At 44.3% G+C, this 72,089-nt stretch overlaps 3 protein-coding genes across 3 annotated transcripts in view; all 3 read left to right on the top strand.

Annotated features, from left to right (window-relative positions):
- The window catches only part of kif19 (kinesin family member 19), a 67,955-nt gene extending 30,553 nt beyond the window's left edge, over positions 1 to 37,402 (top strand). Inside the window, exons 3-20 of the mRNA XM_056297522.1 lie at positions 18,181 to 18,291; positions 18,459 to 18,546; positions 20,335 to 20,471; positions 24,816 to 24,941; positions 25,249 to 25,443; positions 28,238 to 28,384; positions 28,516 to 28,638; positions 29,673 to 29,829; positions 30,201 to 30,375; positions 31,606 to 31,804; positions 32,157 to 32,427; positions 32,966 to 33,090; positions 33,685 to 33,848; positions 34,283 to 34,388; positions 34,688 to 34,811; positions 35,265 to 35,653; positions 36,013 to 36,181; positions 36,310 to 37,402. Of these exons, the coding sequence (XP_056153497.1) occupies positions 18,181 to 18,291; positions 18,459 to 18,546; positions 20,335 to 20,471; positions 24,816 to 24,941; positions 25,249 to 25,443; positions 28,238 to 28,384; positions 28,516 to 28,638; positions 29,673 to 29,829; positions 30,201 to 30,375; positions 31,606 to 31,804; positions 32,157 to 32,427; positions 32,966 to 33,090; positions 33,685 to 33,848; positions 34,283 to 34,388; positions 34,688 to 34,811; positions 35,265 to 35,653; positions 36,013 to 36,181; positions 36,310 to 36,452 (2,949 nt within the window). The 3' untranslated portion in view covers positions 36,453 to 37,402. The remainder of the gene's footprint in view (positions 1 to 18,180; positions 18,292 to 18,458; positions 18,547 to 20,334; positions 20,472 to 24,815; positions 24,942 to 25,248; positions 25,444 to 28,237; positions 28,385 to 28,515; positions 28,639 to 29,672; positions 29,830 to 30,200; positions 30,376 to 31,605; positions 31,805 to 32,156; positions 32,428 to 32,965; positions 33,091 to 33,684; positions 33,849 to 34,282; positions 34,389 to 34,687; positions 34,812 to 35,264; positions 35,654 to 36,012; positions 36,182 to 36,309) is intronic.
- A 6,100-nt stretch (positions 37,403 to 43,502) lies between these two features.
- Positions 43,503 to 47,446, top strand: si:ch73-127m5.2 (uncharacterized protein LOC561202 homolog). The gene is made up of 5 exons (XM_056296725.1): positions 43,503 to 43,842; positions 44,624 to 44,824; positions 44,967 to 45,096; positions 45,581 to 45,813; positions 45,850 to 47,446. The coding sequence occupies exons 1-5, from the start codon at positions 43,503 to 43,505 to the stop codon at positions 46,047 to 46,049; spliced, it is 1,104 nt and encodes a 367-aa protein (XP_056152700.1). The 3' UTR covers positions 46,050 to 47,446.
- A 466-nt stretch (positions 47,447 to 47,912) lies between these two features.
- si:dkey-21e13.3 (uncharacterized protein LOC100150043 homolog) lies at positions 47,913 to 51,465 on the top strand. The gene is made up of 5 exons (XM_056296724.1): positions 47,913 to 47,958; positions 49,138 to 49,245; positions 49,912 to 50,034; positions 50,732 to 50,857; positions 50,993 to 51,465. The coding sequence occupies exons 1-5, from the start codon at positions 47,913 to 47,915 to the stop codon at positions 51,463 to 51,465; spliced, it is 876 nt and encodes a 291-aa protein (XP_056152699.1).
- Positions 51,466 to 72,089: the final 20,624 nt, after the last annotated feature.

Below are 72,089 nucleotides of genomic sequence, written 5' to 3'. Positions count from 1 at the left end.
CCGTGTATAGAGAGAGTCTGGCCAACTGGCTACACGGGTGCCATATCGCCTACCAACTGGTAGGCAGCCCCATGCACACGCTATTCAGAATCGCGCTCACTTCATAATGGTCAGCCTCAGGGCTGTGTTCTCTCCCCCTGACTCTTCTCACTTTACACCACCCACTTTACATCCACGGATAGCTCTGTGAAAAAAATAAAATATGCAGATGACACAACCATTGTAGGCCCCGTCTCCAACAATGATGAAACCCAGTACTGCACTGCAGTAGACCAAGCTGTCACTTGGTGTGCAAACAACAACCTTCTGCTTAATACAGCCAAAACCCAAGAATTCATTCTTGCCTCATATGCCAAATCCTAAAACACCCATACAAATGAATGGAGACCCCATCACCATCACCGACTCTTTTAAATTCCTTGGAACATACATCAGCAATAACCTGAAGTGGAAAATTAACACAGAACACATCATTGCAAAAGCTCAACAATGACTTTACTTTCTTAGACAGCTTAAAAAATACTGGCTCAAAAGTCAACTGCTCTTTACTCAGCCATTATCGAGTCCATCATAATATCTTCTATTACAGTATGGTACAGCGGCATGGACAGTCAAACACGGAAAAAACTGCAGTGGATTGTCAACAAGGCATCCAAAATCATAGGCAACCCACTCCCCTCTGTTCAATCTCTACATACTAACCGGACTGTAAAGCGAGCAAAGAAGATCATCTCCGACCCCTCACATCCTGCTCATCACCTCTTCCAGCTGTAGCCCTCAGGGAGGCGCTACAGGTCACTGTCCACTAAGACTAAACGCTTCACAAACAGTTTTTCCCCCTAGCCATCAGGACTCTGAATTCCTCCCTATAGTCCCCTCCTCACACACCATTGGCATAAATACCACCATTCACCTAATTGTTATGCGTGGTGTGTTTATTTCTGTTATTGTGTAACTGTATTGTTCGTGATAATATGTGGAGTGTCTGTTGTCCATGTATGTATTGTGCTGCAGAGTTTGTGTACCAAAAACAAATTCCACCGACCTTGGTCATGTGGCTAATAAAATAATCTAATCTAATCTAATCACACTCCACCATCAAAATTAGATTACATAATCAGTCAGGCCAGTTGAGCCCAACAGCTCAGTCACACCCTCTACCATGTATCAGTCATATAGCACATGCCATTGTGGAAATAAGAGATTATGGTATTTTCTGTACACAATTTAAGATTTAATGATACACAATGTATTTTTCATCATTCCATGTTATGAAGAATACCAGAAATTATGTATATTGTATCACTGAGTACCAAAGAGTATCAGTAATTTTGAATTTTCCAACATTCAGTCAAGTATTCAGAATATCAAACATTATGTATTTTGTATCACACATTATCAGTAGTCAGAGAACCAGAAATTATGTCTTTTCTATCATTTAATACCAGTACGCACCAGAAATTACAGTGCCTCTCAAACGTATTTATGCAGTGGTATGCAAGTCTTAAAAGTGCTAATGACAGCCTCAGAAAAGCTCAAAACCCTTTCTGAATAGTGTCACAATGTCTAAATTCTTTAATAAATTCATGTACCTGTAAGCCGGGGGTCACAGATCAAGTGAAGCAATAGAAATCAAGACGACGATTGAAGCACTCCATATAACAGGGTAAGCTATGAGCCTTGTTATGTCATGTGACCAGCTTAATGAGATAACTGACCGAAAGTCACCTCACTTTTGACGACTGTTAAATAAGAATTTAACATGACTATTGTGTCTGTCACGTTATTAATTGGTCACATCGTAAAATGAGGCTCACAGCTGACCCTGTTTTGTGGGTGTAATGTACCATGAATGGATCACTCTGTTAATTTCTATGACTAGACTTTGACCCCAACCTAGAGGAAACAAGAATTTATTAGATTAAAAATTTAGACAACATGTTGAAGCCACTGAGAAAGGGGTTTGGCCTTTTAAGGCCACACCACTGCGTAAATAATTTTGAGAGGCACTTTATGTATTTTACATCGTTCAGTGCCAGTACTTAGGGTTCCAGAAATTATGCATTTTCCATCATTTCAATCCCAATTTCAGAGAACCAGAATTTTTTTTTTATCATTGCGTAGCAGTAGTTAGAGTAGCTGGTTTAACACCAGATCAGGGGCAGAGGCTATGGTAATAATGTGTTTCACTTTTTCAGTCCATGATGAAGGTGATGAGATCAGGAAGAACCCCACCAGTGGTCATAACACAGTCGTAGGCACTGAGCAGGGGCCTCTGCTGCATACACGTAGATTTCAACCAGCGGCCGGGATGGCTCGGAAGAGTGGGGTAATTGGCCGGGTATAATTGATGAGAAAAAGGGGGGGAAAAGATTAAAAAAAAAAGTTCATGGAGTTGGCTATGTGAACTATTAGTAATTATTGAAAAGATTATCTGTATTTTATTTTTCATTCACAGAAGCGTTATTCATTAGTGGTGGCTGGGAGACGTCCATCTTGGCCATACTGTGATCTGTTGTGATGGACAAAAAGCTTGTATTGGTTCAACCTTTTGAACAGTTTTTTGCATAAATAGAGTCAAAGTAATTTTACTTAAAAGGAAAGAAGAGAATGGTAAAAACATAATAGTGAAACCAAGGATGAGAATTTCATTAGCGGGGCATATGCAATCTGTTTTTTTTTTTACATGAGGTCATTTCAAGTCAAGCCAGCTTTATTTGTATAGCCCTAAATTGCAATTTAGTCCCAGAGAGCAGTACAATTACACTCTGCTATCCTTAGATCCTCGATTTGGATGAGGAAAAACTCCACAGAACAAACCTCATCAGGGAAAAAAATGGGAGAAACCTCAGGAAGAGCAACAAGTCGTTTTAAATAGTCACAAAAACAAGCAAGTAATGATGAGAGCCTGGCAAGATGTTGATTTAGCTGCACAGATGACTGGTCGGTTATGGGGGGGGGGGTTTGGCAAGATGAGCTAACGTGATGTCATTTGTTCAGAAACAAATCAAGGGACGCTTTCTGGCCCTGCTCTGTCTGTCTGCAACTGGAAGTTAGAAATGATCTTGCCTTATATCCATCCTGAATTAACAGTTTGCTTCGCTATCATTCCAGTGTTGGATCGGTTGGAAAAGGTAGAGCTTGATTTAGGCAAGGATCTGACAATGGCATTCATTAGTTTCCTCTCCTAATTTGATTTTAATCCATAGATTTCCTGAACCAAATTAAATTATGCCAAGTAGCAGCAGTCTGTCCCTGAACTTCTGCGACGTTCTTCCATAACTGGCATTGAATTTGGCAGCCTGTGGCTTGTTGTTAACCCACATTGGCTACGACATGGCGCTTTGAGTCTGTGTATTGTGTGTGTGCGTGTGTGTACTGCATACGTGTGTCTCTCATCGGTCTAGTGGTCTACGCATGTACAAGCATGGCTGTGTGTGTGTGTGTGTGTGTGTGTGTGTGTGTGTGTGTGTGTGTGTGTGTGTGTGTGTGTGTGTGTGTGTGTCTGTGTCTGTGTCTGTGTCTGTGTCTGTGTCTGTGTGTTTGTTGCCCCTCTCTGATATGTGTGGCTATCTGGGTATTTGGTGACTGTCACAGTTGACTCTTCACTGCTGACCTCTGACCCCTGACCTGAAAGCTACCTCTGACCTTTAGTTGTCTGTGGCCATCTGCCTCAAACAGTCCATGGCTCTAATTTCGTGATTCCAGTTGCCTCACTTACTTGAAGTAAACGTTGTACATTTGTTTTTCGATGGCATCACAGACATTTTATGACATTTTTCTCTTTTATTATCTACAACATATTGGCTGCTGCAGTCCCTTACCAACGATGCCATGCAGTTTTGGTTTTTTTTTTTTTTTTTTTTTTTTTTTTTTTTTTTGTTTAATGAGTGGGTTGAGTTTTTCCACAGACTGAAAAAAACAAAAAGAAAGTACGTTAGCAGTTGTTGAGGCTGATACACAATGGTTGTTTTGCAACAAAAAATAATTGTTCTCATGATGACATTGTGGGCAACCTACAGCCATAGCACAACCTTCATGTCTTAACATTTTAATGAGACACAGGGATTCACTGTATTGTTCCACCTACACCTGTGTATCATGCCTTTTATAAGTGACAATACAACAGAGAAATTGGTAACAAGTGAAAGAAAGAAAGTAAGAAAGAAAGAAAGAAAGTATTTATTAAAAAGACTGATAAAAATCCCAATTTTTTTCCATGACAAAAAATTACTGTACAGCACGGTATGGTATTAAATATTGAGTCTTCACCTGCCACAGAACATATTGCGTCATTATAGCACCCCTTTTTGATAAAATCACCCATGTTACTCGTTCCTTTAAAGAGTCTAAAATCAACCCAGACCCTGGCTTTCACCAATGAGATGTTCTCCACTCTGTTCTTCCTGCTACTGTAGATGGACAGTTTGGCCTCCCCTACTACCAGATTTAGAAGTTGCCACTTGGAGGCGTCAGATTTTTTTGTAGCCAACTCCCAAAATGAAGACTGTCTTAGACCACCTCTCACCAAACCGTCTAAAAACATTCTTCAGTGCGTTAAAAAGGCTGCAGTTTTTTGCATCTTTAAAAACAATGAAAAACAGGCTCTACTTCACCACAAAATGGACATTCTCTGAAACTGTGGGGTTGATCACAGAGATAAAACTATTCACTGCGATGGCACCATGGAGAATTCCCCATTGTAAATCACCAGTCCATTTCTTTAGAGGTGGTTTGTATAAAATCCTCCATACTGGTTTCACCCCACTGCCCACATCTTGTTGTGGTCTCCACATTTTCAACTCTCCCACCCAGTTTACATTTGTTCAAAGCTTTCACACAACAATCATATACAGTTTTTCCTTTAACTCTGTACAAGTTCACATATTTGCAGTCCATTACGTTTAATAGGCGTCCTGAGAATCCATCCAGATTTTGAAGGGAAAAAGAAAACAGCTCTGGAAAAGGATCATTATCATCAGGAGTGTCCACTCCACCACTGTACCCCTGCAGCATCATTAACTCCTCCTCCGTCAGTCTCTCAATCCACATATTTAACATGTTCCTGGTCTGTCGAATAGATCTCTCCCCGAGAAGAGAAGCCACGGCCTGGGTGTTGGTCAGTCCAGGATCGGCTACATCCGCTATTCTCCTCAGAGTGACCGCTCCAGTGGTGCATAGCATGCTGGTGAGACCTGGTGCTGTGCTGTCCTGAACATCCACTCTGGCCCCATTAATAATATTAATATTGTTAATTAATATGGTTGATAATATTGGCTCTTCCAATAGCCAGCGCAAAGAGCTTGTAGGCTCCATTCTCTTCCATTTAGATAAATTCCATGTCTTAAAAAGTGCTTGATAAAAAGGAGGTAATTCACATAGTTTTAAAAAACTTAAATCAGTTAAAAACAATGTAGTGTCTAAACCCAGACCAGCTGCCCTCCTCAAGATGCTGCTTGTCAAATCTCTCCAAAGAGCGAAAAAAAGAAAGCAAGAGAAACAGAGCGAAAGAAAGAAAAAAGAAAGAAAGAAAGAAAGAAATAATGGAAAGAAAAAAGAGCAAAAGTAAGAAAGAAAGAGCAAAAGAAAGAAAAAAAGATAAAGAAAAAGGAAGCGAAAGAAAGAACGCGAAAGTAAGAAAGAGTGAAATAAGGAAAGAAAAAGCAAAAGAAAGTAAGAGAAAGAACAAGAAAGAAAAGAAAGACTGGAAAAAAATGAGAATGCAAAATTCCTTTAGGTAGCCACCTCTTGATCTCTCAAGACCTTTTGTTGCCTATGTGGTCAAGGATCCCAGGTGTGTGTATGTGTATGTGTGTGTGTGTGTGTGTGTGTGTGTGTGTGTGTGTGTGTGTGTGTGTGTGTGTGTGTGTGCATGAGTGTACGTGTGGGTTATAGTGTGATCTCCAATGACCCTTGTCTGGTTTAGTTGATCTCACGGTCATTCACCAGAAAAAGAGACGGAGGCTAATGGCCACAGCCAGACATCTTATGTAAACCCAGAGGAAGAACAGAGCTTGAGGAGTTGCAACTAAGCACCATGTATCAGGTACACTGTGATCTGCCAAGCACCTCTGATCATGGAGAGCCCCTGAAACGGGATACGGCATTGTTGGGGTACACGCAGGCACACGCTGAGGAGCATTTCTATCAGATAACAAGTGTCTTTGGGCCTATTGGATTTTCCAACGCTTTGATTGCATTGCCCGCTAAAGGTCATTGCTGGGACCTCTATGTATGGGTGTGTGTGTCTGTGTGTGTGTGTGTGTGTGTGGTAATTTGTGCACATTTTGATCCGCATTCATAACAGCAACAGGCATTAATGCCTGCTTTTGCAGAAAAATCCATCAGCCCTTTTGGCCATGCATGTAATGTGCAATTGAGTGTGTGCACCCATCACATTTTGTAGCCCGGTGCACGACGGGACAGCTGCTTGGCGGCTCTCCTTGTTGTGAATTGCTGCCTCTGTCCCCTTTCTTTTCAGCAGACCTCAGAGAGATACCCAGATGGTAGCCCAGGAAGTCTGATTAGCAGCTTGCTGCTGGTGGTTGAAAGCCTTCTATCTTGAAAGTGAATTTTCTGGCTGTAAAAAAAAAAGAAACTTACATTTCCCACTGACAATATTGTCTCTGTGTATATAGCAGAATATACACCGATCAGCCAGGACATTAAAACCACTTGCCTAATTTTGTGTAGGTCCCCCATGTGCCGTCAAAATAGGTCTGACCCATCGAGGCATGGACTCCACAAGACCTCTGAAGGTGTCCTCTGGTATCTGACACCAAGAAGTTAGCAGCAGATCCTTTAAGTCCTGTAAGATGCGAGGTGGGGCCTTCATGGATCAGACTTCTTTTTCCAGCACATCCCACAGATGCTCAATCAGATTGAGATCTGGGGAATTTGGAGGCCAGAGCAACACCTTGAACTCTGTCATGTTCCCCAAACCATTCATGAAAGATTTTTGCAGTGGAGCTTGGTACATTTATCCTGCTGATAGAGGCCACTGCCATCAGGGAATACCTTTTTCATGAAGGGGTGTACTTACTTGGTCTGCAATGACGTTTAGGTAGGTGGTAGGTGTCAAAGTAACATCCACATGAATGTCAGGACCCAAGGTTTCCCAGCAGAACATTGCCCAGAGCATCACACTGCCTCCACCGGCTTTGCCTTCGGCGGTGGACAGGGGTCATCATGGGCACTCTGACCGGTCTGCAACTACACAGCCCCATACGCAGCAAGCTGTGATGCACTGTGTCCTGACACCTCTCTATCATAGCCAGCAGTAACTTTTTCAGCAAATTTGAGTTACAGTATCTCTTGTGTGGGATCGGACCGGATGGGCTAGCCTTCGCTCCTCACGTGCATCAGTGAGCCTTGGGTGCCCATGACCCTGTTGCCGGTTCACCGGTTGTCCTTCCATGGACCACTTTTGATAGGTACTGACCACTGCAATACCGGGAACACCCCACAAGACCTGCCGTTTTGTAGATGCTCTGACCCAGTCGTCTAGCCATCACAATTTGGCCCTTGTCAAAGTCGTTCAGAGCCTTACGCTTGCCCATTTTTCCTGCTTCCAACACATCAACTTCAAGAACTGACTGTTCACTTGCTGCCTAATATAGCCCACCCCTTGACAGGTGCCACTGTAACGAGATAATCAATTTTATTCACTTACCTGTCAGTGGTTTTGATGTTTTGGCTGATTGGTGTTGAATTTGAATAGGTTTTATGCCCTTCAGTTCAACAAACAGAAGACTTATGGTCTTCTAATTATGTCATTTTGTTTTCTTATACACAAGTTAAAAAACAACCCACCAATGTGTTTGAGATAATATTGTGAGTAATTCGTTGCATCCAACACAGCAGTATTTGGGTTTTGAGTATGTAACAAGTGATGATACCTCTGATGATACCTCAAAACTCGTAATGGATTAGTATCAAGATATTGATTCAAGAAAATTCTTGACATAAGCTGATTTGCATAAGGAGCAGTAGAATGCCTCACCTGATTCGCTTTTCAGTTTCAAAGCCCAATACTAGACTTAATGACTTGAGAAGGATCATTTTTACAGTGCAACTTCCACATCCTTCCTCATTAGTTTAATGGCGACAGGTGCTGGGAGTGTGGGGTGTGTGTCTACATCTGTGCATGGCCGGTTACCACAGTGGATGGTGTCTGTTGGGAAAAACAACATAACACACATGCAACGCTGTGGCCATATGTACACACACACACACACACACACACACACACACACACACACACACACACACACACACACACACACATAATCATCCTTTCTGATTCATGAAAGTTCAGCTCTGCAGACTCTCAAAGTACACACTTTACCTTTTGCTGACTTTGTATTCAAAACACAAACCCAAGCAGTAAAACGTGACGTAAAGGCAGGGAGGGGGTTTGATATCTTTGACACTCTATTTCTAATTCAGTGTGCTCTTCTTATTATGAATAGAAATTGCCTTTGCCATGTCGAAGTCACTATGACTCTGACTCTGACTAACACAAGGGAACAAATTCCCCAAAGCAAACACAGCCGTGATAAAAGATGAAAGAAAATTAGCTCTCTCAGTTTTATAGGCCTTAATCTCCTTTTAATTCTGTTTTTTTCCCCTTTGTCATCACTATGTGTCACTGTGTCATATCTCCATCCACTTTTGAATAAATGTCAAGCAAATAATTACTGTGAAAAAAACATGCTAATTAAGGTGCATTTCCATCAGATCTGTTTAACAGAATAAAACCCTGAACGTAGCCCTACATGTCCATACTTTGACTCCATGACAAAGATGGGCCAGTTTCAACAAATAAACAGCTGATGTGATTCAATTCTATGCACATCTCATTCTTGATTCTGCAGATGTGTTTCCATGGCAACTTATTGCATTTCTTTTCATAGAACGAACACTTAAACCACCTCAAGTGAGTGAAAAAAAAGTTTGTGTGAAGTATCCACGCCTGTCACGCGGGGAGATCAGGGTTCGATTCCCTGATGGGGAGACAACATATTTCCGTGATGGACTGGCGGTCTGGCCAGGGTGTGTCCCCGCTTGCCACCCAATGACTGCTGGGATAGGCTCCAGCATCCCCGCGACCCTGGCAGCAGGATAAGCAGTTTGGATAATGGATGGATGGAATGGATTGCCATTTCCATCAACCTTTTTTTATTCGAAGTGACAAATTTTGCACATAAACATTTGGTTGGAAACATGGTTAATATCTTTTTATCTATATCTGCAATATTTATCTGTCTGCATATCTGTGTGTCTGTGCCATCAATCTATCTGTCGTACCTTTCTCTCACTGACTCTCCATCCCCTCTAAGCTATGTGAGTTTATGCGTCCATCTGTGTATTGGTTTGGTCCTGTTCAGTCATTAAATCTGATTTTGTCATGTGCCAGTGAGGCGATAATCCTCTTGTTGGCATCAGAAGGACTCTGTCTTCTTGACTGTCTTGACTTTCTGGGACAGATCCAGAAAGAGGTTACCCAAACCTCTCAAGATCTACAGAAATTTTGACACGTGTGTTGTATGGCATCAATCTGGTGGGCAAATTGTTCAAAATGTACAATGAGAAATGGTGGGCATGTAAATTATTTTCAACTGCTAAATGTTTCTTAATGAAGGAATGTAGGGATGTTTCTTGAACCCACAGGCAAAAGGAATAAGAAAGAAGAGCCTCTCATAACATAATGCTCCGTTAATATTTAAGGTGAAGTGGCGATCATGATATTATGGACAATACATGACCATTACTGTTGAAATAAATCTTTATATTAGTACTGCCCTGAATCAAACTTTGCTAATTATTTTGCCAGTAAGTGACGGTACTCCTCGGGCTTCTCATATGATTTTAAGTAGTCATTTGTCATTTCATCGGTGATCCATAATTGATCCAAACCCCTGTTTAGATGTAATGAAACTGGTGCCCATGAATGGGACTTGCATCTGACTTGACTTAATGTCTGACTTGACTGCAGACTTGTGTTGCTCATCTTGGTGTTGTTTGCCTTCGGGTCCTCGATAACAGACTGAGTCGGGAGAACCGGGAGGGTGCCAGCCAAGACGGGCTGGCAGGTGAAAATACACCGCATCCAGGCTTTGAATTATGGATCCGTGGTGGGATCTAGCTGGGCTGTAATCAGGGAGATAGCCAAGCAAGTCAAGCTAGCTGCTTTAATGAGCAGAGCAGTAGGTCCCGTTGATTAGGAAACCTATCAACCACAAAAGGTACTGGATAAGGGTGCTTCACTGCACCCTGCTGTTTTTTATAGCATTTAGATAATGACATTGCACTAATTGGTTTCATGTCACCACATAAGCAAGCTGTTGTTTTGACTTTGGCTGATCCTTGTGAGGATATGAATATTTTAATAGCCCCTTTTTTCAGAGTCACAGTGTGTAAATTTACGCTCCGGCCATTTGTTTTGTCAGCCCCCAGGGTCAAATTGAATTGAGTTTTGCCCCACATCCAGATGAGAAGGGACTCCAGCCTGTAAGGTCCATTGTGATTCACGACAGCATGATTAAAATTACTAAAAATGACACCCCGTTTACCGAAGCTGTCGAGCAGGAAATTGCTTTCCGTTTCCCCTCGTGTTGCTCAAATCTGTCAAGCCTGTTGCCTGCTTGAGTCCAAGCTGACATCTCTTTCATTTGGAGCCATGAATTAGTCAGCAGTCAGGGGAAAGATTTCTATGTGCCACCACCAGATAGACTAGCAGAAGCCAATATACTCCCTGTTTGGAAATCTGACCTTGACATCGTTCCACGATTTGTTCTTGTTAGTGTTGAACTTGACTCTGTGTAAAATCCCATTTTCTCTTATATGTTCTTATCTTGTCTGATCTGTGGAGGGTTAAGAGTGAAAATGGTAATCCACTCACTGGGTCTAAATCAATCTATCCATTACCGTCTACCTCTCAGTGTAGGAAGTACACAATGCACTTTTTAGAGAATTGCTGTCACACACCCACACTGGTGCAGCTTTCTGTTGTGAAATGATCATTGCCTATCATGGGAATAAAGCTGACTGCCCACATGGTTGTTAAAAAGGACGAGTTCCCCCCCCCAAAAAACCCAATTGTATCCGGCTAATTACCCAACTTTTCCGAGCCGTCGCAGTAGCTGCTCCACCCCCTCTGCTGATCCGGGGAGGGTTGCAGACTACCACATGCCTCCTCTGATACACGTGGAGTCGCCAGCCGCTTCTTTTCACCTGGCAGTGAGGAGTTTCACCAGGGGGACGTAGCACGTGGGAGGATCACGCTATCCCCCCCCCCCCCCGAACAGGCGCCCCATCCCGACCGACCAGAGGAGATACTAGTGCAGCAACCAGGACACATACCCACATCCGGCTTCCCACTCGCAGACACGGCCAATTGTGTCTGTAGGGACGCCCAACCAAGCCGGAGGTAACGCGGGGAATCGAACCGGTGATCCCCGTGTTGGTAGGCAACGGAATAGACCGCTATGCTACCCAGACGCTAAGGGCGAGTTTTTTGTTTTTCTGTGCAAAGAGGGCGGTAGAAAGATATATTTCAAGAGGTTGAAAGACAGACAACTAAAACAGTCATACTTGTTTGCCCCCTCAGTCTATTTATTGTGTCATTAGTCTCAGTCAATCCTCCGATTATTCATTAACAATGGTGGTTTGTGCACTTTACATAATAATTTCTAAACTGGGTTTGTTACCACCAGTTCAATTATTAGAGTGACATTCTGATTTAGTATCTTATCGGGTGACATGCGTCTGCCGCGTTTACCAATAGTCGTTGGTTGCTGTGCAGCTGTCCACTCGCTCGACACCCATGGAAACAATAATCTCTGACCGGTCATCCTCCCTTTTCAAACTGTTCAGACTGCTCCGCTTAAGTGCATCATGACCGGCTGAGAGAATTTCCCATGGCTGCAGGTTTTAATGTAAAAACACACAGGCCCACACAGACGCTTATCTTAGTGAAGTGCGTGCACACACACACACACAAATATACACATATATAAACATGCACAGCGTGGGAGTGTGCAAGCCTCTACCCTTGTGGTCAGTTATGGCTATGCCCACCCTGCTTGCCCTGACTTGTAGGTTGCAGCTGACAGGATGTTTCAGTTGCTTTGTGTTTATGTGTATTGTGTGTGTGTGTGTGTGTGTGTGTGTGTGTGTGTGTGTGTGTGTGTGTGTGTGTGTGTGTGTGTGTGTGTGTGTGTGTGTGTGCGAAATAGAGATAAAGAGAGAACTTGAAAGATAATGCGTGACGCGTGGGTTTCTTCCTGGTATGCATGGGACCACCATGTTTCTTAACAGTACTTCCTAATGTGTACTACAGGCCGGAGCCACATCAGAGCTATAAAGTTGACACTGATCTATAATTCAACTCCGGACTGTTTGTCTTATAGAAGCATCTCTATTGAACCCAGAAGACTGCCTCGTCTGAATGCCACCTCTGTTGGCAGCTTCCTTGAAAACTAAGAGGTCCTCTGTAGGCTTGATATTGCATTACCAGCATGCATTTACAGTATGCTGCGTGTATACCATGCAAAGTGCCCACGTGTGTAGCCCAATACTTCAGCATTGTTTTACTATGCCACTGAGCAAGCCTTCACCATTGTAGACACCCTGCTCTCAGTCTTATAAGGCGACTTAAGAAAATTAGTGGTGCATAATCTCTCCAAATAGCAGCTGTTGTGTAGGTGTTTGAGGGTGGGGCTAATGTAGACACTGTAACTTAAGTAACACAGGTGACAGATGGGACTAGAGGTGTTATCAACACTCCTAATGATTTTCCTAAATGTGTGTGGCCACTCATGCGTATGCACACACCCAGAAACACTAAAAGATACCTATTGTAGTATGCACAGCCCAAGCAACTATGTAAGAAAATACTGGTGCGTGCTAATGAAAGTAGAAGCTGCTTTCTCAAGGAACACCCAGTACACACACACACACACACACACACACACACACACACACACACACACACACACACACACACACACACACTCACACACACACACACACACTGTACATGCCAGGCATTACCCTGCCATGGTGCTTGCCTACTGTACTGCAGCAAGCCACTTGAGGTACATTAAGATCATGGTCAACCATGTTTTTTCTTTGTCTGTCTGTCTGACTTTCCACCTGTCTGTCTGTCTGTCCCCTTGGCTCCTTAAGACAAACTCAAAGTGACTTGAAACTAATGATAATTAGGTAATGCAGGCTCTGCCGAGCCGCAGCCCGACGCACAGGACACCGAGAGCAGAATCTGTCTCGATCATCATGTCTATACTGTGAAATACAAGCTGGACTCGCACGTCATTGCAGCTGGAATGTGCACAGAGGAAAGACAGAAGAGGAGCGGGAAGTGACGAGGAGGAAGAGGGGGAGAGTATCTGTTGCAGTGTCAACAGCTGTCCTCTCAGCTTCTTGTCCTCACCTGCTCTCCATCCCTCTCCAACACAATGATGCCTTCTCTTCTCCGTCTAGGAAAGAAAGAACTGTTCTGTACCCCCCCCAAAAAAAAAACAACGATGAAAAGAATAATCTCTGATGAAAGGATAAATACGCAGGAAAGAGCAGGACGGGGGTCGAGCAAGCCGCCCCCCGACCGCACCTCTTCATTCATCCCTCATTTTCCTCCCTCCCCTGTACTCCGTCACCCTATCCTCCCTTCTGTTTGTTGATTGCATCCCCTGCAGTCGTACTCCCCCTCCACCTCCAACCTCTTTCTATAATTTTTTGAGTGTATTAAAAGTCAGATCTCGCCTCTTGAATTTCAATAAAGGGGCTTCAAAGTGAGCGGCTCAGTGGTTGAGGGGGCTATCAAACAAGCCGACTGCTGTTGTGTAATAGACCTCAGAAGACTCTGCACTGGTGAACAGAGCTGAGCAGTTTATACCCTGGTGAATGCCCAGAGGCCCATGTAGTAGTATTCTGTGGCCCAGGGATCTTGAGTTGTGCTATAAGAGTTGCCTTTGCTCACTTATTTTACAGCTGTAAACTATTTACCAGTTAAATTCTCACTGGTGGCACAATAGGTGATCCAAGCCCGCCATTTTATGAGGTGAATAACATCCCCCACAGATGCTGACAACCTGTCTAGCCAATTTCGTTCAGTTCAATTTAATGCTTAGTCAACATCATTGCATTTATTTTTTTGACATCGTGCCGTGCCAATTTTGTGCAGAGTTTGGCTGTGAGTAGGTCTTTGAGCAGCTGTGGTTTAATAATAGACAGTTTTGAAAGGCAGTGGGGTTGTAGTTCGTGAAAGGACACACGTCAATCACCAAGCCCTCCGTTCCATTGTGCACGACAAGAATCCATGTTGTTGTTGTTTTTTGTAATGGACATATTTTCATGCACATCCACACAGAAATATCAAGCAATCACATTTCCATATCCATCTCCAAGCTCTGTTTGAAAGTGCTTAATAAAGCCAATCACTCTCTCAGATGTCACGAATAACTTTGTCAAGTAGGTTAGTTGCCAGGTTGTTATTGTTGTAAAGGCAGGAATCACAGAGTTGCAGATGGGCAGACAGTTTGAATGCTTTTCCAGTTGCGTACATACATATAAAGATGAAAATCTCCCTATTACCCTTTTTCGAGGGGTATGTGTCTCTCTCAAGCTCAGGTCCTCCACCAGAGGCCTGGAAGTTTGAGGGTTCTGCGCAGTATCTTAGCTGTTCCTAGGACTGTACTCTTCTGGACAGAGACCTCAGATGTTGTTCCTGGAATCTGATGGAGCCCCTCTCCGAGTTTGGGGGTCACAGCCCCTAGTGATCCTATTACCACTGGGACTACTGTGGATTTCACCTTCCACATCCGATCTAGTTCTTCCCTCAGCCCTTGGTATTTCTCTAGCTTCTCATGCTCTTTCTTCCTGATGTTGCCATCGCTTTGGATTGCTACATCAATCGCCATTGCTGTCTTCTGTTCCTTGTCGACCACCACAATGTCTGGTTGGTTAGCCAGCACCTGCTTGTCAGTCTGGAACTTAAAGTCCCACAGGATCTTAGCTCTGCCATTCTCAACCACCTTCCCCCCGCCCCTTTTCTACCTAATTATACTTGGCCATTTACCCTATTTTCCGAGCCATCCCGGTCGCTGCTCCAACCCCTCTGCCGATCCAAGGAGGGCTGCAGACTACCACATGCCTCCTCTGATACATGTGGAGTCGCCAGCCGCTTCTTTCCACCTGACAGTGAGGAGTTTCGCCAGGGGGACGCTATAGCATGAAACAGGCTTGTACTGTTTCATAGAGAATTTACTTGACTAACTGGATTTTATATATATATATATATACATATATATATATATATAAGGGGGAAGACAGAAGGACACACACACACACACACACACACACACACACACACACACACACACACACACACACACACATATATATACACAGGATGTTGCAATGAAACCGTCAATGTAGAAAAAAGAGTTCAACAATTCAGGAGCAACGATATATTTTTTTATGATTAAAAAAAAAACATATGTGTATATATACACTACCGTTCAAAAGTTTGGGATCACCCAAACAATTTCGTGTTTTCCATGAAAAGTCACACTTATTCACCACCATATGTTGTGAAATGAATAGAAAATAGAGTCAAGACATTGACAAGGTTAGAAATAATGATTTGTATTTGAAATAAGATTTTTTTTTACATCAAACTTTGCTTTCGTCAAAGAATCCTCCATTTGCAGCAATTACAGCATTGCAGACCTTTGGCATTCTAGCTGTTAATTTGTTGAGGTAATCTGGAGAAATTGCACCCCACGCTTCCAGAAGCAGCTCCCACAAGTTGGATTGGTTGGATGGGCACTTCTTTGAGCAGATTGAGTTTCTGGAGCATCACATTTGTGGGGTCAATTAAACGCTCAAAATGGCCAGAAAAAGAGAACTTTCATCTGAAACTCGACAGTCTATTCTTGTTCTTAGAAATGAAGGCTATTCCATGCGAGAAATTGCTAAGAAATTGAAGATTTCCTACACCGGTGTGTACTACTCCCTTCAGAGGACAGCACAAACAGGCTCTAACAGGTACTATTTAATGAAGATGCCAGTTGGGGACCTGTGAGGCGTCTGTTTCTCAAACTAGAGACTCTAATGTACTTATCTTCTTGCTCAGTTGTGCAACGCGGCCTCCCACTTCTTTTTCTACTCTGGTTAGAGCCTGTTTGTGCTGTCCTCTGAAGGGAGTAGTACACACCGGTGTAGGAAATCTTCAATTTCTTAGCAATTTCTCGCATGGAATAGCCTTCATTTCTAAGAACAAGAATAGACTGTCGAGTTTCAGATGAAAGTTCTCTTTTTCTGGCCATTTTGAGCGTTTAATTGACCCCACAAATGTGATGCTCCAGAAACTCAATCTGCTCAAAGAAGTGCCCATCCAACCAATCCAACTTGTGGGAGCTGCTTCTGGAAGCGTGGGGTGCAATTTCTCCAGATTACCTCAACAAATTAACAGCTAGAATGCCAAAGGTCTGCAATGCTGTAATTGCTGCAAATGGAGGATTCTTTGACGAAAGCAAAGTTTGATGTAAAAAAAATCTTATTTCAAATACAAATCATTATTTCTAACCTTGTCAATGTCTTGACTCTATTTTCTATTCATTTCACAACATATGGTGGTGAATAAGTGTGACTTTTCATGGAAAACACAAAATTGTTTGGGTGATCCCAAACTTTTGAACGGTAGTGTATATATATATAGATATATATATATATATTATTGTGGTACTTGAAAGTTTGTGAACACTTTAGAAATATGACCGAAAATATCATCAGATTTTCACACAAGTCCTAAAAGTAGATAAAGAGAACCCAGTTAAACAAATTAGACAAAAATATTATACTTGGTCATTTATTTATTGAGGTAATTATCCAATATCACATATCTGTGAGTGGCAAAAGTATGTGAACTTTTGCTTTCTGTATCTGCTGTGACCCCCCCCCCCCCTTGTGCAGCAATTACTGCAACTAAACATTTCTGGTAACGTTTCTGGTAACTGTTGATCAGTCCTGCACATTGGCTTGGAGGAATTTTAGCCCATTCCTCCGTACAGAACAGCTTCAACTCTGGGATGTTGGTTGGCTTCCTCACATGAACTGCTCGCTTCAGGTCCTTCCACAACATTTCGATTGGATTAAGGTCAGGACTTTGACTTGGCCATTCCAAAACATTAACTTTATTCTTCTTTAACCATTCTTTGGTAGAACGTCTTGTGTGCTTAGGGTCGTTGTCTTGCTGCATGACCCACGTTCTCTTGAGATTCAGTTCATGGACAGATATCCTGACATTTTCCTTAAGAATTCGCTGGTATAATTCAGAATTCATTGTTCCATCAATGATGGCAAGTCGTCCTGGCCCAGATGCAGCAAAACAGGCCCAAACCATGATACTACCACCACCATGTTTCACAGATGGATAAGGTTCTTATGCATGAATGCAGTGTTTTCCTTTCTCCAAACATGACGTTTCTCATTTAAACCAAAAAGTTCTATTTTGGTCTCATCCGCCCACAAAACATGTTCCCAATAGCCTTCTGGCTTGTCCATGTGATCTTTAGCAAACTGCAGACAGGCAGCAAAGTTCTTCTTGGAGAGCAGTGGCTTTCTGCTTGCAACCCTGCCATGCACACCATTGTTGTTCAGTGTTCTCCTGATGGTGGACTCATGAACATTAACATTAGCCAGTGTGAGCGAGGCCTTTAGTTGCTTAGAAGCTACCCTGGGTTCCTTTGTGACCTGGCTGACTATTACACACCTTGCTCTTGGAGTGATCTGTGATGGTCGACCACTCCTGGGGAGGGTAACAATGGTCTTGAATTTCCTCCATTTGTAGACAATCTGTCTGACTGTAGATTGGTGGAGTCCAAACTCTTCAGAGATGGTTTTGTAACCTTTTCCGTAATAAAATAGAAAAAAAAACAACAACAAACAAAAAAAACACACACACATAAAAAAATCACACTGACATGTTCTGGTGTGTTTTATCCTAAACTTGTTAGTGTAGTCTACCACAAGATGGTGCAACATAACAGGACAAAACAAAATCCCGCGGGGATTGTAGATTTCTTAGTCACTGCTACTATTCTTACTGATTTTTCTGACCAGTATTTGCATTTTTTTCCCCATCCTTTTCCTCTCCAGATGGTGGTTCTTATGGACCCGATGGAGGACCCAGACGACATTCTGCGTGCCAACCGCTCCAGAGAGAAGACGTACATGTTTGACGTGGCATTTGACTACTTGGCCAATCAGGTTTGTGCCTGGCAGGAAATTGGATGAAGAAATGTCACCTAAATTTGATATAAAAACTAAATACAAATTGTCTGTCGTCTGTCTTCTATGTTCTTTTACTTTTGAATGTATCTCTATGTCCGATTGTCACTTAAACCTGTTAACTGTGTTTTGTTGGCCTTACACAGGAGGAAGTCTACCGGGCTACAACAAAGGGGCTAATTGAAGGCCTCATATCAGGCTACAATGCCACAGTGTTTGCCTACGGACCTACAGGTGTGTGTGTGTGTGTGTGTGTGTGTGTGTGTGTGTGTGTGTGTGTGTGTGTGTGTGTGTGTGTGTGTGTGTGTGTGTGTGTGTGAGACTAAATGCAAACAGCCTTTGTTATATCACTCTTTCTCCTGTTCCAGCCAGGCCCAAATATCTGAGTTGCTTTTATTTTTAGGCCTCATAACATACTGTGTAAATAGATGTCTATTACCCATCTACTGAATCCATTATGTTCCATTACCAATTTCTGGCTAGCACCTATTTTAATCAGCCAGTCAGTACACCTGTAGGAAATGACACTTTTCTCTCAAATAATCAGTGGCAGTGATTTTTTTTTTTTTAATATCTCATCTTTCCCGTTTTCAAGCTCATCATACGTCGGATTGGAAAGATGACTCATATACCACCTCCCAGTGTTTTGGTGAAAAGCAGCAGCCTGTAATTTGCCTATCAGCCTGGCTTTGACAGGAAGTGAGGAGGACATGATTCAGTTGAGAACATCTGTCAAGGAGAAGAAAAACACTGTATATTAGAGTACGCAGTTTCTTAAAAGTAGCACCTTTACTACTTCCCAACTTATCCGTGTTTGTTAACAGACACGGTGCCCTTAATCAGCTCTTATGGAGAATTAAATACAGGGATTTTTACATGCATATTTTAGTTTGCGTTTGAGTGTGTGCACATACACATGTTCTCCTGTAAAACATGCAGTGTCTTAAACTCAAGAGGTTTGACTTAAAAGAAGACCAAAGTTAAGCCTGGTTTATGGCTATAATCTTTTACTAGGACTGCATTGGCAAATAAATGCCTCATCTTTGCACAGATCATACTATTCATTTAGGTTATTGTGTTCAGAATGGGGTTTCGTTTTTACATCACTTTAGTGTGGTTTAGTTTGACACAGTCGTCTTTCAAAATTGTAATTAAACATTTAATTTAGGGCATCCGGGTAGTGTAGCGGTCTATTCGATTGCCTACCAACATGGAGATCGCCGGTTCGAATCCCCGTGTTACCTCCGGCTTGGTCGGGTGTCCATACAGACACAATTGGCCCTGTCTGCAGGAGGGATGCTGGATGTGGTTATGTTTCCTGGTCACTGCGCTAGCATCCCCTCTGGTTGGTCAGGGCACCTGTTCGGGGGGGAGGGGCAACTGGGGGGAATAGCGTGATCCTCCCACGTGCTACGTCTCCCTGGTGAAACTCCTCACTGTCAGGTGAAAAGAAGCAGCTGGCGACTCCACATGTATCGGAGGAGGCATCTGGTAGTTTGCAGCCCTCCCCGAACCAGCAGAGGGGGTGGAGCAGCAACCGGGACGGCTCAGAAGAGTGGGGTAATTGGCCGGATACAATAAGGGAGAAAGGGGGGGCATTTAATTGAGTAATTTAGTAATCTATGTGTGCGATAGTGACAAAATCAAATATCACAATATTTTGACTGAATTCCTTGATATCAATAATGTGACAATATTTTGGAGATAACTATCGATGCTTTCATAAGGTAGTGACACATGAAGAAAATTTTGAGAAATGATCGTTAGTAATTATCAATCAGATTAGGATATCATGACCAACCAGGTAGACATTCATGATTCATTTCATTCAGGTAAAACAGTTTGATAAGTTCAAAAAATTACATCACCTTACTGTAATGCAGCCTTCAAGACCAGGGAATGACAAAAACCATATTACGATATCCAAAACCTCAGACGATATCTAGTCTCATCTCACAGTACCAATATTATATCAGTATATGGCCTATCTCTAATCAATAGTGTTTTGTTTTCTGTTTTAAGGTTGTGGGAAGACGTACACCATGTTGGGGACAGACAAGGAGCCTGGGATCTATGTGCGGACAATGAATGACCTGTTCCGTGCCATCGAGGAGACCAGCGATGACATGCAGTACAGCGTCTCCATGTCTTATCTAGAGGTTAGGATGCTCTGCTGAATATTTCCTAATGCTTCACCAACACACACACCAGGCTTTTAAGGAACATATTTGGCAGCTTTTTGGGAGCAATTTCACAGACTAGTGTTTGCAACAACAGGAAATGAAATTGGACACGGGGAAAATGAAACAACAGCTTTTTTTAGGGTCAAGAAGTCCTGTTGCTGTTAAAGCAAGAGTGTTTGGATATCTCCATGGGGACTGTTGCCCTGCAGTGTCATCCAAAACGCCATAAGAACCATAATACTGAAGCAGGTTACTCATTTATCTAACAGGCTTTTTCTGACTTTATATTCTTGACTTGCTCATTCTCATACACATTTCTGAGTAAAAAGGGAATACAAAATGACTTCATTATTATTAAATATTTATATTATATCTTATATTATTATATCTCTATTATATTTATATTGTATCTTAAATCGAGGTTGAGAAATGAATATATAACTCAAATGCTAAATGTTGGACTTTGGACTTTACACTTGGAAGAATTTATTAAATCTGGAGAATTGTATGCTTATTAACCCCGACCACCTCAGACTCGTTGGGCCAACTAGGCCCTCTGAAAGTGCCTTCAGAAGTGCCTGAGAGAAATGCTAGTTTTGCAACGTTGGCAGCAGTGTTCATTCTATTCAACTGGAGAGAAAGCGTCTTACAACTTGTGTGTTTGCTATAGTAGAATAACAACCAACTACAGCAAAAATACAGATACAACTAAATAACGTTAGCGTTAGGAAACTTAACCTAACATCCCAGTTTACGTCAGCGAAAGCATCTGACCTTACCATAACCTTACTTGGTAAGGTGGTACTTTACTAACTAGATTAGCTATCTAGCTAGAATATATCCAATAATTTGAACATAGTTGGGGCAGGGCTTTATGGACACAGTTGATGGTATTGCTGTGAAAAAGAAAAATCATAGTTAGCTGCCTCCATTGAATCATAAGAAGACATCTTGTTGTTATAACCAAAGCAGTGTATATATATATATATATATATGTGTGTGTGTGTGTGTGTGTGTGTGTGTGTGTGTATAAAACTACACATGAAACACTACAAAACGTCGCATTACCTACGAGGAGATGCCATTAAAATCCAACCATTCCATGCTGCCTATTAACCCACGAGACCAGCATGTACAAAGCCCTGTTGAAGCTAGCACAAGGCTAATTAAATTAGCCAAACACACATGAATAATACAATCTAAATCAAAATTACAAGTCATTTATACAATGGAAGATTGACATGCTATATAGACATGCAATAGTTGTTGACTGATCGGGCAGCGACAGAGCACAGCGGCGGTCGAGCAAACTAGAGAGAGAATGAAGAGAGGGAGTGGCAGTAGTGAGAACAAACGCTTATCAAAGGTTTTGAATCATGGCAACCACGAGAGGTTCTTGATCATACAGACATAACTGTGCACAAAAAATATTATTCCAATAGGTCCAGTAGTAGGTGAGATTATCTACAGAAAGATACACACACACATGCGCGCGCACGACCAAAGGTAATATCCCCTCCAGGCTACCAAATGGTGGGGATAATAACCACATCAAACCTCCACACGGGTATCAAAACCAAACATCACAGTACGATACAACACAGCCAGCTAAGGCAGTACTGCAGAGTGATGTTCTCTGTTCTATAGTTTATCGGCACAAAGAAGACATGGATAGGCCGACTAGCAAAACAGCCTATGATTAAGAAAGTTTTTTTTGTTTTTGTTTTTTCTGAGCTTTGAGTTGAAGTGAGTTATTACGCCGCCACGCTTCGATGGCGATGTTAAGAATATCATGCATGCCACTATCTTTATTAAAGTGAATTAGTGATGAATCACCCTCATGCATGAATCATATACATCGATAATAGCCTAATTTTACACATGCAAAAATAGCATGTCATAGATTATTCAGAGATCGCCTTGCCACCCCCCTGAAAAAAATACAAATTGTGTTTTCGGGCAGTACGGTGCGCAGTGGTTAGCGCGGTGGCCTCACAGCAAGAAGGTACTGGGTTCGAGCCCCGGGGTAGTCCAACCTTGGTGGGTCGTCCCAGGTCGTCTTCTGTGTGGAGTTTGCATGTTCTTCCCGTGTCTGCATGGGTTTCCTCCAGGGGCTCCAGTTTCCTCCCACAGTGCAAAGACATGTAGGTCAGGTGAATTGGCCATACTAAATTGTCCCTAAGTATGAATATGTGTGTGTGTGTGTGTGTGTGTGTGTGTGTGTGTGTGTGTGTGTGTGTGTGTGTGTGTGTGTGTGTGTGTGTGTGTGTGTGTGTGTGTGTGTGTGTGTGTGTGTGTGTGTGTGTGTGTGTTGGCCCTGTGATGGCCTGGCGGCCTGTCCAGGGTGTCTCCCCGCCTGCCGCCCAATGACTGCTGGAATAGGCTCCAGCATCCCTGCGACCCTGAGAGCAGGATAAGCGGTTCAGATAATGGATGGATGGATGGAAATTATGTTTTTGGGGGAGCTCATGTCTTATTAAGAGGAGCCAAGTTCCCCCTGGCTCCCCTGTAGTTCATACCATAATAGACCATCTTCTCAATGAAATCCTGACAAAACTTGGCAGATTGCATAAAAGAGGAATGAATCAGATTTATTTGAAAATGTTCAGGCTGTCTTTTCGAGTGAAACAGGAAATGGAAAAGAAATAAGAAAGTGCGTTGACACAGATTATGGCCGTTAAATAGCACAAACATGAAAACACATTGCACCTTTCCCAGACAAGTTTTGTTTGATTATACTTGTTAATAGGAGGGTTTCTATGAGAAATGGAAACGGCAGTCTGTATTTTCAATGCAACGCACTGTTATGCTCAGTGACTGACACCGTTGTTCAAGTCTACTATGAATGTCTGACTTTGTGGGTTGACCTTCGCTGTGCAGAAGGCCTAAGTTTAAATCCAGACCCGAGACCTGAGTGTGTCATGTGCGTGTTTGCTGTTTCCAGGGAGCCATCTCCAGCCCGCCCACCGCGAAGAGGATAAATGCTATTTTACAACCTCGCTGACGATGCGCACATCTGCTCCCTTTCTCCTTTTTATAAACCAACACTCTCCGTCACGTGTGCAGTCTCTGAAACGCACGTGCACACAAACACAAACAACAAACACCATTATGGTATGCAAACATACACCTGCCTGTGCATGTGCACACATTCAATGTGCACAGACTCAAACTTTGCTGCTCACTGGACACAGTAACATCCGCTTCCCTACACTTGCGCATTTGCTCTAGTTTTATTACCCTGCTCTTGGACATTTAATGGGAGAAAGTGGCTCTTTCAACCCCCGGCTTCCATGAAAGACTAGTTGTGGAGAAAATAAATGAATTAATGCGCTTTTGCCAGGGTCAATAAATGCACTTCTGTCTTGGCGGTAGTGGCTCGGGTTTGGAAGCATGGAGAGCTAAACCGGCTGGTTGACCGAGTTCGAACCTCCCAGGGTTTCCCTGTCTGTGGAATGGTGGTCTCTTCTCAGACGTCGAATTCTTTCATCAGTCTTTCATGTGGAAAGAGTGGGTTGTACTTTAACATCATTGGAAGTGACACTGCCGTCCTAAAAAAAACCCCCAAAAAACTGTTTGAAACTTAATTTCCCTGAGAGAACTGACATTGCACTTACATTGGCGGATGGCAGTCTGTCATCTAACAAGTTTCTAAATAAAGAGCGGCCGGGAAGTAGTTGTTAATGTTCAAATATCGGGTTTTGATGTGTGTAGAAAGCATCCAACCCTGAAGAAAAAACAACAAACCCTCTGCACTCCATGTCTGATTTCAAAGTAACTTGGAGAAACATACCTCTTATTCAAGGACAGCATCACTTTACACACACACACACACACACACACACACACACACACACACACACGTAGCTTGGCAAGCACAAACACACACAAATATGCAAACAACTACACACACATATGCATTTATTAAGGCAGAGCCTACACACACACAGCACCTTACATACACCGCACACTATTTATTATTATTACTGCTTTTTTTATTTTATTTTGTTATTTTATTGCTATTGTTGCTGCAGTGTTGAGGAGCCAAAACACAATTTTACTCTCTTACACTTGTATAATGGGCTGTAACAATAAAGGACCTTGATTCTGGAGGACTCCTCGGATCTGCAGTGCAGATCGACAAAGTCTTTGCATTCAGCTGATATTTGGTTGAGGTGTTTTCAGCTGCTTCATGGATCTTCATTTGATTTTTTTATTATGTGTTATCTACCTCACTACCTCTCAGACACAGTTTCAAAGCAAGTGAAAGTGTCTTCTCCATAGCTGACTCCCTGTCCATTCCCATCCCTGTCTGCTTAGATCTACAATGAGATGATCCGTGACCTGCTGAACCCATCCTCGGGGTTTTTGGATCTGAGAGAAGACTCAAAGGGAGTGATACAAGTTGCTGGCATCACTGAGGTGTCTACCATCAATGCCCGTGAGGTGAGTCGCGCGCGCACACACACACACACACACACACACACACACACACACACACACACACACACACACACACACACACACACACACACACAGACACACACACACAATTACACTCACACTAAGCCAGATCACTTCAAGTGGCACATATGACCTCTCATTTTCATCCGAAAAACCCCATCACATCACTTTACAGGTTCATTTTGCAACTACCACTCATTTTGACAGTTACACAACCAAGAAACCAATTTTTGGACAATGTCAGCTGTCTCTTCCATAACTGAGCATTGTGCGGGTTTGTATGCACCAGATCATGGAACTACTGATGAAGGGCAACAAACAACGCACCCAGGAGCCCACTGCGGCCAATCAGACGTCGTCCCGCTCCCATGCTGTGCTGCAGGTGGCCGTCAAGCAGCAGAGCCGCTGCCGAGACGTCCTGCAGGAGGTCCGCTTCGCACGCCTTTTCATGATCGACCTGGCAGGCTCCGAACGGGCAGCGCAGGTTTGTTTGTGCATCTTTACACATGTGCGCGGTTGGTTAGTACAAATGGTGGAGGTCAGATGTGTTTGGCGGATGTCTTGTTATCCGATCATTTATAAATACATGGGTGTTTTTGGTGTTTGTGGGTGTATGCGAGTGTGTGGGCAGGTGTGCTTATCTACTCTGGTCATTTTTTACTCCACCATAGTTTTCTATCAGGTTCAGTTAAACTTTGTCTCCTATGCTCATTATTTACCAGCCGCTTTTTGTGCTTGTTTGTGTACGTGTGTACACATACACTGTAAGTCCAGTGAGCTCTCTGTGCATATCAGGGGTGACCCACATTTTTCACACTGTGACCCACATGTTTTGTCCTAGGTCCCACTGAATATTTTGTGCATTAAAATAAGCAATAAATTCTCATTAAACATGAAAAAGCAAGATTAAAAAGCAGTTAACAATCCTCTCTACATCGTTCATTGATGACAGTATTCTCCTTTTCAGTCATCAGACACAAATTACTGATTATCAAATGAAACAGACGAGGCATGTCAACATTGAACATTAGCGCTGTTTTGGAATACAATTAAATCATTGCATTGCTTTCATAAACTCAGAAAGGATAATAGAATTAATCTTTTCTTTTTATTTAAATGAAAAAGATATTTGATGATGAAAAAGAAAATAAATGTGTATTTTTTTCATCTCTCTCTAAACAAATTGTGTTTATGCCATGACCTACTTGTGGGTCTCGACCCATAGTTTGAAAACCACTGCTGAGGGCTTCTTTCCACCAGACATTGTTTACTCAGGGCAGCAATGTTTTGCCACTATTCATCTGGATTTTGATAAATTACATTTATATAGCGCTTTATCTTGATACCCAAAAGCGCTTCACATTAAAGGAGGAAACACCTCAACCACCACCAATGCTTAGCACCCACCTGGGTGATGCACAGCAGCCATTTCGCACCAAAACACTCGCCACACATCAGCTTCAAGTGAAGAGGGAGGAATCGTTGAGCGAGATACACAGGGGGATGATTAGGTGACCAGATGGAGAGATCCAGGTTGGGAATTTTGCCAGGACACTGGGGGACCCCCTACTCTTTGCGATAAGTGCCATGGGATCTTTAATGACCACAGTGAATCAGGACCTCGGTTTAATGGCTCATCTGAAGAACGGCATCTCCTACACCACAGTGTCCCCATCACTGCAGTGGGGCATGGGAACATTTTTTTTTTGTTGTTGCTTTTATTAGGACCAGAGGGAAGACTGCCCCCTACTTGGCCTACCAATACCACTTCCAGCAGCAATTCAGTTTTCCTGGGAGGTCTCCCATCCAAATACTAGCCAAGCCCATACCTGCTTAGCTTCCACTGGCATGCTGCCAGATGAGTAATTCACTGCTATGAGTAATGAAAATCCTATAAACCCTCGGGAGGCGTTAATAAAGACATTTGAGGGAATGCAATAACCTTTCGATAAACAAGCTCTTTTTTCCTCTTTCACCTCAGTCTCAGTGTTTTTGTTTGATTTAACTGAGGAGGGAAGTTACTTCTGGCGCTCGCTCTGAAACCATTGTGGACATTTAATGCTGGCTCGACATCGTGTCAGAAGCGATTTGGCAAACTCAATACTCAGCACACTGGTGAAACTACAGTCAATATTCAATATTGTTCATCACCTATAACAGTGAGTTTGAGCCAAGGACTTAGTATTAACTAAAATGTTATTGTACCCATAGGAACCAAAATGATAAGGATCAGTGATTGATTGAGTGATTGATTGATTAGTGATATTGTGATAAGTAATATATTTGTATCCCATCACAGTTTGTTAAATCCGTTGAATGAAGATGCTACCCCACCCCCTCTCCTGGTTGTTGGTCGCCACAATGAACAAAGTTTGTATTTGTGTATTTGTTTATGTGTTTATTTTTATTTTTATTTATTTTTTTGCATTTATTGCTCAACCTCTTGTATTTGATTATTCATCAGGAATACAGAAGCTGTTCAGTGGTTCCTCCATTGGATGTGATTACAGGGCCAGTAACATATTATGGCACCGTTACATGGTGTTAGTCACTTTGTTGACAGTATTACAGCTGTAGTCATGCCAATAAACTTTTATGTGGTACCCAGAGAGACGCTCCCCCAGACAGTATCTGTCACCAAAAGCATTTTTAGTAAATGTCTTAATTCTTGGCTTAGTTTTACCTCCTTTTCTTGTATGCTACCAATTCCTGGTGTTGACATTTATAGTTCCGTGCAGTTTCCAGGTTGAGGCTGACCTTGTGGCGGGCCAGCTGTTCATGATGAATGGCTTGTCACTCTAACTCATGTTAACAGTGTTAACATCATGTCCCTCCACACCACGAAAATAACATTCAAAAAGTCACTGGATGAGAGCGCTGATTGACCACGGAGGCTGTCTGAAAGGTTAATAAGACATTACTACCAAACATGGGGTCTTGATTTTTAAAAGAAGAGAACAGAGAGTGGGTTAAAAGGCCACTGAGGAAATGTCCTCTGCCACTTAAGAGGGGCAGTCTATGCAGCGGATGAACAGTGTTTTTTCTCTAGCTGAAAGAGGCTACTGACTGGCTGATTTGGCTAATTGCTCAGACGGATGAAAGGTAATGTCAGGTGCAATCTGCTGGCCAAGAGTGGAAGAGTCTCTGTGGGTCTCTTGGATGCCGGCCATCTCCTCTGAAAGAAACAGCCTAGAAAAAAAAAAGGTCTTCACTGAGTAGAGAAAAAAATGAGAAATAGCTTTCTTTCTTTCTCTCTCCCCTCTCTTGGTTTCCAACAGACTCAGAACAGAGGTCAGCGATTGAAAGAGGGGGCCCACATCAACCGCTCCCTCCTGGCTTTGGGGAACTGCATCAACGCTCTGAGCGACAAAAACGGAAACAAGTACGTCAACTACCGGGACAGTAAGCTGACTCGCCTGCTGAAGGTATGGCAGTTAATAAAAGACAAACTTCCTCGCTCATCAAATATGCTGTTTTTTGTTTTGTCTTGCTTTTTTGTTTTTTGGGGGTTTTTTTGCATTTATGTTTTTCATCTTTTGATACCTTCAACCGACAGGACTCGCTTGGCGGTAACAGCCGTACTGTCATGATAGCCCATATCAGCCCTGCCTCCCTGGCTTTTGAGGAGTCTCGAAACACGCTGACATATGCAGACCGTGCCAAAAGCATTCGTACACGGGTGAGTTGAAAAGGCATCATATTCACTGTCATCTTTTGGCAGCTCATCTGTTTTAATGACCTTGCACACAGCAGAATATGACACACACAATATCACAGAAAGTTGGATCAATTCATCGGGACATAATGTTTAATGGGAGTAGACGGAGACGTTGAGCTGTTGTGTCCAGATGAACTGATTCAACTTTCTGTGATTTCCTTACCTGGATTACTGAGCATGCATAAAGACATGATACGCATAATACACATAATGTAAAATGGGGCCACGTTAAAAGGGATATCACATTTTGAATTAATACTTTTTCCATCAGTAGACCTAGTTTTATAAGTTTTCATGAAGTGAACCACTAAAAAAGTTTGTGTTGGGCGTCCGGGTAGCATAGCGGTCCATTCCATTGCCTACCAACATGGGGATTGCTGGTTCGAATCTCCGTGTTACCTCCGGCTTGGTCGGGCGTCCCTACAGACACAATTGGCCCTGTCTGCGGGTGGGAAGCCAGATGTGGGTATGTATCCTGGTCACTGCACTAGCACCTCCTCTGGTCAGTCAGGGCTCCTGTTTGGGAGGGAGGGGGAACTGGGGGGAAATAGCGTGATCCTCCCACGTGCTACGTCGCCCTGGTGAAACTCCTCACAGTCAGGTGAAAAGAAGCGGCTGGTGACTCCACATGTATCAGCGGAGGCATGTGGTAGTCTGCAGCCCTCCCCGGATTGGCAGAGGGGGTGGAGCAGTGACCGGGACGGCTCGGAAGAGTGAGATAATTGGCCAGATACAATTGGGGAGAAAAGGGGGGGAGGGGATTTTTTTTAAAAAAAAAGAATAAATAAATAAAATTAAAAAAGTTTGCACACAATTCTGAGTCAACACTTGTAACTTACTTTTTCTTGCTTCCTTACTATTCTTGCCTTACTGTCATACTTTTTTGCCAATATTATTACATTCTGTGATCTGGGTCTTTCCAATAAGTCTAAAGCTGCTCTAATTGGTCCGCGGCTACTTGCTCTCTCTCTGTCTCTCGCGGTTTTGTGCTCCAGGTAAAGAAGAATCTGATAAATGTGTCCTACCACATTGCTCAGTACACCAACATCATCTCAGATTTGCGCTGCGAAATCCAGCGGCTCAAGAAGAAGATTGTCGATCAGGCAGGTCGCCATCTCAACTCAGACAGGGCTGACATCCGCAACATCCAGGGTAACGCTTCATCCTTTAGCCTGCATCTTCAAGTACACGTTTTCCCGTAATCCTTTATTTTGGCCCAATTTATCAGTCAAAGGCCAATGCTCCCAGTTCAGTCCTGTGCTATAATTCTCCATGTTAGCCTGGTATATTGGTCAATGATGCTTACACACTCCCAAAAGGGCCTATCAGAGTCAAACCAAACATGGAGGGTTTAACTTGAGTTACCAAAACAAGAAAGTCAAACATGGCTTCTTTCTGTAATTTGTGCCTTCCAAACAACACATCCTACAAAGGACTGTTCCACTCATCTCCTTCTCTTCCTTTCTTATCCTCTTCTTTTCTCTCTTCTCTGCTCCCTCCTCTTTCTCTTGTCCATCTTGTAGCAGAGATCCAGGCCCACTCCGGTCATCAGAGCCAGCCTGAGTTGGACCAGCTGAGGGAGCAGCTCCTGGACGCCTTCCGCCAGCAGATGGAGATCAGGAAGAGCCTGATGGAGCTGGACAACACCAACATGGGGATCCAGATAGACACCTCCAAACACTTGCTCACCATCACAGAGTCAGTTTTCAAGCACGTCCCAGTGCCTCCCTTGCGCCCTGCTGACAGCATGTAGTGTATTGTATTTATGCCAACGCCATGACTGTTTTGGATTTTCAAAGTTCAATAACTTTGTGGGGGAAAAAAGATACAGACCTGCCGCTCCCCGAATTCTCCTAAAATTGCATATATTTAAATTTAAAATGAGTTTTAGATCAATTGCACACAAATAAAAAAGTTGCGATAAGATCTATCTAAAACGATCATGAGCGGTCAAAATGACCATCTCGTAATTTGCGGGTGATCGTGCGCGACATGTCGCTATTTATGATGTGTTTTGGTCACATCATTTCCTTCGCGAAGTTCATTGTTCTGACCTAGAAAAAACTAGTGTTCTTCAGTGCAGAGAAATAGTCTAAATTTGATTTTTGATTATTTCCAACATGTCTGGTTACAGACGCTGTTTCAGACGCACCATGACTACCATCAACGCGTTGCAGTATTTACAGGCGTTGGACAGTGGCCATTTTAAATTGTTTGAAAAATAGTATTAAAAGTTGTTAAAATTTTAATTTTGGTGTGAGTTAGTTTCTTAACATACTAACATATGTGATGCATTAATATCTCAATTGGGTATTTATCTTGACAGAATATAGAGTTTAAAAAATGTGGCGATCAAAATGACCGCCCACGGTCTTTCTAGTAGTTTTTAAGTTCCGTTCATTGCTTGGGACTGTTTCAATATTCATTTTCAGTTCTTTTTTTACATATTACATTTTATAGGCCTTGTTACTTTTGGTAGATTAGCGATATGTGTTTTCCGTTTTGTTTTTCAGGTAATATTTTCACTTTTTCCATTTTGCTTATTCAAGTTCGATCATGTTAAGTTTAAATTGTTTAAAAAGAGTATTATAGTTGTTAAAATGTTAATTTTGGTGTCAGTTGTTTCGTAACAGACATACTAACACATGCAATGCATTAATATCTAAATCAGGTATTGATCTTGACAGAATATAGAGTTTAAAAACCGGCGCTCATTTTGACCAGCCATAGTTGTTTAGGTAGGAGTGAAATCCCGGTCGTTCTAGTGTCCTCTGTTTGTAAGAATGACCATGAACTGGAACAAGATCGACAGAGAGATTAATAAATAGCCTGTGGTATTCTTTAACATGTGCCTGCATTAGTTCAGTGATGACAAGATAATGTATAATGATAGCTGATATTCACATGGTTTTTGTATTATCTGTGTAGCTGGGAGCAGGAGCGAAATAGGCGTAGGAGGAAGTGGCGTGCCGAAAGGAGAAAGGAGAGTATTAACAAGGATGAGAGCGAAAAGGATTCGGACTCCCCAGAGTCCCCGCCAGACAGCATGGAAACACAGGAGGTGGCCATGGCCCGAGAAAACCTGCTCACACTCATGGCTGAACAAAAGAAGATCCGCAAACAGAAGGTATGGTTGTGAATTTATCTCCAGAGCTAGGCAACAACCTTCAAACACATCCAGACATCAAGTTTCAAGTTTTTTATGCTTTCTTTCACACTTTAAATGTACTTTTTTATGTTTGTCTTTGGTCATCATAGATATAATTTGCTACATATATAGGGACTATGAACTCTTTTAGTACACACACAGGATTATACACAATCACACGTAAATAGCAGAATAGACCTTCTTGTCCATTTTATGAAAGCATGCCAAGATTCTTAAGTAGGCAAATGTTGTACCAATATTTTAGGTATTTCAAGTTTGAAAATGTGTAAATTCATAATCTGAGCAACCTTTTGACCCTTTCACTCACCAGGCGATGCTGGAGCACCAGTTCTTGGAGCTGCGGGATCAGGCACGGCACCTGGAGGAGCTCCTGCCCCGGAAAGTGAGCACGGACGAGCAGCGCGAAGTCCTGGGCCTCCTTTGCAAGGTCCATGAACTGGAGATTGAGAACGCTGAGATGCAGTCCCACGCGCTGCTCAAAGACAACGTCATCCGCCAGAAGAACTTTGTGGTGCAACGCTTCGAGCAGCACCGGCACTTATGTGACGAGATCATCCAGCAGCAAAGACAGTTCATCAGTGGTGGGTTCACTTGTGATTCCTGCTGAAAACTGTATTTATCCGGTCGGGTGTAAAATGCTTCTCTATTACCTTTGAACCATATGGCATCAAAATGCTTCCCTCACACTAATAAAAAACAAAAAGTTTTGGTTTTGGAGCAGTGTCCATAGACCAGGTGGCTAACACTAGTATGCAGAAACAAAGGTTTTATGAAGCCAATAACCTACAATGAGTATTTTTTTTCTCTGCGCTAGAGTAAAATATACTGAGCCAGAAGAATGAAAGGAGGGTAATGAAAAGAAATATGGAGATTAAGTATCCTCTCGTGGCATGAGCCCAAAACACTTAAATTCTGCTCCCAGCCAATATGTATGTACCTCTTTCAATATTCTTGTTCCTTGGGCTAATTTATCTCCATTGTGGGTACCTTGTGGGAGCCAGTGCACACCGGGATCGATGCCTTGTCTCTTAATTTTTTGTGAAACAAAATAATTTTCTTGTTACTAAAATGTATTTGTGTGTGTGTGTGTGTGTGTGTGTGCGTGCGTGCGTATTCCAGACCACAGCCTGCTAGTGCCCACCCACCTTCAGGAGCTGTATGATCTGTACATGAGGGAGCTGGATGAGAGGAATTTGGACAGAGCCATGGCCCTGGATAAGGCCACCATTGGACGCACGATCAAGGTAGACCCTGCATGAATACTCTAATTAACAGGCCTGTCCAAACGCTTTCACTAACATACAACTTAAAGCACCCTACCTCATCCATCTATGACTTGTCTGGTTCTGCAGTGATCTGGTTATAATGTCACCTGACTCTTCATAAGTTATTTAACAATGTCATCCCATTTTAATGTTATGCTTTTGTGTAGAGAAACTATTATATATATAACTTAGGGATGGGCATCATGACCCAGAAAGAGCCGGTGTGGGTGCAGGTCTTTGTTCCAACCAAGCAGTTACGCACCTGATTCTATTAGTCAACCAACAGTCCTTGCTAAGGACCTTGATTTGTAGACTCAGATGTGTAACTGCTTGGTTGGAGCAAAGGCCTGCACCCACATCGGTCCTTTCTGTATCATGATGCCCACCCCTGCTTGTCTCAAGTCCATCTATTCATGGATATATCTATTATATGTGCTATTACGCTAGCAAAACAACATCTTCATTCGTGGGATTTTAAAAACAGAATCATCAGTGTTCTTTACTAATGTTATCAAAAAGGTGCAATTTCTCATTTTGAATCATGTCTTTTCCTGTACATTTTGCTATCTCAAGGAGGGGTCTCTGCCCAAGATCGCCCTGCCCAGCCGCTGTCGTGACCCTTTGCAGGATTTGGACTCGGATCAGGAGAGTGTACGCAACATGGGCTCTGACAACAGACAAGGCCAGGCCAGAGTCCGCAGACACACCCTGCCTCCCATCCTACCTGAATTCGAGGGGTGAGAAAAACATTTCCATTGTAATGTATAGAATATATCCATCCATTATCCGAACCGTTTATCCTGCTCTCAGGGTCGCGGGGATGCTGGAGCCTATCCCAGCAGTCACTGGGCGGCAGGCAGGGAGACACACTGGACAGGCCGCCAGGCCATCACACAGGGCCGACATACACACACACGGAATATATATGTGTCCAAAATCATTTTTATGAAGATTTAAACACCCTTTTAAGCAATAAAAGGAAATTCCCCGGGGATGAATTGTTTCATGGAAAAAAATATGAAAACCTGTTTTGAAAAAGAGAACAAAGCACAAAGAACAAATTCACTTCACCTGCTCATTTTTTGTTCTAAACTGTCTTTATATCCCTTTGTTTGTCTTGACCTTTTGTCTCTCCTCCATTTTTCTGTCGTCCTCTCTGTTTTTTTTCCAGGGACAATAACCGGGTGTTCAAGAGCAGCCCGTATGCCAGACAGATTAAAAACTCAGTTGTCATGACCCCACCGCCCATCCACATCAATGGACAGGGGAAAAAAGAGGTATGGCTAACTAATGTGAAAAGGCGACACAAACCCTCATAGGTTTGTTTTTATTCAAATTGCTTCACTATTTAAAGTCTCAAACTCTGTGGTATGATGTTCCGGGTTGTTCTTTGCTTGCAACAGTTTGGATTGGCAGTGCAACATTTAACTGAGTAAGATACAGTTTTCAGCATCCAATCGTGAGTGTGGTGCTGCCAGGAAAACTACCACACAAAATGGTCAGATGTAGCATCTGGGACCCATAAAAGCAAAGCACTACAATGAATGTCCACTCTCTTTGTTTGTCATGTCTCCAGCTACGACCATTAGCTGCTGAGGCCTCTCTGAGCTACAGCCACCTCAGCCACAGTGTCAGCAGCCATCTTGACTCCTCACCTGAGAGCAGCGAGGCAGGTGCAGATGTCCCACTGTCACACAAGGGTAAGGCATCCTACTGCTGCCTTTACTAATTAAACAGCAGTCAGAAATATACATTTTTAGAAGCATATCAAGGTATTTGGAACCAATTTGTTAGCCTTTTTTTTATTTCGTCATTAGTTTCTTGGTTGGCAAAGTACTAATTATGTTAATATGCGTAGATGTATGTTATTTATCTTTGAAGGGGAAACTCTATTTTCCCTCTGGTTGGGTCATAGGGTCAGTCAGCTATAGTACAGCTCCCATGAAGTATTTAGGGGTTAAGTTATATAATTTAGGAATACTTTATCCAGTAGGGCCGCACATCAAACCCAAACCCAGGTTAGATATAAGGTGGGCACCCTCACTAACCACTTGATCATCCTTCTACTCGTCTATATTCATTAGAAGAAAAGATGCTTAATTTTTGAATTCCTTCATTTCCTACAGTACGAAGATGTTCCTTTGCTCCCACAGAGAGACAGCAGATCCTTAAGGGGGTCCAGAGCATTGTCCTGAAAGCAGCCCGCAGACGTTCTAAAGCCCTGGAGGTTGACGCCTTGCGGCTTCCTCCTCCCCCTTCCCCCTTGGACCCCAAGAAGCAGAAGAGCAGTCTTTCTTTGAATGAGGCTCCTCCTAGAGGCCTGGCACTGCGGCGCGGCAGGCAGCCCAGCCCCGAGCTGCGGCACGCCACCTCAGATGACAACCTGTCCAGCAGCACAGGGGAGGGGCCCGGCCCGCAGAGCACCTGGACACGTCCACGCAATCGACAGCCCACCACCAAGAACGCCACCCCCCGTGAGCTGGACTTTGAGGCTCGCCGCAGGAAGAGGCGTTCCCGCTCCTTCGAGGTCACTGGCCAAGCAGTGAGTACTTTTTATGTTCTTTTGTGTTTTTATTAAGCCATTTCAGACTACTTCTGCAGTAGACCCTGTTGTATGTACATTGTGTCACTGGTGTTGTGATAATGGGGATTGCTGATCGTCAATACAGACTAATTATTTATATCGTACATGCCCATAGGACCGCCCAACAATGCAAACTTTTGTAAATGTTTGCATTATTATGTGCAACGACAAAGTAAACAGAAAGAAAACAATCCAGATAAGAATGGAGGAAAGGGTTCAACTGCAATGTTAAATATTGCATTTGGTTACTTAACCAAAATATTTCCCTGAAAGCACCAGCTTAACAAAAAAAAACAACAACATCCGGTGTTTCCTAGCTGCCTCAGACCAAGACAACAACAACCCAAAAGTTTCGTCCACTGGACAGCACATCAGACCCTCACCTCCACATCAACGGTCAGCCCCAAGCTCCACTGCTACGTCCCCAGCACAGGGGGGTCCCTCCTCTCACCAAAGGCAGGGCCTCCCATAACAGTCAGCAAACAGGTAAAGTTCTTGCACTAAGCCTTTGTGGAGAGGTCAGCATGGCCTCCTAGACTAGTAGTCTTGTCGTTGTGCTTGCATCTTGGAGTAAAAGTGTTGTGTCGTATTTTTCCACTCGCGAACCTCCACAGGATCAACCACTGAGTCCTCCACAGCCAGCCTGAATAACTCAAAGCGAGGGTCCCAGCTGCGGCAGCCCCAGCCACGGCAGCCCCAGCCCCCGCTCTACATCACCAACACGGGCACCGGGGGCCAGCGCGCACGCAGACACTGAACAGTTGCATCTGTGCGGCACTATCTACTACACCCATTAACCCCAGCTGCAACCAAAACACCAGCACTACCAACCTTACCAGCTAATCTTGAAAGGTTGAAATGAATGGTTAAAATACCCAAACCCACCCCACCCAAGCCACCAGTAAAGATAGCAAGCAGGTAGGCCACTACTCAGATATAAGGCAAGATTGTGAGATAGCGTATTGGAGACTTAGCTAAGCAGTAGCTGAATACTTCAACAGCAGCCTCATTTGTGCTATTATCTGAGCTCTGAGCAACACCCACTAAAGCTCAGAGGCTCTGAAATCCCCGGCCTGGAGATGCCAAAGATGAGCCTGTCGGTGGCCAGACGTACCTGGTCAGTTCTGTACTTAGGTTTTAGTTTGCTCCCATACTTGTATTTATATTGCGATGATTGGCGCCAAGCTCATTAAGACTGTGGTGCTCCACCAAGATGTTTGGCATTACTACTGGACTGCTTGTTATGAATGACCCTGATCGCTGATTAAGGTCTACACAATAAATAATAATAGCCTACTGTCAAACTGCTTTTGTGTCAATCATCGTTTGTTTCATAGTGATGTTTGGTCTTAATATAAAAAAACTACACATATGACAGTGTTTAAACCTGATCATCTTGATGATTGTTGCTCACTGCAGTACTTAACGTTGATATACTCTCAAATACCCCAGGGTGTATGCCTTTTTTTCCCCCCTCACCTGAACACAACTGTTACTTATCATGCTTTCACGTTAGACGGGGCTTTTCCCCAACACGCCCCATAGAGCACCATGAGCTGCAGTCCCACTTCAGTTGGCGATATTTTTAATGGATTATTTGATCGTTGCCTTTTTTTTTCTTTGTTACCAAATTGTTGTCATTGACATTGTTTTCATAATTACTACTTTCTTTACTTTATTTTGTACATTTTTTTATTTGTACCACAATAAATCCCAGTGAAACCCAAACAAGAGTTTGTTTTCCGTTGTCTTTATTTTTTTTTTCTTGTAGCCAGTAAAGTGTGTGTGTGTGTGTGTGTGTGTGTGTGTGTGTGTGTGTGTGTGTGTGTGTGTGTGTGTGTGTGTGTGTGTGTGATACAACCATATTTTTTCAGGTAGCAGGAAAAAAAATATTCAGTTTCCTCAAATGATTTAAGTTTTGTTTAAATTCCTGTGGAATTTGATTCTCATGGAAAATGTGATTTTATTGAGTAGATTTATTTTGTGTGTGTGTGTGTGTGTGTGTGTGTGTGTGTGTGTGTGTTACGTTACAGGCAACATTATTCTTTGTTCAAAGGCGATGAAGTCAACCAGAGCAGTGTGTGAGACTACACCGCCACCTTGTGACACTAAAACCCAAGAGGAACGTGATTTTTTAGCATGGCTCATGCCAGCGCTTCTCAAACTGTAGTAAAGGTACCAGAGCGCCTCTTGGTGGTGCACCAGGTGACTGGGAATGTTATGTACTGGATGAGCAACATGGTCCAGAGAGGGCTGGTGTAGGTGCAGGTCTTTGTTCCAACCAAGCAGTTACACGCCTGACTCTATTAGTCAACCAATAGTCTTTGCTGAGACCTTGATTTGTAGACCCACTCAGGCGTGTGACTGCTTGGCTGGAACAAAGGCCTGCACCCACACCGGCCCTTTCTAGATCACGTTGCTCATCCCTGTAATGTGTGACTTGACCAATTAATCAGAGTAATCGTTTTATCAGAGTATAGCGATGGGGGTATGATTGTATTTGTCAGCATGTCCGTTTTACTTTTTTCCCTTAAATTTATTTCTGATTTTTCCCTTTTTTCTCTCAATTTAGTGGCCAGTCGCTCCCTATTCTAATTCAAACCCACGCTCGTAGTGCATGCGTTCGCCAGCTGCGTCTCTCCGGCCGGCAGTCTCGAAGGACACGCCTCGCCGCGACAAGGCGAATCAAGGCCGGACCGATGCTTTTTCACACAGACCCAGGGACGCGTTCATGTGACGAACACAAGCCGACTCCGCCCCCCTCCCGAAGACAGCGTTGCCAGTTACTGCTGCTTCATCGAATCTGGCCATAGCCGGATCTGACGAGACCGGGGCGCGAACCCCGGTCCCCCAATGGGCAAATGCATCGACACAAAGCCGATGCTTAGACCGCCACACCACCGCGGACCCTCTACTTTTGTCACGATGAGAGACTGTGGTCCGTTAGAGGCGTGCGTGCACGCGTCCTTCCACACTCACACGCGCAGTCCACCAAGTCGGTTCCCACCATTTTTGCCTTCTCTGGTGTCGCCACAACAGTCCTTGGCAGTGTGCCACAAGTGGTAAGTACAGAGATTATGTGATTGCATAGCAAAAGACCACAACTAGTCTGTAATGAACACATGAAGAAGTGGCGGATGCAGATGTCACCCAAGCGTGTCATAGCAACGATATCCTTGTCCACTGCCTTGAACTGAAACGGACTCTGCTACACAGGGCCGTCGGAGGGGTTTTGTGAGGCCCTGTGCGAACCTGGCGTGCGAGGCCCTACTTCTAGTTCTACTGCACACAACTATTCTAGTTCTACTGCACAGGTAATCTCGGTGCAATACATTTTTATACAGCATCATCATGCACATAGTCTCCAGCTATGACTTTTTGCTATTTTCAGCTGTAAAACTATTGGCTTCACATCATCAAGTCAGCTCAGCTGTCACTTAATTTTGGCATGCTGAAGTATGATAACGGATGGATGGACTTTTTAAAATGTTTACAAGTTGTTTTTTTATGTATTTGAACTGGACTGGGATCTAACTGCAGAGGAGAAATATTAATGATGGAATACATGCATATAGGTACATATGTTTACCTTCTCATCATTCGTCGCCTAATATGCTGATGTCAAATTTATGTTCATCTGATTTATAGATGTTTTAATTAGCTATTACATGTTATTTATTTTGGCCGGCGCAGTGGTTAGCATGGTCGCCTCACGGCAAGAAAGTCCTGGGTTCGAGCCCCAGGGTAGTGCATGTTCTCCCCATGTCTGTGTGGGTTTCCTCCGGGTGCTACGGTTTCCTCCCACAGTGCAAAGACATGAAGGTCAGATGAATCGGCCATACTAAATTGTCCCTCCTAGGTGTGTGTGTGTGTATATATATATATATACACAGTGTGTGTGTATATATATACACACACACACAGTGCATCTGGAAAGTATTCACACCCCTTCACTTTCCCCACATTTTGTTATGTTACAGCCTTATTCAAAAATTGATTAAATTCCTTTTTTTCTCATCAATCTATATACAATACCCCATAATGACAAAGTGAAAAGGGTTTTGTAGAAATTTTTGCAAATTAAAAATAAAAAACTGAAATATTGCATGTACATAAGTATTCACACCCTTTACTTAGTACTTAGTTGAGGCACCCTTGGCAGCGATTACAGCCTCAAGTCTTCTTGGGTATGAAGCTACAAGCTTGGCACACCTAAATTTGGGGTATTTCTCCCATTCTTCTCTGCAGATCCTCTCGAACTCTGTAAGGTTAGATGGGGAGCGTCGCTGCACAGCTATTTTCAGGTCTTTCCAGAGATGTTCAATGGGGTTCAGGTCTGGGCTCTGGCTGGGCCACTCAAGGACATTCACAGACTTGTCCCAAAGCCACTCCTTCGTTGTCTTGGCTGTGTGCTTAGGGTCGTTGTCGTGTTGAAAGGTAAACCTTCGCCCCAGTCTAGGAGGTCCTGAGCGCTGTAGAGCAGGCTTTCATCAAGGATCTCTCTGTACTTTGCCCCATTCATCTTTCCCTCGATCCTGACTAGTCTTCCAGTTCCTGCCGCTGAAAAACATCCCCACAGCATGATGCTGCCACTACCATGCTTCACTGTAGGTATGGTTTAGCAAGGTGATGAGAGGTGCCTGGTTTCCTCCAGACGTGACGTTTGGCATTCAGGCCAAAGAGTTCAATCTTGGTTTCATCAGACCAGAGAATCTTGTTTCTCATGGTCTGAGAGTCCTTTAGGTGCTTTCTGGCAAACTCCAAGCGGGCTGTCATGTGCCTTTTACTGAACAGAGGCTTCTGTCTGGCCACTCTACCATAAAGGCCTGATTGGTGGAGTGCTGCAGAGATGTTTGTCCTTCTGGAAGGTTCTCCCATCTTCACAGAGGAATGCTGGAGCTCTGTCAGAGTGACCATCGGGTTCTTGGTCAGCTCCCTGACCAAGGCCCTTCTCCCCCGATTGCTCAGTTTGGCTGGGCGGCCAGCTCTAGGAAGAGTCCTGGTGGATCCAAACTTCTTCCATTTACAAATGATGAAGACCACTGTGCTCTTCGGGACCTTCAAAGCTGTAGTTTTTTTTTTTGTACCCTTCCCCAGATCTGTGCCTCGATACATTCCTGTCTCGGAGGTCCACAGACAATTCCTTTGACTTCATGGCTTGGTTTCTGCTCTGACATGCACTGTCAACAGTGGGACCTTATATAGACAGGTGTGTGCCTTTCCAAATCATGTCCAATCAATTGAATTTACTAGAGGTGGACTCCAATCAAGATGTAGAAACAACTCAGTGATGATCAGTGGAAACAGGATGAACCTGAGCTAAATGTTGAGTGTCATAGCAAAGGGTGTGAATACTTATGTACATGCAATATTTCAGTTTTTTTTTTTTTTTATAAATTTGCAAAAATTTCTACAAAACCTTTTTCACTTTGTCATTATAGGGTATTGTGTGTAGATTGATGAGAAAAAAAGGAATTTAATCCATTTTGGAATAAGGCTGTAACATAACAAAATGTGGGGAAAGTGAAGGGGTGTGAATACTTTCCGTATGCACTGTAGTTTTGGGTAAAAGCATGCCTTAAGTGACTAACTGCTATTTTCACATGTACTGCCCAAAAATTAGTGTTTTTAATTGATCTATAGGTGACCTCAATACATATGATGTCAACGTTCTGTCACCTCAGCACCCAGTTTATTTGCATGAATTCACTCTCAGTTCTGCTAGCAGTCATTTTATCATACTACATCATAATATTGGAAATGAATTAATGAAATGGTACATGTTAAATTTTTGCATTTGTACATTTTACATATATTAAATTACATATTTTTAACACAAATGTTGTTTCTTTGTGTTGTGTTTGTGTTCTTCTTTTCAGGTAATGTTTCAACGATATTTACAAATAGTATCGCATAACTGCTGTTTGTAGTGACCGCAATGACCACAATGGTTTGGGAGCGCTCAGGAAAAGCAGTGGTGTTACTTGGTCATTTCACAGCTATCAAAAAACATATAAAACGATAAAAAGGTACTTCATATATATAGATACCTTGACAATATTTTTGTTTAGGTTTTCATGTGGAGTGTAGTTCAGCCAGGGGGCACAATATTCTAGAATTCTGTGGCAGTTGGAAGAATGAAGAAGGATCAGATTGTTATAAAACATTAGAGCACAAAAGGGTGTAATTTGGATTTGTGAATGGCCCCTGCCCACCCAGCCACTGACCTCACCGCACGTCACCGCCATAAACACGTGTAGCCACCAACAACAACAACAACAAAAAAAGTATGAAAACAAATACGCAAATTGATAAAACGGTGGAAGTAGCGGTCCTATTGTGTTTCGGAAGACGCGTCAATCGGAAATACCGCCTCCTTATTGTACCGACAGCAATTTTCTCCAATGACAAAGCGCGTTGTGAAGAATTGACGTGCCGGACAACCAATGAACCGCGTGATTACGCAGCCCCAGCGGTAGTACATGTACAGCTGATTTGCAACCCGCTGAAGGACCAGCAGAGACGGAGGGAAAATGTCGCTTGCCTCGAAGCGGACCGTTCCAGGATCAGTGCCCTTCTAGGAAAACCCAATCGGCGCCGCGGTGAGTGGGACAGCCGTCACCGGTTGCAGTTTAAGGGGGTTAGCGCTGAAATTCGGGACAAGCCGAACCAACGCCGGCCTCTCTAGTTTAGTACCCGTAACTTTGACCTCCCGTAGTGTAAGAGGCCCGATATTCAACACTACCATCCCCCCTACATTCTCACACACACTTACGAGCAGTGGCCTGGTAGCCATGATGATTATCTTTCACGTAAACGTGTAGTGTTTACTTCTGCTCGACAAGTCGTGTTTGCGTTTGACGTTTTAAGTTTTTTTTAATTATTATTACTGGTGTGCGAGAGGCATGATTGCAGAGGAAATACGGACGAGGAAGTGTCTTTTTTTAGTTTTTATTTTTAGTTTAGTTTTTGTTTTTGGAAAGTTTGAGCTGTGAATGTCCATTTAAACTCCCGTTTGTTAATGCACCTCGCCGCCTTGCATGCGATGAGTGGCATCAAGATGCGCTGTATTGTCCTTAAACCAGTGACTTACGTTGAAACAAGTACATTATTATAAGTGATAATTCGTATGTTTCTTTGTGTCCGGTCTACTTTTTAACTATACTCCCACATTTTATTCATTCATTCATTCATTCACTGATACAACATAAAGGCATTGAAAACACAAGTCTTATATAAAGCTCGTCATAGCTGTTCGTTGGTGAGTAAATCAAAACATTTTACGCAGTGTTGGAAAAATGTTTGAATTTCTTCTTTCTGCACCCAAGAGTTCTCTATTAATTGGTGGTTTTTTACACGGGATTAATAAGAAAATTGAGCCTTAGGCAAGTCTGAGTTTGCGTCATTGGAAAGGGCAGCTGCTGTCTGCCAGTTTTGTTCCTGCTGTTTTTATTAGGCAGAAAAATGTATAAACTCATTAATACCTGATGAAGCTGAGCTCAAATTAATAAAAGATGGCACTGCATTTGTTTTAAACAGGATTTCTATTGTTTTTTTCCCCTGTCTTTTAGAATTTGTTTACTGGGTGGAACATTCCAGCTACCCCAACACAACTGTAAACTCACCCCTTTGATCAGGTCAGGTTTAATACTACCATTTGTAACAAGTCTTATCGAAACCAGGTTTTCAAGCCCAACCTCAGTTGGAAAGGTTAAGTATTGGAGTAATCTAGGCGATGGACCCATCCACGAGTATGGTGGAGCTGGATGCCCAGGGCAACATGTTGCTCAGAGTGGTGAAACCTGTCATGGGGATCTTCCAGCTGTCTCCAGAACAAAGCAACAGTTTAGGGCAGGGCCATGGAGGGCTGCAAACCCTACCTGAAAACACAATAGTACTCCCTCAGGGACAAGTACAGGTTCCATTAGGCCCGAGTGAGGGGATACTGCTCCACACACAGCCTCAGGTTCAGAGTCAAATGCAGCCTCATGTTCAGCCCCAGATGCAGACCCCTGCCCTAGTACCAGCTGGAGATGCCTCTCAGAGTAAGGACCCACCACCAGTGCTAAATCTTGACCAGGTGACCCATTTGGCTTTCGCAGAGGTGTCGTCACTCCTGGACCCTAACATGAAGGGATCCAAGGCTCGTGAGTGTTACAGCCAGCACTGTAGAAATTATCTGCTCTGAATACAGAACAAAGAAAGTTGAATCTGTTCATCTGGACACAACGTTTATGAGAGAAACGTTTCATCAAATAACATCTTACCTATCAAGTCATCATCAAGTCTTACCTAACTGCAGGTATCCCCACCCTTATAAACAATACAGTGGCATAATGACCGAAACCAGCAATCAGTTTCATGCGTGACCATTAACTAGAGTTTCAATGGCCATGTGTACTATTCACAGAGGATTTGGGAATGTTTGCAATCACAGCATTGTAAGATGATGACAGATGTACTCTTAGCCCCCCCACCCCGATTCAGGGATGGTCGTTCTCTTTGACTCCTCGTTCATACCAGTGTTCTTCCCTATCAAGGATGTGCACATCCTCATCCTGTCATCTGTATATCTGTCGCCATTTTACAATGCTGTGATTGCAAACCTTCCCAAATCCTCTGTGAATAGTACACGTGGCCATTGAAACTCTAGTTAATGGTCATGCCTATTTGCATATGATACCGAGCATTGTTTTCAGTCATTATGCAACTGTAGTGTTTATAAGGGGTGGGAATACCTGCAGTCAGTTGAGACTGAAGAGGTCAATTAGATGAGTGATGAAATGTTTCTCTCAATAAGTGTTGTGTCCAGATGAACTGATTCAACTTTCTTCTGTTTTCTTACCTGGATTATTGAGCATGTGTAAAGACATTCTGAATACAGATGTTTATTGCTTTTAACTCCTCTCTGTTTTGCTTTATTCTTAGGTAAGTATCTGATCTCGTATGATGAGATTAAACGCCGCCTGCAGGCCCCAGAAAAGATGTCCTTGCGCTCACTAGCAGCCTATACTCGTGTCAGCAGAGGTCCAGCCAGCAAGAAAACACTTTTTGAGTCACTCAATGTGCTGGGCCTCACACCGAGCACCACTACCTCAGTATCATCATCCTTCTCCAAACTCACAGAAGGTAAGAGATGTGTGCATCTATGTGTGTGCTTGCTCATGTGTGCAAGGTGTTTGAAATTGATATTCACAGTGAAGAACACAAATAAGACTATGAGCGTTGACTAAGCACTGTTATGAAATTGATTTCCTTTATGTTTGTTAAGGAGACACCAAGGCCTTGTGTGCTGACATGAAGGATTTTGCCCATGACTATGTTAACTACGGCAACATGGCTAAACAGCTCATCCCTGAGACAAACACAGTTCAGCACTGGTCCAAGATCATCGAAACTAAGTATGTCCGTGTTGTTACATAGCTTCCATGCCTGTTTTTGTAGGGTTAAGTCAGTTACTGCTCCCTTATGGGAGTTTGAGCCAATTGCAGAGTATTTTTTATTAAAGGAGCCACACTGCAAAGTTTCTTGTCAGTATTCTGTCTGTCTGTGTCTGACAGACACATGGTTTGGACACGTACAAAGGAGAGATGTTGGGTATATTGGGAGAAGGCTGCTAAATATGGAGCAGGGAAGAGGAAAAGAGGAAGGCCAAAGAGGAGGTTTATGGATGTGGTGAGGGAGGACATGCAGGTGGCTGGCGTGACAGAGGAAGCTGCAGAGGACAGGAAGAGATGGAAATGGATGACCCGCTGTGGCGACCCCTAATGGGAGCAGAAAGTAGTAGATTCTGTCTGTCTGTGTTTCACCTACATTCATTTTCTCTCTCTCTTTCTCTCTCTCTCTCTCTCTCTCTCTCTCTCTCTCTCTCTCTCTCTCTCTCAGGAACCACCTAGAGGATATGAGGAAGTGTTTCAAAGACCCAGTCAACAGCGGTGCGTTTGACAATGTCACTCATGGCCTAGGCCTGGGAGTGTTGGATGTTGCTCTGGATATGATCACCACAGTGATCGACCGGCAGATCCGCATCCTCTCTGGTGCTGCGGCCACCGATCCGGCTGACTCTGGACCGATACGACGCATCCGCCGGCGCAACCGCAAGTCCCGCCCTACTGATGGTGAAAAGCCTGTCAGGGTATTGGATGGGGTGAAAGGACAAGGGAAGGTCCTGTCAAAGGCCAAGGGCCGGGGCAGAGGCAAGAAAAAGATATGGCCTGATACTGGAGCTGCTAGTCATGTGGAAAACCAAACAGAGCCATCCAAGCCGGAGGATGTGGAGAGCAGCGTCCTGACCCTTGTCTCTGTCGGGTATGAGACCATCTCCAGTGGCCTCAACACATCTGACACTTGCTGAGTTTTTTAAAGAACCTTGACCTCATAGGGTGGCTGGGATAGCTTCAATTCATGACATTACACAATTGATGAGAATAGACATCGTCCAGGTATGGCCTAACAAATCAAGGTGGTCGGAAAGCTTTTTAAATGTTGTGCTGACCGAGTCAAATTCAAGAGGATGACTCGGGGATGGGATGCAGCATCTACAAGACTCGTGCTGGGTTATCCAGCAGCAAGGGTGAACTACTGTATGTGGGAGATCAGGATTCATGTGAGCTCAACAGCAACTTATGATGCCTGGAATCTACTTTCAGTGAAGGCACAGCTTTTGTTTTATTGTGTTTTTTTTTCTTTGTTTTTTTTTTCTTTGTCAACAAATCCAATTGGTCGGGTTTTTTTAATCTTCCCACATGTGTCGAAGACAGACAACAGCTTCTACCAACACTTTGAGAATCCTTATAATGTTGAACATTTAGGAAACGGGTCATTGGACTTGTACATCCCAAAATATAGAGGGATGAGCTACTCATGTTTTTTAAAATAATCGTGAATATCTGGGTTATTTTTCAGTTAGCGGTACACCTGCTATGACTTGTTGTGTTTAATGTTTAGATTTTTAGTTGAGCTGTTTGACTATCATGCTGTATTACAGTATGGAAATTAATTTTCTGTTGATACTGAGGCCTGAGTAGCTGGCAATATATAAAAGTCTAATTCTCATGTATTGCATGTATTTCTTCATCTATTTGTAGATATTTCACTCGGTGAGCTCACCATCCATTTATCACTTGGTGGGTAAAAGCAGAGCAGCCTCATGAAATTCAATCTTGATTCAGGACAGAATAGGTCTTCTTTAATCACATGGTAGCTTCATTTGTCCAGTGCACTGAAAGCTAAGCTACGCTTCTTGCACAATGTTCTCATTAACCCCAACTACCTAAAACCCATTGGTTGATTAGAGAGAAATCTTGATGCAAAGGAATTTAAATGTATTTGATAACCACAAGAATCTTTTGGAGTTGCAATCCGCTTATTGAAAATGTGGCTTTAATTTTATGGAACCACTAACATTTCACATATTGTGAAATCGTTTTGCTGTTGGGAATGATGGGTGGTGGTGTAGTGGCCCGTATTCATATTGGCTAGTTACAGTCGGCACATATCATGTTAAACACAGATGTGTAACCGTGCAAGAGTCAAAGAACAAGAAAAGTGTTAAGTATTGAAAGATAAATGCTCGCTCATTGGGATTGGTGCATTCCATTTAACCCTGATCGTGGAGCTGATTAATGGAAGTTCACGGTCAACACCGACACCTGGGTCAAAAACAGATGCTCATCTGAACCTGTTGTTTTTTGACAGGGATATTCTAGAAGCTGAAAGACATCGTGGGGGATTTTCAGTCAAGGGCTAATTCCCTACCTGTTAACACATAGAGGGAGGGAGGGAGAGAGAGAGAGGGGGAGAGCAGCTTTACAAAGGATTTGCTCTGTATTAAACCAAAGAGAGGATGGAGAGCCAGCGGGAGTATGAGGGCTAAACTAGGCAGTGCTAAAAATAAAGGAGCAGAAAGAAAACAAGTGTATTTTTTACAGATTTGGTTGGTGGACTTGGAGCATGTTAGGTGTGCTGGATTATGCAACTGCAGAGAAGCACTGAGGTGAGGTGCAATACAGGGCAGCAGAAGAAGACAACATGACTAATGGTGAAGAAGGCTGGCAAGGAAAAGGGCAAAGGGAGATATATTCAATGAAAAGGGGTGAAAACTCTGCGTGGAGATTGTAGTTTTTAAGTCTTACCACCTTATTGTCCAAAGGCAGTTGGACAAGGAAGCATGGGTCACCCTAATATGCCGCTCGCATACAAATACACACACTCACACATGGACAAACACAAATCCAGTCGGCTGCAACCCTACATACCAAATGGTGAGTAGTACTGGATCATGACTGCTATTTAAATGCTTGTGCCTATGATTAGTTGTTGTCTCGGTAGTATTTATTGATGGTTGGAAATGTGGCCACTCTTACCAGTTACACAGTGCAAGTTGATTGGGGCACATTCAGTTCAAAGCAGCTTGATGGCTTGGAAGATGAACTCGACTGCTGTTTTGATTCCTTGTACTGATTTGGACAATCTGGGCCAGGAAAGTTTACGAGACATTGAGGATCTGAGCTCCCCAAGTGTTCATGTGAACCTTGTCAGCAGGAAACGGTTCAAGGCTGCGTAAACACATGTTAAAGGGTGTTTTGAGTTGTGCTACTTAAACTACATGGGGGTCTAAAGAGTGATTTACTTTAATTTAAATCAGTACCCTTCAGCAAACCCTGCTGATGTTTGCAAGTCATATTAGACATCGTGCTGCTGTGAAGATGCACACCGCCCCGTTTAACCTGCCCATTTATTGTATAGCTATACACGGCTGTGGAAAACTGGTGTGGCTTTGCATCATATATGAAACATATACTGGATATTATTGCTAGCCAGGTCACACCACTGCTCGGTGTCCCTCGTGGCCAGAGGTTGCACTGTGCTCCCCTCTCCAGACTGGAAAGATCAGAGGAGGACATTTAGATGCTTTATAGCTGGAACTGTAATTGGCTATTAACGGATAGAAAGCCTTCTTAATTTGCTCACCCTGCTGAGTTTAGATGCCTGTGCAGTGCATTTAGGGAAAGTCTTCGGCCCCGTGCTAGCTGTTGAAGGTATGTCGTGTCTAACCAAACTAACCTGTTTGAATATTTGTGGAGCAGATACAAGACACTTACCTGATAAAACTGCACAGGAATTACATGTTATGATATACTGAACATTTAAATACAAATACTCCATAATGGAAATTGAGCTCATGCTTCCAGGTAAACTGAGATATTATGAATTGACAAATTAGCCTATTTTTTCATATTGTTTCTTGAGGAAATTACCGCTGAGTGTATTGGGAACTGGTGCGATATATTAATTAACAAGTGTTGGAGTACTTTTTAAACAAATTTTAACAAAAATTACCCTTTGATGCTCTTTAAAGCATGATTTTACATGCTCTCTCCAGCATTTCTATCGTGCCTTGATTCATGACTGGTGCATCTCCTCTCACCACGTCTCCACAGATAATCTAAACAATTCACTTGGTGCCATCAGAATCTTTGGAATAGAGATGATTGAAGATGAGCTCAGACCACATTTGAAGACGGTCCTGACTATCATACAAGAAAGAAGTGAGTCATGCAAATGGTGTAAATGTATGGCCAAATGCCCCCTCCCCCTACACACACACACACACACACACACACACACACACACACACACACACACACACACACACACACACACTTTCTGTAAGAGGTTGTGTATATGAAGAGGCATGTGACCTTTAGAGGTAAACACTGGCCTGGGAGACGCTAAGCCGCATTTGTGTTTGCCAGTAAGAAGACCGGAGGGATGGGGCAGCAGAGGGGAGGGTGCAGGAGGAGAGAGGTCAAGTTGGGAGCAATGACTGAAAGCACTCTAGAGGATTCATTGCAGTACACCAAGATAATGAGTTAATATGGTCAATTATCCAAAAAGCATCCGGTTAACTAGCGCTGCTACAACTTGTGATGCACGCAGGCAGCTTTTTCCTTTGTCCGGCAAAAGGTTTTTACTTGTTTCATCTCAAACAAGACTAAATGCTCCTGCAAACACACTATGCACCTTATCTGTGCAAGCAACAGGCCTTGTGTTGAGTCCACAGCTTTGGAACGGTGTCAGTGTAGCGGTCAGTCGGGACAAATGGGCTCTTCGTATACACTGATGTGTAGGGGCATTTTTTTTACTTTTCACTTACTGGAATCCAAGTGTGCACGGAGTATTGTGCTAACATATGAAATTTCGTTTTTGTCCAGAGAAAGGCGCTGCTGAGCAAGTGGTTGTCAGTGGGATCCTGCCTATCCTGGCAATCTCTCTAAGGAGGAGAGGACCTCTCACCCTTCTGACAGTAGAACTGGTGGCTGAACTCGCCAAGGAGTGTAAGTTATCAACAAATGAACGGATAAAACTTATTTATTAGTGAGCATCTGGGTAGCATAGTGGTTGTCTACCAACACGGGGATCTCCGGTTCGAATCCCCATATTACCTCCGGCTTGGTCGGGCGTCCCTACAGACACAATTGGCTGTGTCTGCAGGTGGGAATCCAGATGTGGGTATGTGTCCTGGTCGCTGCACTAGCGCCTCCTCTGGTCGCCTGTTCGGGGGGGGGACTGGGGGGAACAGCATGATTCTCCCACGCGCTACATCCCCCTGATGAAACTCCTCACTGTCAGGTGAAAGAAGCAGCTGGCGACTCCACATGTATCAGAGAAGACATGTGGTAGTCTGCAGCCCTCCCCGGATCGGCAGAGGGGGTGAAGCAGAGCCCGGGACGATTCGGAAGAGTGGGGTAATTGGCTGGGTACAATTGGGGAGAAAAGGGGGAAAAAATACTTTTTTATTAGTCGGGGCAAGTGTGCACAGGTATACATACACATCAGAAACAAAGGGCAACACTTTAGATACCCGTATTTCGTGATACACAAACCTTGCCTGCCGAAGACAGTGAAGGCCGTGGGGTGCCGGAGTTTATTCCCCGCTGGCTATTTGCCAGTTTAGTTCCTGCTGGTGCTTCATTTTTACTTCGTTGTTGCATTTCACTCGTCCTTCTTTGATTTGTCTGTGTCTGTGTACAGCCGTGGTCCGTAAAGGCTTTGGCGAGGCAGGCCTGGTGAACGCTGTGCTCTCTGTCATGACCAGCTCAAACCAGGAGCTACTCCTCCACGCCACACGGGCCATCTCACGAATGTCATATGACAGCTGTAAGTAAAGTGAACCTTTTTTTTAAACACCTCTCATGGAGCTACAGGAATGGAGCACTTTGTTATCCCGGCTCATCTTTGTGTTGCATCTCTTGTCAGTTGTTCAGTGTCAAATTGTAACGCTGTCTTTTTTAGTAACACAACAAGAGCAGCTCCTACGACACGGCGCGGTGCCTCTCATCATCAGCACTCTGCTCCGCTTTCCCAACAACGAGGCCCTGGAGGGGGTGTGCCTGCTGGCCCTCTGCAACCTTGGCGACATGGGGGAGGCGGAGGAGGCCGGGCTAGTTTGGGAGAGGGGCATGTCTCCCAGGCCAGAGGAGTCTGTGTTTCACGGCGTCGCTCCTCAAAGCTGTGGGTTCGGCTCCTCGGTCACCCTGGTTCGCGTGTGCCAGTGGGCACATGGCCAGTGCTCTGTCAGTATCGAGGTCTTCCAGCGCTGCTCATCCTCCTTCTGGAACCTTCATGGGAAGAAACGGACCACCCGCCACTTCTCCATTTCCAGCCTTGGCAGCTGCTCAAATCTATACAAAATGATCAAGTACTCTGTGAACAATGTTCCTCGGACCCAAAGTCTGAGGACCCGCATGTTCCACACTTTCCTCTGACAGCTAAATGAACTACAAACATGGCGGCCTGATACCTGGACTTCAAAAAGGAGAGTGGATGATGCAGAGAGACCCTCTGCTGTGACCGAGATGTTTAGATGTTTGCCAATCAAGGAATGCCAGGTGGCAGGTTGCCATGCCCTTAAATTTGCACTTTTTTGGGGGGGGATTTCCCCTCCCCCCCTTTTTTTTCTCCCCAATTGTATCTGGCCAATTACCCCACTCTTCCGAGCCATCCCGGTCACTGCACCACCCTCTCTGCTGATCCGGGGAGGGCTGCAGACTACCACATGCCTCCTCCGATACATGTGGAGTCGCCAGCTGCTTCTTTTCACCTGACAGTGAGGAGTTCCGCCAGGGGGACGTAGCATGTGGGAGGATCACGCTATTCCTCCCAGTTCCCCCTCCCCCCGAACAGGTGCCCCGACTGACCAGAGGAGGCGCTAGTGCAGCAACCAGGACACATACCCACATCTGGCTTCCCACCTGCAGACACGGCCAATTGTGTCTGTAGGGACACCCGACCATGCCGGAGGTAACACGGGGATTCGAACTACCGATCCCCATGTTGGTAAACATTTGCTCAATATTTTAATGAATCTCATTGGTCTGTGGGAACACTAATAAATATTTATGCCTGGAAGAGATGTGGGGAGAACGACAGAGGAACATGATGTATGAATCCTAATTTCTTAAATGTTCATTTTCCAGACTGCAAATGCTCCCCCTTATTCTGTTGACTTAGTGATTATGTACTGTCTCTGTCTTGGGCCTCAGCCTGCGAACCTGCAAGGACAAAAAGGTGTTTGTGTATTGTGGTCTGGATGTGGAGATGTCCAAACATGACAATATAATGAAACACACACATTGGCGGTCACCGGCGGTTGATATCGAACCAATCAGCTTCCATGCAATCTTCCACAGAGCACTGGGTCATATTTCGCCCGCTTGACCATCATGTGAATCAGGGATGTGGCCAGAAAACACTACACACGTATCACTCCAAATCCACAAACAACAAAACGTTAAAACGCCATCCCTTGTGTCTCCGGCGTTTCAACGTTTTGTGATCCTCAGCTTTTCATACACAAGTGCTTATTGCGGGGGAATTCAGCTCATACTCGTGTCATTTTGAATCTTTATCGAGGCAGCAATACCAATTATGTTCTTGTTTTTTTAAAGCTAAGTTTTTCATTTTTGTTTAGTGTCTTTTTATAGTTTGACATCTTTAGTGTCGTCCTTAACTATTAAAAGAAACTGACCCTCAATCTCTCTTTCTTTTGCATGTGTGTATGCATCCTAAAATGTAGTGTCTGTGAGAGCCCGTGTAAATGTCCACTGGTGTGTAGATGTGAGATCTCTCACCGGCATCCTAACTCTGGTCTGCTCACCTCTTTCTCCTGTTGATGACTGTGTTTCAGCTGAAAGCTGAACAGGCCGAGTGTTACAGTGAGGAGGACGGTGCAGGGAAAGGAGCCCGTTCTACCCCGCTCAGACTTCTACATTTATCTGGGTGAGCTTGAGTTTATCCCCCCACGTCACTGCGGCTTAATGGGGTGTGTTTTTTTGCGAGCAAGGGGACATTTGTCTTCAGCACCGCTCTAGTCGCTAACCTCATATGTTTGTTGAGCTGGAGGGGAGGACGAAGGCCGCGGAGCTTTGGGCAAACGGGAAAGCTTCAGGAAAGCAATGGAGCTCAGCGAGATCCAGTCGTCTGCGAGGAGTCTGCCAGCAGATAGTCACGCCAGGGAGGATAACACACATGCTAGGAGTGACAAATCTCTCTCACACACACACATGCGCACACACACATGCAGGTTTACTCAGGAAAAAAACACAGTTTTGAGAGTGCAAGGAGGTTCTCTCTTTCCTCGCCGCTTTCTCCATCTGCACATCGCGTGGCATACGGCTTATAAACTGAAAGGTCAAATGTCACTTGGTCCATGACACAGCCAGCATCTCGCTGAACTGTCATTCGTTTGTCACGTGAACTCCCAATGCATCCTCCTTATCTGCACTGAGCACAGCCTTGCCAAGGCAGACTGACGTTTTGAGGCAATAGTAGTCAGTTACCGGAAGCAAACACAAGGTGGCGTGCTAGTGCCGAGCATACAAAGGATGTGCGGATAGAAACGTTTCATTAACACTAATCAACGCTGAGGTTAGAGTTTGTGATTTTACACGTGTCAGTGAACATGGACGAAATTATTCAGGGTGGGGGGAGGGGGGCTATGGAGGCTCTGTCTCCCCAGGTTAAAAATAGTGATGCCCCCTGCAAACATCTAGTCCAAAAAGATGATTTGCACCGTGGACTTACAATCCATCCCCAGCCCAATTTTCAAATATTTACCCCAGTTTTAATTGGTTTGCTTTCCCTAATTGGCTATTTGTGAAGGCATGTACGTCAATGGAGGCCTTGCCCTTTGACTATAATTACTTTCTGCACAAACGGCAACAAAAGGATTAACAGAAGTGTATCCCCTCTCTCTCTCTCTCTCTCTCTCTCTCTCTCTCTCTCTCTCTCTCTCTCTCTCTCTCTCTCTCTCTCTCGTTCTCTAATTACCACTCTTATTGGGTCTATCCTGCGCCAGGCGTCCGGACGTAGGAGCACGCTTTCTAATCAATCCCCAACTTTATTACTTTGGCAGACGCATTAATATTTTATGTGATGGTGATGAGGGTTTGAAATTATTTACAGGTAAGATAGAAGATAGATATTCACACACATTACTAACTCAGTTGTTGCCTCTGTGGGAAACACGAGTCACAGTGCAGTTGTTAAAGGCGGTATAAAAAAATAAAATGCACCCAAAGTACACAGAGCATCGATATCTCTGCATGAGGAAATAGGTGAAACGCTTTGGCTGTTTAAAGCAGATCAGACCCGCGGGCTCAGACATGTATGAAATCGATATGATCATTTGTCAAGGTGAGCAAAGACCCAGTTAAAATAAGAGCCGGCACCCAAAGGCGGAGAGCTCGACCTTGTCACGAAGAAGCACACACTGTGAGTCAGACCAGTTCATCTGCTGCCAGCCTTTGAACCCTCCCGATGGGATCTGGACTCCTCCCTGCATGCTGCTTTTTAGCCAGGTAACACAGCAGCACTGCCCGTCCACCTAATTACAGACATGCTCCTCATATTTACCTACCGACAGCATAGTGGGGTCAGTGCTGAAATGACACAGTTAATGTTATAATCTCCATTAAAGAAGATGGTCATCAAAAAATAGAAATAAACCCCTGACACACATTAGCTATTGCTATGTTTTCAACATCGTTAAATACAAAAACACATGTGCACACGTTCTCTCTCTCTCTGCTCTCTCTCTCGTTCCTTCCCTCTCTCTCTCTCTCTTTCACACATATTCTCTCTCACTCTCTCTCGCTTTCACACTCACATGCACACACACACACACACATATTCTCTCTCGCTCTCACTCTCTCTCTTTCACACATATTCTCTCTCACTCTCTCTCGCTTTCACACGCACATGCACACACACACACACACACACACACACACACACACACACACATTCTCTCGCTCTCGCTCTCTTTCACACATATTCTCTCTCGCTCTCTCTCTTTCACACACACATGCACACACACACACACACACACACACACACACACATTCTCTCTCGCTGTCGCTCTTTCACACGTACACAGACACACACGACAAGTTAGCCACTGTGAAGCATAATTTGAGGAGCACACACGCGTGCGTGCACACATAATATACACACACGTGCAGGCACGCACACACACGCACACATTCTCTCTCTCTTGCTCTCTCTCACACACACATGCACACATTCTCTCTCTCGCTCTCTCTCTCGCTCTCTCTCTCACACACACACACACACACACACACAAATACATATGACTCCCAACACTGATTGAAAACATCCTTGAAATGTATAATTAATCGCTTCACTTACGTTGGGTAAAGGAAGACGCAAGTGTTGTGTTTATATTGCTTTAAGTATAAGACTTGTTAATAATGTATGCTGTATGATGCATTTTGTATTTTGCCTCCAAACCACATGGCCGACACATGGATAGAGGTTGTTTTATTGCTTGTCTTGGCAAATGAGTCATTTAAACTTTAATCTGCTTGTTGCATCCTACAGAAACAGCGCCATGTAAATAAATGCATTAGGATTTTATGATGCTGCAACTCTAATTACTCTTTTCATCATTTTTCTATTGTGCCCGTGGTTAATCTCATTGTATAGCCTCTTCAGAGTGAGACAAAGCGCAGGCTGATGGATCAGTGCATGTGCACACACACACACGCACACACACACACGCACACACACACACACACACACACACACACGCCTTACAAATGCACGCGCATGCACAAGGACACCGGACACGTACAAAACTAAACATTCGCGGGTGTTCCAGATAGCTAACGCACTGACGGACAAGTCTTCACGGGGTTTGCTGCTCGTCTCTTCACCTAAATAAGGTTTGATTCTCAAGGAGATGAGATGGTTGACCCCTGACTAGCGCTGTCATTCTAGTGGCCTGGATACTCCCCTGTGGACTCTCATGATTGGCCTTTCACGACTCTCCTCCGGCAGACGCCACGAGCCTCCCACCAATCAACGCTTCTGTCAAGCGCCAGTGCGGCTTTAAACCCATCCACGGCTCAGCGTCGCGTGCCACAGATAGGCTATCAGTCATCAAGAATAAATCCCGATCTTTGCTTTTTTCTTTCTAAATTATGTGCGCTATTTACGCCGGCACAATTGTGACGGGGGGGGGGGGTCGTGACGGAGATAAACGTGAAAACAACTGTAATGCTGATTGCAAAGATGGCAGCTACGATGATGCGGGTGGTAGATAACGAGTCTTCCGGTCTTCTCGCACGCGCACGCGCGCGCGCACACACACACACACACACACACACACACACACACACACACACACACACACCTACACACACACACCTGTGGTTGCCCCGTCCCACTGTGACACGGTACCAGGTTATGACGAGCTGATGTTACGCCACTCAGCAACAAACACCAAAGAGCCAGCAGCGTCCCAGTCCGGTTATTTTTACCCAGGAATGTCATAGAGCTGAATGGTCGGTTCAAAAGTGGCCTTTTTCACATCTATTTTTGTACTGACATCACAAGCGAGCATGGCACAGATGTAGCTCGCTCCTGCTGCTCTGAGCGACAGATTAAGGCTAGTACCGAAACAGGCGACAGCAACCAAGACTAAACACCAAGACTGCGCTTTGGTGTGTGTGTGTGTGTGTGTGTGTGTGTGTGTGTGTGTGTGTGTGTGTGCCTGCTTCTGTGGGGCAGGTGGATAGTAAGCCACCTTTGCTGTGACCATCTGTCCTGCTCTATTACGCTCATCACAGGAGGGCCTTTCCACACACACACACACACACACACACGCACGCACGCACGCACGCACGCACACACCTTTATAGACGGAGCTCAACTAAAGGCTCCTGCTGCCCATCAGACGTGGCGTATAAACAGGCGGTGGCGGAGGGGACGGTGTACTATTAATCAGGAACTTTGCTTTCACACACGGGAGTTTTGTTCAGCGGCCGCTTCTTCGGAAAACCGCATCTTGACATTATCAGCAGGAGAAAGCGGGAACATGGCGGAGGAAAGGAGGGAAGGGCAGAACGGCGGCATGGAGCGATGACACGGCAGATGGCTGATTGGAGATTATCTCCGTGGGAGGAAACGCCAGGACGCTAATTAGGGGAGGGGACGATGACGTGCAGACATCGAGGCGGCCAATCAAAATTCTTCTTGATTGGCGCCTCAGCCTGCTGTACCCACAGCCAACGTTTTAACCTGTACATTTTCCGCAGGTTTGGGTCACAGATATGTATATTGGCCGAGGTGACTAAACCCCAACACCCTCTCATGACTACCAAAGAGGGGATTGAGTGACTAAATCACCACCAGCTGTAACAAAATTGGTTCTGTGTGCATTCATATGTAGGTTTATAACAGGCGATAATCTATGTTTTAATACTGTTTTGGATTTGTTTTCCTGTGTGTAATTCTACTTTACTGAGGCTTTATTCTTCTTTAATCTGTGTTGAAATTATTCATTAATCCACATGCTCGCGCGCGCGCGCGCGCGTGTGTGTGTGTGTGTCCACCTGAGCTGTGTGAGATCCCCGGCCCGGCTCAGAGCTGCGGGTTTAATGAGCTGTTTTAAGGAGACAACTATGACTGAGACATCCGAGACTGACATCACTTTAATCAATGATAACATGACGGGGAAGAGAGATAAACAGACGATGGGTTGGAGAGGCAGAGGGGAGCCGAGGAAGGGGGAGGGGAAGGGGGGGTTGTTCTGACAGTAAAACAGAGACCAGAAAACAAGCAGGAGAAGAGACAAAATAAGGGGGAGCTCTAAGATCTAAACACAAAGCAATGGAGGAAAAGGGAATAGAGAAGACCAACAGATAACATGACATGCATGAAAGTGAATGACTTTTTAAAAAAAAAACAACACAACTGTTGTCAGAGCTGTAGTTCAGTCAACAGAGAACTGCCACACTGATGCTCGCCTTGTTTTCCAACCAATTTCATGATTCATGCCTAGCCATGCACTATAGCGCTATATGAATGCAACCCATCCATCCATCCGTGACCTGCTCCCTGAATGGGCACACACACACCTTCTTCCGTTAGGGGTCGCCACATCCGTTTCCATCTCTTCCTGTCTTCTGCATCTTCTTCTCTCACACCAACCACCTGCATGTCCTCCCTCACCACATCCATAAACCCCCCCTTTGGCCGTCCTCTTTTCCTCTTGCCTGGCAGCTCCATCTTCATTGTCCTTCTCCAAATATACCCAACATCTCTCCACGGCACATGTCCAAACCATCTTAATCTTAGCTCTCTTGCTTTGTCTCCAAACCGTCCAATATGAGCTGTCCCTCTAATACAGCGTTTCCCAACCCAGTCCTCAAGGAACCCCTATCCTGCAGATTTTCATTGTAACCCTGCATAGGTAGCTTGTACTTACTCAACCAATCATCTCACAGCACTTAATTATGCAAGGTGTGCAACATCTGACATAATTTATTGCTGATTGGTTGAATAACTACAAACAGGTACCTATTCAGGGTTGCAAAGAAAATCTGCAGGATAGGGGTTCCTTTAGGACTGGATTGGGAAACGCTGCTCTAATATACTCATTCCAAATCTTGTCCTTCTTCGTCACTCCCAATGAAAATCTTAATATCTTCAACTCTGCCACCTCCAGCCCCGCTTCTTGTCTTTCTGGCAGTGCCACCGTCTCCAAACTATATAAAATAGTTGGTCTCACTACCATCTTGTAAACCTTCCCTTCAACTCTTGCTGGTACCCTTCTGTTGCAAATCACTCCTGGCACATTTCTCCACCCACTCCACCCTGCCTGCACTCTTTTCTTCACCTCTCTTCCGCACTCCCCGTTACTTTGAACAGTTGACCCCAAGTATTTAAACTCATCCACTTTCGCCACCTCAACTCTTTGCATCCTCATCATTTTGCTATCAACCCTCTCGATCACGTGTATGTATTCTGTCTTGCCCCGACTGACTTTCATTCCTCTTCTCTCCAGTGCATACCTCCACCTCTCCAGGCTCTCCTCAACATGCAGCCTACTCTCGCTACAGATCGAAATGTCATCTGCAAACATCATAGTCCAAAGAGACTCCTGCCTGATCTCGTCCGTCAACCTGTCCATCACCATTGCAAACAAGAAAGGGCTCAGAGACGACCCTTTATGTAATCCCACCTCCACCTTGAACCCATCTGTCATTCCAACCACACACCTCACCATTGTCACACTTCCCTCATACATATCCTGCACCACTCCTACATACTTCTCTGCCACTCCCGACTTCCTCATACAATACCACACGTCCTCTCTAAACACCCTGTCATATGCTTTCCCTAAATCTACAAAGACACACTGTAACTCCTTCTGGCCTTCTCTATACTTCTCCATCAACATTCTCAAAGCAGATATCACGTCTGTAGTGCTCTTTCATAGCAGGAAACCATACTGCTGCTCACCAATCATCACCTCTCCTCTTAACTAGCTTCTATTACTCTTTCCCATATCTTCATGTTGTGGCTGATCAACTTTTACCTCTGTAGTTACTACAGCTCTGCACATCACCCTTATTTATTCTTGAAAATCGCCACAAGTATGCTTCTTCTCCACTCCTCGGGCATCCTCTCACTTTCCAAGATCGTGTTCAACAATCTAGTTAAAAACTCCACTGCCATCTCTCCTAAACATCTCCATGCCCCCACAGGTATGTCATCAGGACTAACTGCCTTTCCATTCTTCATCCTCTTCATAGCTGCCCTCACTACCTTCTTGCTAATCCACGACAATTCCTGATTCACTATCCCTACATCATCCAACCTTCTCTCTCTCATTTTCCTCATTCATCAGCCCCCCAAAGTACTCCTTCTACCTTCTCAACACACTCTTCTCGCTTGTCAGCACATTTCCATCTTTTTCCTTGATCACCCTAACCTGCTGCACATCCTTCCCAGCACGGTCCCGCTGTCTAACCAATCGGTCAAATTCCTTTTCTCCTTCCTTAGTGTCTAACCTCTCATACAACTCACCACCATGCCGCCCATGTTGAGTGCGCATTGGTTAGTGCTGTCGCCTCACAGCAAGAAGGCCCTAGGTTCGAGACCCGGGGTTGTTCAACCTTGGGGCTATCACCAGGTCGTCCTCTGTGTGGAGTTTGCATGTTCTCCCCATGTCTGCAGTGAGTTTTCTCCGGGTGCTCTGGTTTTCCCCATCATCAAAAAGACATGCCTGTTAGGGTTATTACAGGTTAATATGCCTGTCTGTGCCCTTGACCGAGGCATGGTAGGATGAACTGGAGTTGGTCCCCGGGCACTGCACGGCGGCTGCCCACTGCTCCTAGCTACACAGCTAGGATGGATTAAATGCAGTGTAATTTCCCTATGGGGATCATTAAAGTATATCAAAATCAAAAATATGCCTTGTCCTTTGCCTTCACCACCTCTCCCTTCACTTTATGCCGCATCTCCTTGTACTCCTGTCTATTTTCTTCCTCTCTCTGAGTATCCCACTTCTTCTTTGCCAACCTATACTTTGCCGTACTTCCCCATTCCACCACTAAGTCTCCTTGTCTTCCTTCCTCTGTCCAGATGACACATCAAGTACCTTCCTAGCTGTCTCCCTCACTATTTCTGCAGTGCTCGCCCAGCCATCTGGCAACTCTTCACTACCACCCAGTGCCTGTCTTAACTCCTCCCTGAACTCCACATAACAGTCTTCCTTCTTCAACTTCCATAATTTGATCTTTGGCTCTGCCTTAACTCTCTACCGCTTGTTGATTTCCAAAGTCATCTTACAGACCACCATCTGATGCTGCCTAACTACGTTCTCCCCTGTTACCACCCGGCAGTACGCCCCTTTCCACCTGGCCCTTTACCAGTCATAGTGCCAACATTCAAATTTCTGACTCTCACCTCAACACTCCTACCCTTCCTCCTTTCACACAGCCTCTAGACATGCCTTCCCCCTCTCCTTCTCTTTCACCCAACAATAGCATAGTTTCCAACGGCACCCTGCTGGCCAACCAGTACTGATGGCAGTCATTGGTAACCCGAGCCTCGACAGGAAATTGGATTTATGAGCTGTATGACACATTGATCATCGACACTTCGAACGCACCTTGCGGCCCGGGGTTCCTCTCGGGGCCACGCCTGTCTGAGCGTCGCTTTGCCATCAATCGGGAAGGAGAGGGTAACCTCTCCCACCCGCGGCTGGGGTGTCGCAAGCCTCCGCGCTTTCGTCCCCCCAAGTGAAGACCGTGTCGGTTTCAGTGTAGCCCTCTCTCTATGCTCCGTTCTCCCACACGCCTTCGTCGGGTCGGGCGTGGCAGCCGGTGGACGCGACGGTCTTGGGACTGTGTTTCGCCGCTGACCGCGTTACACGTGCGGGTCGGGGTTTCCGTGAGCGCCGAGAGAGCTGCTGTCGGTGTCTCCGATGCGTGTGAAAGAGCAAAGGCAGCTGCCGTGAGTTGTGCGCCAGCCACGCACGCACGCACGCCATCCACGATCGGACTACGACCTCAGATCAGATGAGACAACCCGCTGAATTTAAGCATGTTACTAAGCGGAGGTCCATGAATACTGGGATGGCATCCAGCGCTTTACCTGTGCCCCCGTCCATAGGGTTAGTGGTTGTGTTAGTCCATGGGCCAGAGCCCAAAATTTCCTATTTCGGTACACTCAAGGTGGCAAAACTTACTTATAATTTTTGAAAGGATCCATGTCTGTAGATGATATTTTGGTATGAAAACCATTCCTGAGTGGCAGCTGTATCACAGTTATCAGCTCATGAAGTTAACCACCCCCTAAAGTAAATTGCATTTTAGACGCTGTTGCATATCCTGGTTTAGCCTCATGGTCAGGACATTTTTCAATGTTCTATAATATTGTCTTTGGTATCATTTTAAAGGGGACCTTCTTAGCTTTCATTCAAGCCTTGTTGTGGATATTTCTCACAAATATAGAGGTCACTTGAGCTCTTCAACCCGTCAATAACACACATCTTTCTGCAATGTTCGCCTAAACTATATACTTTCTTTTAGCCCTGTGGCATCTAGGAATATCAGGGACACAAAACACAAAAACTGGAATACTCACAGGACTGTAAAGATTCAGGAAATGTATAATATACCCATACTATTTCACTGTGTGAGGTGATTGTGAACCTTAAATTAGAAGGGCATTATTACTAAGAAACTAACTAGACCAAAGCCAGTTAGTCCATGGGTCAGACCAGATATCGATATCACCCAAGGTGACACAACTTCACTGGTGCCATTTTATTTGGTACACTAACAGAAGTAAAATAATACATGATAACCTTTCCAAATGAGCAGCTATTTCATTTTTCTTTCAGGAAACCTGTTTCTGTGCCTCTCACGATTGTGTATTTGCCCAGATTTTTACAAATATAGCATTTCAACACCCCTGGTACTGATTAGCCTAGCTTAAACTCTGGGACAGTTCTTAGTTGGCCAACAACCAAGGATAACCAGTACTGTGTACTTCCATTCATTGTGCTAAGCTAGGCTAACGTGCAGCCAGATAGCTTTCTACTAAATACATATAGAGGAAACTGGTATCTATCTTCTTGTCTCACTCTGGAGAAGATTGTAAGCTAATTTCCCATAATGTTAGCATGTTCTTTTAATGTATATGTTAATATGATTAGTTAAAGTGGCTACGAGGAACTTTCATCTTGTGTTGATTTTAGCGGCCTCATGTGGACAAAATACAGCTGTTGCATAGCAACTAGGTAATGTATCTATTTGTGGCTATGTAAGATAAATAATGGTAATATGACGCTGGTGAAGCAAAGTAAACTTTGTTTTAGTAGTGTTCATACACCTAAGTTACATGTATTTGTTTGTATGTGGCAGGTGAAAACTGACTGAATATGGCCACTGGTGAACAAGCAAGTTTTTACCCAATACCAAAGCGCCCACGGGTGGAGTGCATTATCCACTGTTCTGATGATACAGATAAGCTGGTTTCACTACAAAGTGTCGACTCATGGAGAACTCTGCTCAGGGCAGCTCAGATACGAAATCATGCACCAGTTTTGAAACTGGCAAAAGACATTCCTGAGGGACAGATTCCAGCAATCTACTACCACAGAAAGTGTCGCAGTATCTTCACTATGAAGCAAATTCTTGATGGCCTCCTTGCAAAAGAAAAGAAAAGTTGTGTCTCTGCTGAAGAGAAACAATCTAAGAGAGTAGCTCAACATGCTCCAAGTACATCTAGGACTTATGATGCAGAGTGCATATTTTGTCAGAAAAACAGCAAATATTCCAAGAGACAGAATACGAGAGAAGTACTGGTGCAGTGTCGAGAACTGCGAGCTGATGCAAAGATCAGGAGTGCAGCCACAAAGAAAAGGGACAGCAGAATCCTTGCCATTGTGAGTAGAGACCTTGTAGCAGCTGAAGGGCACTACCACAGGTCATGCTATAGACTTTACACCAAAGAAGAGGTTTCCAAAGGAGAGGTTGCCAGCAATGAAGATGATGATGCTGCAGCCCAGTATGAAGCTGCTGTGAATAAGGCATACAATGAGCTGTTCCTCTTCATCAGGATGGAGCTTTTTGGCAATCCTCAAGTGATGACAATGACTGATCTCTCTTCTAGACTGGTAGCTTCAATGAACTCCCAAGGCATTGCCCAAGTCAAGGAATCAACCAAGAAGCACATAAGGCGAAACCTGGAGAGTGAGTTTGCTGGAGCCTTGCAGATATTCCCTGATGAGAAAGGAAAATTCCTCCTCTATCCCGATAACTTGTCCATGAGGGAACTTGCCAAAGAAAATCAGTCTCTCAAAAGGGAGCTGCAGACCCTGAAAAGTGTCAGTGCACAAGATGTTATAGCCAAAGCAGCCATCAAATTGAGAGCAGACATTAAAAGTCAAGATGTTCCTCAAACCTGGCCGCCTGAAGTCAAACCAGAAGCAGAATGTCCTACCATTCCAGAGTCGCTCATTATCTTCCTGTACTCTCTACTCACAGGCTCAAATGATCCTGATCATGCATCCCAGAGAGTGCAGTGCCTTCTGCAGTCATTTGGCCACGACATAGTATATACAGTGACATGTGGAAATACCAAGCCTTCCAAGCACATTGTTCTGCCATTCAGTGTCAAATCGTTGACAGGAAATGTAGAGTTGATAAACATCCTCAACCGACTTGGTCACAGTGTGTCCTATTCACAGATGGAAGAGATCAACACTGCCCTGTGTCTCCAGAAACTCTCATCATCAGGGAGTGGCATTGCCCTTCCAGCTAACATCCATCCTGGCATATTCACAACTTTAGCCTGGGACAATATCGACCGTCTTGAAGAAACTGTCAGTGGTGAGGGAACATCTCACAGAGTCAATGGGATTGCTGTGCAAGCAAAGCCAGTCAACCCACTTCCTGTCCAACCCATGCCCACTGTTCCCAAAACAAAGAAGAGAAGCATTGATGGACCCCCACCAATGTTACCAACTTACAATGCTGGACAACGGGTAGGGCCACCACAAAGCAAAAAGTCAGATGCCGATACTGCAGCCAATACTAAGCTTGCCAGAGAGAAAAACCTTCTTTGGGTCCTAGCACGCATGTCACAACAAGAAGAACAGTCAGTCAGCAGCTGGACAGGCTTCAACATCCTGACTCGAGGAGAGATGACGGTCATCCCCGACAATATAGGCTATCTGCCTACCATCAATGCTCCAGCGACACAAATGTCTACTGTCAACGAGGTGCTTAACCAGTCACTGAGCATCATGCAGTGCTTAGGGATTGTCTGTGTCTTTGACCAAGCCCTGTATGCGAAGGCTGTCGAGATCACATGGAAACACCATGACAAGTTCCATGATATCATCGTTAGGCTTGGGGTATTCCACACCATCTGCACACTGCTGGCAATAATAGGAAAGCGTTTCCAAGATGCTGGATTCAAAGACCTCTGCATTGAGTCTTGCATGATTGCAGAAGGCTCAATTGCTGGTGTTATGGATGGCCGCAAGTACAACAGGGCAGTGTGACTACACAAGCTCCTGTATGAGGCTCTCATGCGACTGACCTTGAATGGTTTCCTGTCCTGGTTGGAAGAAACTCACAGGAATGACATGGTTCACCTGAATGAGACACTGAAGACCATTGACAGCCTTGGGAAAGAAGTCTCACAACATGCTTTGAAGGAGGTCCTCGAGAACAGCTCTTGTACACGCATCATGGATCTATTTGAAGTCTACCGTGAGTTCCTTAGAGGTGGAAACGGCAGCCTCTCGAACTTCTGGATGTCCTATTTGGACATGGTTAAAATCTTGTTGGGGCTCATCCGAGCATCCAGAGAGGGAGACTGGATGCTACACTTGGCTAGCATTCGAGCAATGATCCCATGGTGCTTTGCTTATGACAGGATGAATTATGCACGCTACCTCCCCTACTACTACGCCCAGATGTCTGAGCTGCCCATCACACACCCAGATGTGTACACAGAATTCATGGAAGGAGGCTTCTCAGTCCAACTGGGCTCCACCAATCCCTTTGGCCGAATCCCTGTTGACCAAGCTATAGAAGAAACGGTGAACAAAGACACCCAAACAGCTGAAGGGACAAAGGGATTCAGCTTGAAGCCAGGAGCTGTGACCAAATATTATCTCACAGCTGAGTATAGAAGCATGTACCTCAGACAGCTGAGAGACCTGACAGGTCAAGGCAGGTGCAAATGGTCTCATCCAGATCTACAGAGTCCAAGGATCAAGAGAGATGAAGCAGATGTCCAGTCTCTCATGGACCTTATGGAGAATAACTGGCTCAATCCTATGTCCCCTGATGAGATTGATTTGGTTAGCCTCTCCACTGGCAACATGGCTCCACCTGATGTGACCATAGATCTCTTGAGAGCTCTTGAGAAAGGAGAAGAGGCCTACCAAGCATTCCAGCAAACAAGGTTAGATGCAGACCCACCACCTGTGAAATTCCACGACAAGATGACCAAGCAAAGTCTGAAAACATTCTCCAATGTCAGCACAAAACAAGCTCATGGAAAGAAAGCACAGGATGTGGTTCTGAAGGCAGATAGAAACCTTTTCAGTCACATGATCCTGGTGGCTGAAAGCAGGAAGGTGAATCTGAAGGATGTCCTTGCCTACCCATCGGGCCCACTACCATGGGCACTGGCAAATGCTGATGGGTCCTTACGAAAAACAAACAAGGCTGCACTTGCCAGAGAGCTTGAAAAGAATGTATCTCCTGCAGAAGACATCCCAATCCCATCTACTTCCATCATTGATGGGATGAGCCTGGTCCAAAAAATGAATGGCAACAACAAAACCTTTGCACAGGTGGCAGAGTCAGCCTTAACCCAGGTCCTCCATGAGGGAGCATAGAGTGGGAGGATTGATGTTGTTTTTGATGTCTATCACCAGACTTCGATCAAAGATGCTGAACGACTGAACCGGGGTGGAGACATCACTCTCCAGTACAAGAATCTTGCAGGGGGACACCACGTCCAGCAGTGGAGAAAATTTCTGTGCAGTTCCTCCAACAAGACCAGTCTCATCAAGTTTCTGGTGGAAGAGTGGAAACTCCCACGATACAGAGCTATGCTGCATGGCAAGGTGTTGTACATGACCTGTGAGGAAACCTGCTACAAGTTGACAGAAGATGGGTGTGAGGAAGCAGCAGAACTGCACTCCACACATGAAGAAGCTGACACCCGTCTGCTCCTGCATGCATTGCATGCAGCAAATGCGGGCTCAAAGTCAGTTATCATCACAGCTGAGGACACTGATGTCATGGTGCTTTGTCTTGGCTTCCAGAAGGACATCACCTGTCCCATCTACCAGAAGTGTGGGACTCAGAACCGCACACGGTTTGTCGACATCACCAAACTGGCAAGTTCACTTGGAGACAGCATCTGTGACAGCCTAATTGGCTTACATGCCTTCACAGGCTGCGACACTGTCAGTGCATTCGCTGGTCGAGGGAAGCTGAATGCCCTGAAGATAGTGAGAAAGCACACTTCCTGCCAAGAGACTTTTAGTCAACTGGGACAGACATGGAATGTGAGTGATGAGCTGTTCCAGGAAATTGAGCAGTTCACCTGTCGGATGTATGTTGCTAATAGCAGCACTGCTGAGGTGAACAAACTGCGTTACCAGCTCTTCTGCACCAAAAGGGGAGAGGTTGAGTCCAGCCAGCTGCCACCATGTAGAGACTGTCTCTTTATGCATGTTCAACGAGCCAACTATCAGGCAGCAATATGGAAGTGCTGTCTGCAGGCTAACCCTGTGGTGCCAAGCCCTACTGAGTATGGATGGACAGACGATGAAGGCAAGCTGGCCATTTACTGGATGCGCTCCCCACCTGCACCAGATGTGGTCTTGGAAATGCTAACATGCAAGTGTGTGCATTCATGCAAAATGCCAAGCTGCATGTGCCTGTCAAATGGACTTCCATGCACAGACATGTGCAGGTTACAGACCTGCAGTAACCAAAAACAGCAGGATGGTCCAGAACTGGACTTTGAACTTGGGGAGTCAGATGATGAGAGAAACGAGCAGTTTGATGAATGACAGTGCGATGATTCTGATGGTATTACTGTGGTAGTAGTCTATTGATGCACAGGATGTTGATTCTGGACTTGGTTACCCAGAGCTTGATAACAATAATGTAACCATATTCACATATACCCATTACCCTACCCATTACCATTACATATACCCACTAATGATATGGGATTACATGTATCATTGACTAAGTATATGTAAATGTCAATGTTGTTTAAAATATTAAAATAGTTAATTACCTCACTATGGTATTCCTTTTTATCATGTATTTTGATTGTGTATTTAAACAAATGTATAGAGACCAGTTTGTGACCTAACTGGCTTTGGTCTAGTTCTCATTTAAGGCTCACAATCACCTCACACAATGAAATAGTATGGGTATATTATACATTTTCGGAATCTTTAAAGTCCTGTGAGTATTCCAGTTTTTGTGTTTTGTGTCCCTGATATTCCTAGATGCCACAGGGCTAAAAGAAAGCATATAGTTTAGGCGAAAATTGCAGAAAGATGTGTGTTATTGACGGGTTGAAGAGCTCAAGTGACCTCTATATTTGTGAGAAATATCCACAACAGGGCTTGAATGAAAGCTAAGAAGGTCCCCTTTAAAATGATACCAAAGACAATATTATAGAACATTGAAAAATGTCCTGACCATGAGGCTAAACCAGGATATGCACCAGCGTCTAAAATGCAATTTAGTTTAGCGGGTGGTTAACTTCATGAGCTGATAACTGTGGTACAGCTGCCACTCAGGAATGGTTATCATACCAAAATATCATCTACAGACATGGATCCTTTCAAAAATTATAAGTACGTTTTGCCACCTTGAGTGTACCGAAATATCGTCTGGCCAATGGACTATGTCAGGAAGGGCATCCGACGTAAAATTTTGCCAGATCATTATGCGGATTGACAAGACCGCCATCGGTGTTGTGCCCTCACAGGGTACCGATGGAAACTGTCGATTCCGCTGTGGCGACCCCTGGGAAATAGGGAACAAGCCGAAAGAAGAAGATGTTTGATTTGGCAAAAGTTTTACACCGGATGCCCTACCTGACAAAACCCTCCCCATTTATCCGTGTTTGGGAACAGCACTAAGAATGCACTAGCTTGTGCATCCTTAGTGGCTGGGTTAAACAAACAACAAACAAACAAACAAACAAACAAACAAATAAACCTAAAAAAACACCTATTGGATAAATGACCCAAACATAAATGTCTATGTTTTGAAAACCCGAAAATCATCCTGCTTTGCACTGTTTTCCGTCTGTCTCTAATGGTTATATGCACACTCTCTTCCGCATTCCGATTCGACCAGCGCGATCATTTCAGGGCAGCGCCGGAAGTGACACGGACAATTGCCAACAACAGCGAAGCGGTGGCGTTTTTGACTCAAGTCTCTTCAAGATCTACCCAAACTCACGGTTAACGACGTTAGCCGCATTATCCGAGAAGCACGCCATACGTCAGTTACCGAAAAGGAGAAGGGCTTCAAACTTTACGTTTCAAGCTACTTCGCCAATTATGAAGGTAAGATCCAGACGTGTAATGTTAGCACCTAACATGTTTTTGTTTTGCTAGCCAATGCTAGCGTAGCGATAAGTTACTGCTAACGTTATGTTTCTATGTTTACAATTTTCCTAACGTCATTGCATTGTCGGTCTCAGTTTCAAACAAGAATTCAACAGGAGAACTATCCATTAGGGCTGATTGCTGTAGATCTATGAGGAAAAGCCTCAAGTGCTATCGGTACATTGAAACTTAAACTTCTTTTTCTGAGGCGGCGTCGCCATTTGACAAAAATCATATGAACCATATGGCTAGCGGAAGCGGAGCAGAAGTGAACAAGCTGGCAGAAATTCTACCGGAAATACGTCAGCACCACTGTGCGCATATAGTCAATTGTCTTGCCTCTGGTGTCCATCTCTTTTGTACTGCTGCCTCTCCCAGCATGTGTTGCCAGCATACTGTTGAATAGTAATGAAAGTGTTTACAGGCGGGGCCCTCACTTCCTCTCAAAATGGTTACAGCATGTTTGACAGGCAAGACCTTGGACAGCACCCTGTCCCTTAGGACCCTAGTTTACAACTTGAGCACAGAAACAGTCAAACACACACACACACACACACACACACACACACACACACACACACACACACACACACACACACAGGGAAAGCAAGAGAGAGAACAGAGCCTGTGGCATCCGTTGCACACCTGAGTTGAGGTACGTCCCTCATTCTTCACAAGAAACAAGTTCTTGTTGATACCCACACCTCACCAGGAGCCTGGAGCTGAGTGGGGGGCTTCATTTCAAATGCAGACAAATAAGCTCTCTCCTCCTGTTTCATTTAAACACCAGAATGCTTCATGGGAATGCCGCTGAATGCAGATGCTGCTAAAACTCACAGAAGAACTGCCCTGAGCCCAAACAAAATGGGGAAAACATCCATTGAGGTGTAATGGGGGAAGAAAACAAAGTGATGGAACAGCAAAAGTGTCGAAGAAGGCCCATCGCCCCATAGTCTCATGTGTGGTAGGAACACATTTTGTCAGTGGATGTGCAACAGGAGCAAATTAGGAGAGAGAGAGAGAGAGCGAGAGAGGGGGGGGGGCGAAGATTTATGCAAATGTATGTCTCAGTGTTATTCCTTGCCCTGAATATCTGAAAGCCTGGAGGACGCACACCTGAGGGGGAAAACTAGACGTGTGTGACCCCTCCAGAGACACATCGTCCGACATTGGGCTGATCGACTGTAGTGCGGCAAAGCGTATGCAAATTTATTCAACAGGGTCTAATTTTTCTCCAGGTTCAGAGTTCAACCTCTTTTCTTTTTTTCCTTGAGTGGGCACTTAGCATTTGAAAAAAAAGAAAAAAGAGTTAAGCAAGTGAGAACAAAATCCCACCAGGAATTCGTTTTTGCCAAAATAACCACGATTGGGAAAAGCTTCCTCATGTAAGAAATGACCATAAAAATTATGCAAGCTTGATAAGTGATGAAATACTCAAAAAATAAAAAGGACATATTTGTGTTGGAGCCTGGGATGTTGATCTTTTCTCCCTGTTTGCGAACGTTTGACTGGTTAAGGTTTGAAAGATGGAGGCCGCATATACATCTGCTCTCCAGCATCCCTGCCGAGCTTAACTCAGACACCCGGCTGATGATTACACACTCGTCTGATTAGATGTTCATTAGGTCTGCCGAAGGTGAGAGCTTTCACACAGGCTGAAGAGGCGCTTTAATATCATCAGACGAAGCCGGATGGCTACAAGACTAATGGAGCTTAATGGAGCACATGTTCAATGTGTGAGCCTCGCTCCCTCCGGTGAGGATGTCTCTTGCACACATCCTTAAAAAGCTACAGGTGCTTCCCTCATATCCAAAGCAACTTCGGAGCTGTTAGGGCTATTTTTTATTCAACGAGCCACCCCCCCCTCTCCCCCATCTTCCATCTCTTCCCAAATTGACAGACGGAGCTGCCAGGCCTCTGTCCCCTGTCTCGCCTCCCTCTCTCTCCTCGTCTCATCTGTGTCTGATCTGTCAACAAAGTGTCTCCCGGTCATCTCTCTCTCTGACAGAGGGACTCTCTCCAAGTCGTCAGTCACCCGCCTGCCTCGCTTTCTTTCTTTCTTCATCATCGCAGCTGGTGGGGGGGACACCCCCCATCCCCCCCCCCCCCCGTCCACACCGCAGCCGGCACGCTGCAAATCAAGAGAGGTTACTCGTCTCTTGAAAAGGGGGGAAGTATATCTGCCCCAGTGATTAAGTCCCCTCTCTTCTCACATGGTCATTAACATGGCTGTCACACCGGTGGTTGCAAAGTGGATTTTAATGGTCGGACTGAGTTTTGACCTTGAAGAGGGAGAGCGTGATTCTGCTCTAATAAGGTGTACTGCAGCCCCCCAGACTATATCCTCAACAGGTAACGGTACCGGTGCAAACCGACGGCAGAGCATGTAAAAAAAAAAAGTGAAGATATAGAAAAAGACATGGAAGCAAAAGGTAAGATCATTTAGAGTTTGAATAGTTAATCTTATACAACCAGACATTGGGGATTGAACATTACAATGATCTCAGAGCAAGAGAGGCAAGACTGACACCAGAAGAAGGAAAGATTGACAGCGATGTCTTCAACATTGACAGGCACAGATGAAGGGCAGAGACAAGGATCGCCTGTTGCTTTGTCGAAAATAATAGTTCCCCTTAGCCATGTTTGTTTTTGCTTTTTTTTGTTTTTGTTATTTTTTTTATGACAGAATTGGAGATGAAAGGTTGGCATGGGGCAGGGACAGAAGAGGTCATGCTCTGGGTTATAGTTGGGTCTTTGTCTTGGTCTGTCTTAAAGTTTTAGAGGGACAACTGTGCTAATGTGCAAAAACTGGTGATGCAAAATGTCTTTTAGGTGTTCTAAAGACAAATTTATGCTAGCTACATTATCCTCTGGGACTGTGGGTGTTATGGTGGCAAT

This window comes from Lampris incognitus, chromosome 17 (genome assembly GCF_029633865.1).
Source record: "Lampris incognitus isolate fLamInc1 chromosome 17, fLamInc1.hap2, whole genome shotgun sequence".
In the NCBI taxonomy this organism is placed as follows: Eukaryota; Metazoa; Chordata; class Actinopteri; order Lampriformes; family Lampridae; genus Lampris; species Lampris incognitus.
This window is presented reverse-complemented; position numbering and strand designations above follow the sequence as displayed.

Coding starts and splice junctions, on each gene's coding strand:
- si:ch73-127m5.2 (XM_056296725.1), top strand. CDS start 43,503: ATGGGGATCTTCCAGCTGTCTCCAGAACAAAGCAACAGTTTAGGGCAG. Junction 43,843..44,623: donor CATGAAGGGATCCAAGGCTC/GTGAGTGTTACA, acceptor CTTTATTCTTAG/GTAAGTATCTGATCTCGTAT. Junction 45,097..45,580: donor TCCAAGATCATCGAAACTAA/GTATGTCCGTGT, acceptor TCTCTCTCTCAG/GAACCACCTAGAGGATATGA.
- si:dkey-21e13.3 (XM_056296724.1), top strand. CDS start 47,913: ATGGACAAACACAAATCCAGTCGGCTGCAACCCTACATACCAAATG. Junction 50,035..50,731: donor GGCTGAACTCGCCAAGGAGT/GTAAGTTATCAA, acceptor GTCTGTGTACAG/CCGTGGTCCGTAAAGGCTTT. Junction 50,858..50,992: donor ACGAATGTCATATGACAGCT/GTAAGTAAAGTG, acceptor TGTCTTTTTTAG/TAACACAACAAGAGCAGCTC.